Source organism: Hibiscus syriacus, unplaced genomic scaffold, assembly GCF_006381635.1.
Source record: "Hibiscus syriacus cultivar Baekdansim isolate YM2019G1 unplaced genomic scaffold, ASM638163v2 tig00111708_pilon, whole genome shotgun sequence".
Taxonomy (NCBI): domain Eukaryota; kingdom Viridiplantae; phylum Streptophyta; class Magnoliopsida; order Malvales; family Malvaceae; genus Hibiscus; species Hibiscus syriacus.
The window spans coordinates 2,149,107-2,221,195 of NW_024063159.1; the positions used below are offsets into that span (position 1 = coordinate 2,149,107).

Here is a 72,089-nt window from a genome sequence, read left to right on the forward strand (position 1 = left end):
AACAAATGAGTCTTTTGGTTACCACATTACTATACTAAAAATAAGAGGTTTTGGGAAGGCTAGCATATAGCAAGTGAAAAACAAGAGAGAGTGAGTTGTAAGAAAACATATTCACAAGAGAGTTCCTCCAAGAGAGGAAGAAATATTGTAACACTGTAAATCAATATGACATACAATTGACCATTTAGAATATTACACGGAACTACCGGTATGGTTGACCAACATTTTTCTTACTTTAAAATGATCATTCTCATAATAAAATCAATAATAAAAATATAATGTAAACTTTACATAGGGGGAGCTCATAAATTAAAACATTTGCTTTAAAAAAATACAGGCCAATTGTTAAATAAATTTATGACTCAACTTAACAACATGGTTTATAATTATACATGCCCTTCAAAACATGAGATGTACTCTGATCTTCTCTTGGTCTGGACCTCTGTCGCTAAAACTCCTCAACTTCTCTACCTAATCTGTGTAAGGAAACAAATTCCAAACATTGAGCTAACTAGCTTAGGGACACGCTAACAACTAGATCACACTCATAGTGTATCAGGGAAAAACATCAAGCTGTCCAAATCTGATACATCAATGAGTATACTCATATACTCACTCTCTACTCTAGGGTAGACATCATGGTTTGACTGAGGGATTTCTATATATCAAAGCTCACGTACCCCTCTAGTCTAACGAAGATAGTGCTCAAAATCTCTGCATCGGACACAACACCCTCGGCTAACCCACCCCTCACGGGTGTCAAACCTCTTGGCATAATTAGTTAGTTTAAAGTGCCTTGCACACTACCTAAGGATATCCAGACTGCATCTATACATCGCCACCTCTAACTTTTCTAAAGGAACTCAGGTGTCTTAATCGTTTCACGAGCATTCAAACATGGCTAGTTTTATGTCACTATACTTTATCTGATTTCTACGTTTTATTAAGCATTATTAATATTATCGTTTGTAGTCTTATTTGGGAATAGTTATAAGATGTTGAGAAACCTCACTTGCCTTTACAATTTTTCTTGATTTAAATCCCAAAACATAACCTTAGTATTGATAATGGCATTAAAATATTAATACACTTTAATCAGTATCGATACCCTACCCAAGGCATCGATACAACATTGTTGAAATGCCTTGGAAGAAAAGGGGAAGTATCAATACTCGTGGTAGTATCGATACTTGGACCCTGAATATGGATACTCCTTATAGTACCGATACCAAACTGGTATTCTAAATTATCGGTTTCGATAATAAGCCCCTTGTTCTCGATACCAAACCCTCAGTATCGATACTCTTGCATAGGGTATCGATATTGTTCTTTAAAAACTCTCGAATTATGCCTTTAATATTAACAATATCGATACTACTTCTTACAGCATCAATACCCACTATTAAAAATACCCTATTTGGGAATAAAATTTGCCTTTAATCTCACTAATTTTACTAGCTAAAGCTTTCCCAATTCTTGTTAATGTTTTATATGATCATGGGGGGTAATAAATAAGGCTTTAAAACACATCATAACTCTAAATCGTGCAACTTGCCATGAAAATCTACTTAACATGCTCAATTTAAACTCTTAAGCTATCTTGCATTTCTAATGACCCACTAAGTGTATCAACGTTTTATGAGTGTGTTACTTGGTGTTCGCGTGTTGTGAGTACTATAAAATTATACGCAAATAATGTGCAAGTATACACAATCGCTCAAGTAATACAGTGATGAGTGAGTATTAGGGATGGCAACGGGCCGGGTTCGGGCCGGGTATTGGTCCCCCCGTCCCCGTCCCCGTTTAAAAAACCCGTACCCGTCCCCGCTTAAAAAACCCGTACCCGTCCCCGCTTAAAAAACCGCGGGGATTTAAACGGGGATCCTCATCGGGTAATCGGGGAAAACCGCGGGGAAACGGGTATCCCCGTTTAGCATAAACGGTTATTTAAACGGGTAATTTTCATCGCGGGGATAACCGCGGTGAAAAATACCCGTTTAAATAACCGTTTACCTTATATGGTTATTTTTCACCGCTGGGGTCCCCGTTACCGTTTAAATTTCACACGATGACGAGTTATTTAAAAAATAATGTCATTGTCGGATCTAAATTTACTTGAAACGCCAAACACCACCAAATGCATCCAAAATATAAAAACAAAACAATTCAAATAGACAAATATAATGACAACGACTAATAATATAATGTTTCAACTTTCATAAACGAAATCATTCTTCCAAAGTTCCAACTTCCAAGTCACGTCAACGACACCACCACCGTCATCAAACAATTGTGACCCCCAATTGCTACAATTACACAAAAAAAAAATTATAAGCCACCAAAATTTATATAAAAAAGTTAATGATATCACGTATAACTTGTATATCAATTTAGTACCTCGTCAGTATCATCACGGTCATATTCGATGCTTTTACAATATGCTTCGGACTCTTGTGAACAAGTTGCTGTATTTATTAATTTATATAACATATCATATCAACAATACAATTGAAAAAATAAACTTATAAGTAAAAGAATTGATTGATTACCTCTTATTTCGTTTATTAACCAACTTTGGGCACACATTAGCGCTTCCAACGTCTTTGGATGAAGACGACTCCGATGAGGACTCACCAATCTACCACTTGTACTAAAGGCAGACTCAGACGCAACAGTGGATATTGGAATTGCTAATATGTCTCGGGCAATTTTTTGTAATGTTGGATACTTGAAACCATTTGTTTTCCACCAAGACAAAATATCAAGCTCCGAATTTTGTGTCCTTACTTTTTCTTGAAGATAATGATCAAGCTCCGACGTGATACCTACAGTAATAATTTTATACATTTAAAAGATAAATAAAAAAAATCAAAAGATAAATAAAACGAACTCATATAGTGATACCTGTATAATTATTCTCTTCAATGAATGTAAAATAGTCGTTGAAAAACCCCCCTCCACCTCCATGTCACTAGTGTTGCGACTTGAATCAACATCTCGATTCTGTGAACTTTCATAACTACACGTTTCATAATCTTGAAACAAACGAGACACAAGCTCCTTTAGTTTTACAATTTCAACATCAGACTTTTCAAAACCATAAATCTTCGGGAAAGCATACTCCATCATTTTGAACTTGTATCTTGGATCTAATACAACTGCAACTCCCATAACTCCATGTATAACTGACCAGTATTTATCAAACTTAACAAGCATCCTCTCCCCCATTGCTTTTATCAATTCATCTCGATCTTCACTCCACCTACTTAATGCAATTCTTATCTCACATATGGATGGGAAAAATACATTAGCTGTAGGATTCCTGGTACCCGAAAACATCAAAGTCACCTTATAAAAGAGTTGCAATTTTCCACAAATACTTGAAGCTAACTCCCAATCTCTATCTGTAGGTAAACTTCTATATTGTGTTTCTCGTTGCTTTAAACATTTGAAAACATCCTTGTACACTATAGCAACACTCAACATCAAATATGTCGAGTTCCAACGTGTTTTACAATCAAGAGACAATTTCTTTGAGCAATCAATTGCCAAGTGACGAGCCGCTTCTTCAAACTTTTCTATTCTTTTTTGTGTTGCACTCCAAAAATAAACACTATCCCTAATTCTCTCAATTCCATCCCCAATAACAGATAAACCATCTTGAACTATCAAGTTCAATATGTGTGCACAACATCTCATATGAAATAACTCTCCTCCTAAAATCAACGAGTTCAAAGACAACTTGTCTAATAATAAATGAATCATCAGATCATTTGTGCTACAATTATCAACTGTAACTGTTGATATTTTTCTATCAATGTTCCAATCACATAGAGATTCATACAACACATCAGCAAGAACTTCAGCAGTATGAGGACAAGGCACGTATATAAACCTAGTAAATAAGTAATTATAATCAATTTAGTTCTTATATTTAGTACCTAACTAGAAAAGGTAAGTTTAAAGTACCTCATTATTCGGCTTTGCATCTCCCAGTTATCATCGATCAAATGCGATGTGATTGACATGAAACCTTTTTTTTGATTACTTGATGTCCACATATCTGTCGTAATGGCAATCTTGCTTCGAATCTTCTCCAATAGACTGAAATAAATACAACATACAAATTAGAAACCAAATAAATACAAGATACAAATTAGAAACCGATTAAACAAATAAATATACCGCATTGTTTTTTCTTTCTCGAAGTCATAAATCTTGAGAATGTCATTTTTTAAGGTATTCCTAGATGGAACCTTAAATAAAGGTTGAAGACCAACCATAAACTTTCGAAACCCATGATGTTCCACCATTACAAGTGGATATTCATGCACTATTACCATCTCTGCAATATCTTTTCTTGATTTTTCGGGGTCAAAATTTAAGCATGATAGATTTGTTTGTCCATCCGTTGTTTTTTGCCCCATCCCAATCACTTGTTGACGTATATCTCTACAAGTTCGCCTTGGACAACTCTTGAAATGATCATGCAAGTGTCGTGTCCCATTCTTACTATTTGCTCCTAATTTTTTCTTGCAATAACGACACTCTGCCTTATCCTCACCGTTAACATTCACCTTCTCAAAGTGATTCCATACAACTGAAGTAAGTTTTTCGCTTTCTACTATTTGTACCAATATTGCTATCATCGATTTGTGTTTGTTCTTCTTCTATGGGTGAAATGGATGGGCCTTGGTTATTTGGCATCGGAGATGATTGAGTCATGTTATTGCTTTCAGCTTGTGATTGTGCTTGTGCCCGCGCATTAGAATTATCATCTATGGATCGTTGACCTTCCATTATTGCTATGAAACAACCTTCATCAAGAAAAGTAGCTATTAATAATCAGAAATGGTATTAACATTTAGCAGGTGATTTCTATGGTTTGAAGTAGTAATAATTAGATAATTAATTTTTTTATAATAATCAGAATCTAATTGGAAATTAAAGAACTAATTCTATACAAAAGGATTTATCTAAACCACTGAACTTTAAATCAAAAAGTACATGCAGCAGCAGATATACCATCTACGACTACTTAATTTCTAAAGGTCAATGGAAACCAATATGAATCAGAGGTACATTTCTCCCTTTAGATTGACATGTGCAATCTAAAAGAATAAACATGGATAACATCAAAGCATTAACATAGGATTTTGATCAAACAGTCACATTCTACATTCATTAGATAATTAATGTGCTCAACTATCATACAAAAATGGACTTAAGAATGAACTTGCACTTGCTGTAAAATTGCAACTCTAGAGCCTGAAACTTACGAGACTGTTTCATAACCTTGAAAATTAAAGAGAAATAAAATCTACATATATGAATGATAATTAAAATTTACAGTATTAGAAAAAAGATACTTTCGAGAAACGACGAGCACGACTGAAGTGGCTATACATACAAATCTATTTACAGGGCAACTTCTTCGGTTTTCTCAAGGGAACAAACTTTGCTCCAATTTCTAGTGCAATGGGAGGACCGAAGATAAAACCCCCAGCTTCTATACCTATGATGGTTCAAGCTTTCTTATTACCATATATAAATCAAAGATACACAAGCAGGAAAACAAAACTGAATGCAGAAAAATCAAACAAAATTATAATTACATACCTTCGGAAATCCAATAGACCTCGACGAATTGATTTGAGAGAAAGAGAGGGGGAGGCAGCAACACAAAGGTATATTGGATTTTAATTTGCTGGAAACCCTAAAACATGGATTAACAAAGTCAAACTAATTAACACCAAGTACGATATAAACATTATAATACTATATTAATCTCCTTTATATATTTTTTAATATAAATTAAATTTATTAATATTATATATATATATATATATATATATATATTATTTTTAATATTTATCGGGCTGGGTATCGGGTCGGGTATCGGGGCGGGTAATCGGGTAATCGGGTCGGGGATTACCAAACCCGTCCCCGTCCCCGTTTAGCATAAACGGTTTTCCCCGTCCCCGTCCCCGTCCTCGTCCCCGTTTAGCGTCCCCGAACCCGACCCGTTTAATTCGGTTTTCGGTTTTCCCCGTCGGGTTCGGGTTTTTTTTCCATCCCTAGTGAGTATCGTCTCCACAGGGATTGGGTGAAATTACAAAAGTCTAACCAAAGCAAAGCACTACTCTATCTATGTATAGTTAGTGTTTATATATACAATGTCACAGCAAATGAAAAGTGTATGAAGGTGGATGTAGATGAATGAAATGATGGTGTAGCAAATGGAAATGAAGTGGCAAGAATAAATGTTTAGTGTTGAAAATTATGTAATGTCGAGGCAATGCAAAATGGTAAAAACAGTAAATAAACAGCAAATAAAAGATGAGTTGATAATCCTCAAACGACAAACTTCCACTGGAATGAATGGTAGGGATTGATTTAAGGATGCAAAACTTATCTCTCAGGCATATTTAAGCTATCTAATCTTTACTTACTCGACAGGGTTTTCCTAAAGTGTTCCCTTTAAGCAAAGGAACCTAACAAAATGGAATGCCAAGGCATCTGCTCTCACTCAACGATGTTGACAGACCACACTATTGATAAAATCACCCTTTTTAGTCATTGAAATCCTATCATAGTCTCTCTCGAGTACTAAGGGATTAGGATATAGTATTCCTAGGCCGGTTTAAAGCCCCTTGAAAATACTATAACCCATTGCTTATGAGGATCTTATCTTGTGTTTCTCTCGAATACTTCAAGTATTTTTAGCTTAGGTTTCTCTCGAACACCTAACCTTCATCTAAGAAATGGACACTCTCATGCCTTTTACAAGATTAGATAGAGAAGCATTCATAAGCAAAACAAGCAAATAACCAATATAAACATAAATATACTATTAAAATAAAGTTTAAACAACCATAAAACCAACCACCACCAAATAAGTTAGTTAATGGCGGGGTTCAAAATATCCAAAGAACAAGCCTTAAAATATTCGTTCCAACAACCCAAAAATAAATAGAAAAATAACAGCAAAAGGGAAATGAGAAGAAGCCTTCGACGCACGCCACCAGAGGTCTCCTCGGCCACCACAAACCACCTTAGATCGCTAGCTCGCCACTTCTTGGAGCTTTATCAATGGAGGAACACCCAAGGAAGAAGAAGGGAAAAAGAAAATAAAAATGAGATTTTTTTGCTCTATGCGTGTGTCTATGGCTTCTCTTTTGTCTCTCCAATGAGGTGTCGTATATAATAAAAATATCTAGGGGTAATGATGAGGTTTTTGGGTGAAAAATACCCCTAGAATCACACCATATGTGTGAACCTTATCCTCCAGGTGGCAGTGGTCCTCTGGCAGGCGGTTACAACAATCATTTCATGTACAGAGCCAACTGTCCTCGTACAGCTGTATCTTTTTATCATTTTCTGCACCAGAAATACCAAGGCATTTTAATCTGCTTCAACAATATGTGATGCTGTGGCATTACTTCCTGAAGAATCCATTTGTCTGCTATTCCCTGCACACCACAAACAATTGCACCTTTCTCTCATACAACACCATTAAGAAATAAAATAGCAATACCACCACACATGCAACTACATGATCCTAAAATGACTAAAATGGGCTTTTAAACAAACAATAACTTAAGTGAAAAAGGCCTTAAAAGTAGCCTTCTTAGGAAGTTAACACCATCTCAAACTTAAGCTATTGCTTGTCCTCAAGCAATAGATAGCAGTTACATAGGCAAAATGTCATGGCATTTTTCAACAATAGGATAGTAGGAAAAAATTGAATTTTAACCCTCAGAAAATAGGCTTCAACATGCTAGACATATTGAGAAGTCAAGTACTTTTCCCTAGGTCAAGATCCTTTGCGGTAGTGTGTGTGCGTGATTGTATCCAATCTATACGTAGTAAACTTAGACAATTTCTAATAATGTCCCCTAGGTTTTGCCAAGGCATTTACTCATTCGTTAAGCACATTTTTACTCCCTTTTTTAGATGCTACTACGAAGGGAGTCAGCTCATCACACCTACTCTCCCACATTCTAGGTGAAAGGGAGCATACCTTCCACCCCCAAGCTAGTTAAGTAGAGTCATCCCGTGACTACTTTCATTCACTCATATGCGCGAGGCTGCCATTTATTAGAGAGAGTTCCAAGCAATGCCACAACATAGAGGATTGTCCCTCTACAGCTAAGCCTAAGCATTTATTCACAGTTTCATATATAAGGGAGTTATTTTTGATATTTCATTTAAGCCATTACTCTATTTCAATGCCAAAACTAACTAGAGGTCCTTCATAAAAATTTTCCAAATTTTCTAAGTATAGAGAACATACAAATCGTGTACAAATAATTCACAAAGCATCAAGCCCTAGAGTGAGTTCTATCATTCTCAATAGTCATTTACATTCAATTTTTAGTCTAAAAAATTTCATAATCATTGGGTATCCTCAAAACATTCTATCTAAATATCCTACCATTTACTAATGTAATGGCATAATACTACGCTAATGCTATTATGCATATGCTTTGCTGAGAACACTACCTCCCCCAAACTTAAGGGAAACATTGTCCTCGATGCTTAAAGAGAAAAAAACTATATAAAAACTACATGCCATGCAATGAAATGCAAACTAAATGAAAATAAATGCAAGTGAGATACCTCATGGTTTGTGTGGTGGTGTTGCCTTGGAGCTACTGGCAACTCCTCGTCTGGTACGCTTGTGTAGTCGTACTGGGCTGGACTCTGAAAAACTAGAGTAATAGTGCCAATATTCCTACGTCCAGCCGTGGTTTTGGTACGTCAGCCACTACGTGATGTAGGAGAAGGATCGGGTGCAGAAACATGCCTGGGTGTTTCTTCAACAGGGACAGTAGGTGGATATTCAGGAGTCTTGGAACGGTGCGGATCAGGAGTCAGTTCATCAACTGGAGGTTGCATGCATCTTGCTCGGGCTCAGGAGATGCCTCAGCATTGAATGCCGGTAAAATTTCACCTGGAAAACCAGGGAAATTCTGTTGAACGTGGGGAAGAATTTCTTGAAACATCGCTTCTACCACAACATCTCTATGCTTCACATATCCAAAGAAATTACGGATGTCACTGTGTAAAGCATGCAGGTGAGTCTGAGTCTGCATCACAACTTCCTTGAGAGAAAGCAACCTTGCCTCGAAATTTGATTGTTTAGTACCTGTAGATTGCTCATGAGCAGGGTCCTTAGACTTTGGGTTTTTAATCCCCAATAACAGTGGTAATCTAGCCCTAGTTATGCCTGAAATTCCAGGTAAAATTTCATCAAAAACATTCTCTTCAACCTTTTTCTTACGACACAAAGTAGTAATTAAATTAGGGAACACTAAAGCATTTGCATTCTTACCCGAACACTCATGAACTTGATGAACAATAATTCGACCAACATCAATAGGACGGGATACCATGATCGAGTGCAAAAGCATTATACGAGAAAATGATACCGTCGTATTGTGAGATGTAGGCATGAGCTTGTGTTTGAGGAAATGATTCCATAACTTGGTGAGCGATTGAAGACGCTCACGGTTGACCGAATATCGAATGGTTTGGCGACCATTCCACTCGATGTTTGCGAAACACAAATCTGTCAAAATCCCATCGTAGGTGGTGTTATCCGCATCATTTTCAAACGTGGCATGTCAGTCCTCCACATCCTACAAATAAAAATACCTATTAGTCACAGAGGGTGTAAACCGAATCTATTTACCTCGCACGAAAATGGAGTGTTGTTTCAGCTTGGAGATATTGGCGTAAAACTCCTTAACCAACGAAGCATTAACCAAACCTGAATGCCTTGTAAACTTCTTCCATTTGAGTGGAGTGACGATGTCCATCACATCCGGCCAAAGCCACCGTCTACTTCATCGGTTAAGATAAAACCCAACTCAAAGAAGAGTTTTCAGTTCTTGAAAATTTGGAACCGTGCTTTAGCTTCATCGTTCTCGAACTGTTGCAAAGTGGAAGCCTTGGTTGTGGCCAGTCTTATACGCACCATTTTCAGTGGTAGTGGAGTAAGAAAAATGAAAAATGAAGAAACTTTGAGAGCTTTGAAAGCTTGAAGGATATTCGGCTATGGGGGAGAATGAGAAAATAAGATGAAGAAATGAGAGAAAAAATAAAAGTTAGAAATGAAAAAGTTAAAAATAAGAGGGAAAATGGGTGATATGATGGTTAAAAAAATGGAGTGGATGAGGGTTAATACGTGTATGGGGAAGAAAAGTATCCTGCAAAAAGTCATAATGGTGATGGGACAAAACTGTGGAGAGAGAAAAGTAAAAATCAGAAATAAATTAACTTAAAAAAACAAATCAAAAGAATATCCTCCCCCATTTAATGCGCTGTCATTTCCTCCCTTTGGTAACCGCCCTACACGGTTTGCAGCACTGTGGTCCCTACAAATCAAATAAAAAATTATTTACAAAATAAAATAAAAATTAAAAATTAAAATAAAAGGAAAGATTAAATTTTAAATTTTATTTATTCACATTCACAAATTCAATGTCGTGGCATCGAAATTTGGTTTTCCTCTGCAACTCTTCAACATCGTGCAGGTGCAAAATTGCCTTGTTGTGCAGTGGTGGAACTCCGGTATAGGCTTTCAGACGCTGGCCATTGACTTTGAAGATTGCCCCATATGTATTTTTAATGTCAACAGCTCCATGGGGGTAGACATAATGCACCTCAAATGGTCCTGACCGTCGAGATTTGAGCTTCCCAGGAAAAAGTTTGAGTATGGAGTTATAACGCAAGACTTGTTGGCCCACATGAAAATGCCGTGACATCAGTTTCTGGTCATGCCACTTCTTGGTTTTCTCCTTGCATATCCGAGCATTCTCATATGCTTGTGCTCTAAACTCTTCCATTTCATTGAGTTCCAGTAATCTCTGCTCCTCAGCTAGTTGAGCATCAAAATTCAATTACTTGATGGCCCAATAAGCTTTATGTTCAAGTTCAACCGGGAGATGACAAGCTTTCCCATATACCAGCTTGAAGGGTGACATCCCCAAAGAAGTTTTGAACGCTATTCTGTACGCCCAAAGTGCTTCATCCAACTTTGGCGACCAATCCTTACACCTTGGGTTTACTGCTTTCTCTAAAATCTGCTTGATCTCTCGATTGGAAATCTCAGTTTGGCCATTTGTCTGCGGATGATATGCCGTGGCAATCTTATGTCGAACTCCATATCTCCTCAATGCCTTGGCAATCAACTTGTTATCAAAGTAGGTTCCCTCGTCACTTACGATAGCACATAGTACTCTAAACTGAGTGAAAGTATACTTTTGTAAAAACTTGAGTATGATCTTAGAGTCATTCCTTGATGTTGTTATTGCTTCCACCCATTTTGATACATAATCCACAACAAGCAAGATGTATAGATTTCCCACAGAAGGTAGGAATGATCCCATGAAATTGATGCCCCACACATCAAACAACTCTATCTTCAAAATATTTTACAGTGGCATCTCTTGTCGTCGAGATATGTTTCCAGTCCATTGGCATCGATCACAAGCTTTGTAAAATGCTTGGTCATCTCTAAACAGAGTTGGCCAGTAAAAGCCTGATTGCAGGACCTTAGCAGCAGTCCTTGCTCCACCAAAATGGCCTCCACATGGGGCCGAATGACAATGGTACAAAATGTCACGCTGTTCCTCTTTGGGTACACATCGTCTAATGAGTTGATCGGCACAATGCTTGAACAAATATGGCTCATCCAAAAAATAGTGCCTTGCATTGTGATTGAACTTCTTTTTAGACTGACTATCTAAATCGAAAGGCAATATTCCACTAACAAGAAAATTAACAAGGTGAGCGTACCACGGGATTTCCGTTCAAAATATCTACAGTGTTATGGCGTTCAAAATTATTTTCTAGCCTAGATAAGTGATCAACAACTTGATTTTCAGTTCCTTTTCTATCTACCACCTCTAATTCGAATTCTTACAAAAGTAAGATCCACCTAATAAGTCTAGGCTTGGCATCCTTTTTTGTTCACTAAGTATTTTATAGCAGAATAATCAGTGTGAACAATAACTTTAGTTCTTATTAAGTAAGGTCTAAATTTATCAAAAGTAAATACCACGGCAAGTAATTCTTTCTCAGTGGTGGTGTAGTTCAATTATGCTTCATTTAAAGTGCAGCTAGAATAATAAATAATATGAAAAATGTTACCTCGGCGTTGCCCCAAAACAGCTCCTACGACATATTCGCTCACATCAGCTCAAATGGTGATGTCCAATCGAGAGGAACTACAATGGGTGCCAAGATCAATCGTCGTTTCAGCTCAATGAATGCGTCGAGGCATAACTCGTCAAACACAAAGGGCTAGTTTTGTTGAAGCAATGTGCACAAGGGCTTAGAAATCTTGGAGAAGTCTTTGATAAACCTTTATAGAATCCAACATGTCCAAGAAAACTTCTTATGCCCTTGATTGAAGTTGGTGGTGGCAACTTTTCAATCACTTCAATCTTTGCTTTGTCAACCTTAATACCCTTGTGAGAAATTTTGTGGCCTAATACAATGCCTTCAGTCACCATGAAGTGACATTTTCCCAATTTAAGACCAACTCAGGCTCCTTGTATATTTTGAGAACTTTTGCTAAATTGCTTAGGCATCGTTCAAAATCGTCCCCACAAATAGAAAAGTCATCCGCGAAAATCTCCAGAAAAACCTCAACCATGTCTAAAAATATGGCTTCCATACAACGCTGAAATGTTGTCGGGGCATTACAGAGTCCAAAAGTCATCATCCTAAAGGAAAAAGTGCCATAGGGACATGTAAATGTAGTCTTTTCTTGGTCATCTGGTGCGATGGCAATTTGATTGTACCTCGAGTACCCATCCAAAAAGTAATAGAATGATTTACTGGATAATCAATCCAACATTTGGTCGATTAAAGGTAGAGGAAAATGGTCATTCTTTGTAGCTTTGTTGAGTTTTCGATAGTCCATGCATATCCTCCATCCGGTAATAGTACGAGTGGGTAATAGCTCATTATCCTCATTAGTAACCACCGTCGTGCCTTCTTTCTTCGGAACACATTGGACAGGGCTCACCTATGAGCTATTTGAGATAGGGTAAATCACTCCAACATCAAGCCATTTTAGAATTTCTTTCATCACACCACTTGCTTCATAACAGGGTTGAGTCTTTTTTGTGGTTCGATTGAATTACCGTGGCAATCTTCGAGCAGAATCTTGTGCATGCAAATCGTAGGACTAATGCCTTTCAAATCAACCATAGTCCAACCAATTGCTTTCTCATGCTGCATCAAAACACTTAACAAACTTTGATCTTTATTAACAGTAAGGTTAGTGGAAATAATCACCGGTAAAGTTTCATCACTACCTAAATAAGCATATTTAAGATGCCCTGGCAAATTTTTAAGCTCTAGAGTGGGTGTATACAATAATGAAGGCTTAAGAGGAATAAATTCATCAAAAATTAGAGGTTCAAAATTCATACCTGATCTAGCTTGTAGTAAGCTAGATTGTTCCTCCAAAATTGGAAAGTTGTCGGACTCCACTAAGCTTTCATCATCCACCCAATATTTATTTTCTGCTAGCTAAATGAAATTATTCTGGAAAATATGTTCAGTCTCTTCTTCAATCACTGAGTTCAATTCAGAAATACCTTGGCATCTTGTTGAATTATGTTTCGATATAACAAATTTAAAGCCAAAATGTTTTTGGACTTGAATTGAATTTAGTCAAAGTTTTCAAAAGGTTTCAAAAATAATTCAAAGTCCATTAAAATCGGATACCCCCTGAGTACCGATACCCCCTGGCTGCAACGGATAGTAACGGCTAGTTAATTTGAATTTAATGAAGGAGTACCGATACCCTATGAAGGGGTACCAATACCCCATGTACGGGACAACCTTATTTTGTAGGAAATTTAATCTCAAACGGCTCCAAAATATCCCAACGGCTATATACTACTTTAAACACATTTCAAGCTATAAATACAAGCTAAGGACACTTGAAGAAGAAAGAGAACAACTATCCAAGCAATCAAACACAAGAGAAGAGTTTTTCATTCTTATTTCATCTTTCTCTTGTAAATATTTTGTTCTTGTGAGCTCAATCTTGTAAACACCTACCTTAGAGAGGTTTTCTTGTTTACATCTTTTATCCTTTTGTAAAGGGGAAAGATTCTAGCTTATCCCGTGTAAAAGCTAGGGAAAGGTTATAGTTTAGCCCGGAAAAACTAGGGAGATGTAAGGTTATCTCTTTGTCCTCAAAAGAAAGAACAAATTAGTGAATTTGTTGGAAAATCCTTGGTGAGGAGCTAAGGTAGTGGACGTAGACTTTGGTTGAGAAAGTTGAACCACTATAAATGCTATGCAATTCTTTATCTTTCAATCTCCTTACTCCCTAAACACAAAAACCGTCCCGACCCCTCTTTGCAAACCGATTTAGTTATCGATTCGAGCTTCCGAAAATCCTAACAATTGGCATCAGAGTCTAACTCGTTAGAAGGCTTAACATCATTGAGACGATCCTCGAAGAAGCTCTACCAATTTTCGATGCAACCAACAAAGAAATGATTTTTCCTCCGGTGCTTATTACCTTGAAGATTATCCTATTATGGATTCACAACCGGTCAACAAGCCACACTTTTTCAATGAGCAAATTATGCACATTGGAAGAATAAGATGATGTACTTTATTCAATCCTACAATCCTCAACCATGGACGATTACTTCCTTCCACCCGGCAAGTAAAACGATTGGAGTAGAGAAGAGTAGAAAAATTTCCAGCTTAATTCTAAGGCTATACATATTCTATTATGTGTTTTAGGCCCAAATGAATATGGAAGAATATCATCTTGTTCAAGTGCCAAAGAGATTTGGGACAAGCTCCAAATCACTCATGAAGGAACCGACGAAGTGAGGGAATCAAAGAAAAGTCTTCTCAACTATAGCTACGAGAACTTCAAGATGAAACCCGATGAAGACATCAAAGCTATGACAGATAGATTTTCCGTGATTGTCAATGGTCTTAAGAGATATGGAGAAGTAATCCCTAATGAGAAGCTTGTGAGGAAGATGATCTACTCTCTTCCAAAGGAGTGGAAATCGAAGAAGACAGACATTATCAAAGCAAGAAACCTAAAGTCTCTCACTCTCGATAAGCTAATTGGTTCCCTTCTCACTTGTGAGATGATGGTGAAGGAAGATGAAGAAAAGGAAGACAAGAAAAACAAGAAGAAGAAGAATGAGGTAGACATTGCCTTCAAATCCACCATTGAAAGCTATCAAGATTCAAGTGATGAGGTGGATGAAGACGATGATGAACAAGAAGAAGAGATGGTCAAGATCTTGAAGAAACTCAAGAGATTCATGATTTCCAAGGAAGTGAAACATGAATCAACCAAGAAGAAGAGTCCCTCGATGTGCTTCAATTGTCAAAGAAAGGGGCATGTCAAGTATGAATGTCCTTTTCTAAAGAAAAAGGGGAAGAAGGAATTTGTTTCATCTTGGAGCGATGAAGATAATTCCAATGATGAAGATGAAGTAGTCAACCTATGCCTCATGACCACTCAAGATGAATTCGAGGTATCTTCTAACTCAAATGAATTTAATTCATTTAATTTTAATGCTTATAATAGGTTGTATTTGGGATTTGAGACCATGAATTCCAAATATACAAAATTAATTTTAAAACTCAAAATTAAAGATAATTTGATTTTGAAAGAAAAAGTTGATTTTAAAAATCAAAATGAAATTTTGAAAAATAATTTAGAGCTTTCAAAAATCAAAATAAATGATTTAGAAAAAGAAAATTTTGAGTTAGGAGTTAAGCTTGAAAGCTTAATAAAAGAAAAAGAATTAATTTCTAAAAACAACCTATTATGTTTAAATATGGCAAAATGCTCACATTGTCATTATCATGGTCATATGGAACATACTTGTCCTTTGAAGAAAGGAAAATGTTTTAAAATTAGGCAAGTATGGGGCATTGAAACTAACGTTCAAGGATCCAAAGCAATTTGGATACCAAAATTTACTTAAATGTCTCTTGTAGGTGTGTGGGAGCAATGGTGATGAAAATGATGATATTCAAGATGCTCTAGCCACACATGAAAAAGGAATGGGTAACCTCTAAGATTAATGCTTTTAATTTTGGTTATTTGGTTGCTCATTTGATCTTAAACATACATGGGTTTTGGTTTTAAATGATTATGCATCATTGTTTTAATCCCATATATGTTGAAAAGATGATTATGATGAACATTTTAAAGTTATATTAATTTTTAAGAATTTTTAGTTCATCATAATAAAATTTTGGTCAAAATTGGTTTTTAATGCTAATGATATCTCTCTAACAATTGATATCAACTTTTCAAATACTTTGATTTTACAAAATTTTTGACCTAAATTTGAATGTTTATGCATGTGTTTAAATGAAAATGATATGTCTTTAACAATTGATATAAAAAAAATTTCAAATGCATAACATTTTTGGAAAACTTTATGCATATGATCTTAAATTCAACAATTGGTATTGCATAAAGTATTTTAGACTTGGATACATTGAATTTCATGTTCTACTAACATGTTTGTTATTCTTTATTGAAATTCAATTTTGTTTAAGTTTCATGATCTTAAAAGCTAAATTTTGTTTGAAATGGTATTATTTAGGGGGAGCTTTGATTTTTCAAATGATTTTTAAATGTCAAATTTACTACTTACTCTCCAAAATTATTTTGAACTTCAAAGATTGAATTATTTTTGATATAACAAAAAGGGGGAGAAGTTTGGTTTGAAAAATTCAATTTGTTAATGGAAAAAGGGGAGCTTAACATTTTCATATATTTTCCAACAATTGGTATCTTTTTAACAATTGATATCATTTTGTTAATAATTGGTATATTTTTCATTAAACATTTTACTAAGAGGGAGTTTTGCCAAAAACAAAATTTTCAAATATTTTGTTATATCAAAAAGGGGGAGATTGTTGAATTATCTTTCGATATAACAAATTTAAAGGCAAAATGTTTTTGGACTTGAATTGAATTTATTCAAAGTTTTCAAAAGGTTTCAAAAATAATTCAAAGTCTATTAAAATCGAATTTGAACAAAAATTCCAGAATGCAAAGAGGGTACCGATACCCCCAGGGGTATCCATACCACTTGGAAGACAAAAATTCCAGAATGTAAAGAGGGTACCGATACCCCCCAGGGTTATCCGTACCCCGGGTACCGATACCCCCTGCAGGGGTACCCATACCCCCTGGCTGCAACGGATAGTAACGGCTAGTTAATTTGAATTTAATGAAGGAGTACCGATACCCTATTAAGGGGTACCGATACCCCCTGTACGGGACAACCTTATTTTGTAGCCAAAAGGCTCCAAAACATCCCCAACGGCTATATACTACTTCAAACACATTTCAAGCTATAAATACAATCTAAGGACACTTGAAGAAGCAGGAGAACAACTATCCAAGCAATCAAACACAAGAGAAGAGTTTTTCATTCTTACTTCATCTTTCTCTTGTAAATATTTTTTTCTTGTGAGCTCAATCTTGTAAACACCTACCTTAGAGAGGTTTTCTTGTTTACATCTTTTATCCTTTTGTAAAGGGGAAAGGTTCTAGCTTATCCCGTGTAAAAGCTAGGGAAAGGTTCTAGTTTAGCCCGGAAAAACTAGGGAGTTGTAAGGTTATCTCTTTGTCCTCAAAACAAAGAACAAATTAGTGAATTTGTTGGAAAATCCTTGGTGAGGAGCTAAGGTAGTGGACGTAGACGTTGGTTGAGAAAGTTGAACCACTATAAATCGCTGTGCAATTCTTTATCTTTCAATCTTCTTACTCCCTAAACACAAAAACCGTCCTGACCCCTCTTTGCAAACTGATTTGGTTGTCGATTCGAGCTTCTAAAAATCTTAACAATTCTTCAGTGTCATCTACAAATTTGAGCGTTTGAAATATATTGACAATAACACACTGATCAACCACTCTCATGGTGAGTTCACCTTTTTCACAGTCTATCAATATGCGTCCAGTGGCTAGGAAAGGTCTTCCCATAATAATTGGTGCCTTGGCATCAACTTCGTAGTCCAAAATTAAGAAGTCGACCGGAAACACAAACTTATCCACCCTTACTATGACATCCTCAACTCTCCCTTCAGGTTTAACATGGGATCTGTCGGCAAGTTGTAAAATTTTTTTTGACACTTGAACCAATATCACACAGTGCCTTTCCAACAAAATTAGCTCCAATAGAACAAGGAATAATGAAACTACTTGGATCATTTCGCTTTGGTGGCAACTTACTTAATGAAGAAAAAAATTTTGTTGTTGTGGCAACAATATCTACTTTCCTCTTCTTGGTACAGATTTCCTTCAGAAATTTAGCATACAAAAGCATCTGTTCAATAGCTTCCAAGAGAGGTACGTTGATATGGAGCTGATCAAGAATGTCCACGAACTTCTTGAACTGAACTTCATCATTATGCTTCTTCAATCTTTGCGAGAAGGGTGGTGAAGGTCTATCTTCCTTAACTGCAGGAATAGAATTTTCTTTTGCCTTGGCATCAAAATCTGGTGCCTTAGTAGAATCATTAGTAGAACCCTCCTCCTTGTCTTTCTCAGTAATGAGATCATCATGTAATTTAGCTTCACCATTATCAGTAGTGGGAGTAGAGTCATCATGTTGTGCCCCACTAGCCTTGACTTGTTGATTGATTTTTCTCACACTCCTAAGAGTTAACACATTACAATGCTCTTTTCCATGCCCTTTAGTGACTTCAGTATCACTTGGAAAACGTCTTTGCTGACGCTCTTGCAATGCTGTTATAATCTGGCCAACTTGACCTTCCAAAGCTCTCAGAGACGAGCTATGGCTTTGAAGTAAAGCGCATTGACTTTGAAGTAAAGCTCCTTGATTCTTAATTGAAGTAGAATGGTCTCGCAGTATTGTCTTCGTAGTATATATGAACTCTTGAATGGTAGCTTCCAATGAACTTATGCTCGTTGAAGTTGAAGCTCCTTTGTTGGTATTATGCCATGGCATACCATTTTGGTGACCTTGAGGCTCATTGTGATTCTGCTGCCGAGTAAGTTGAATAGTATTGTGGGCTCCTTGATTTCCCCATGAGAAATTTGGATGTTGACACCATCCAGCATTATAAGTGTTAGAGTAAGGATTATTGTTGCCTCGATTGAAATTACCTACAAAGTTGATGGACTCATGATTGATCAGGCATTCGCTCTCATGATGATTGCCTTGGCATAACAGACATGCCAAACTAGTTGCTTTCACTTCCTTTACCTCAGTGGAACGTTGTAAATTTTTTAGCATGTTAGTGATAGATGAGAGTTGAGCGAATACCAAATCCTTGGTATCTAACTCAAATACTCCAGATTCTCTCCTCCCACTCCCAAGTCTTGAGGAAGGAAACTGATAATCATTGTTAGCAATTCTGTCCAAGATAGCAAACGCCTCTGTAGGTGATTTATCCAGTAATGTCCCATTTGCCGAGGCATTCAGTAACATCCTCGTGGGTGCATTGACTCCATTATAGAACATAACTACTTGAGTCTAATCGTGAAAACCATGATTTGAAGACTTCCAAAGCAAACTCTTGTAACGGTCCCAACACTCATACATGGATTCGTCGTCGCCCTGGCGAAAAGATCCTATTTATTCCTTAGTTGAGTATTCATGTTTGGTGGGTTGTACCTCAATAACAAACTCTTGCAAAGATCGACCCATGATTTCATCGAACCAGATGGTACACCACTCAACCAAGCCCTTGCTCGGTCACACAATGAATACGGAAACAACTTTAATTTCAGAAAATCCTCATGCACTCATTCTTGGTGGAAAGAATCACAAACTTCCAGAAAATTACGAATATGCTTCCTTGCACCTTCAGTTGGCATACCCCCAAACTGCCCAATGGAATTCAACATGTTAAACATGACTGGTTTCAGCTCAAAGTGTGCAGCTTGAATTTCGGGTGCCATAATCCCAGGATTTAGATCATCCAGCATCGGATATAAGTAATCACGATTAACACGTAACCTTCCAGCAGGTTCAGTATTTTATAATGCCACGACATTATGATTTTCATTATCTTGACCAATGAATTGATTTCCAATCTGATACATATTTCCTCGAGCGCGTTGAGCACGTCTCCTTTGTCTAAAGAGTCTTTCAATCTCTGGTTCTATTGGTTCCAAAGGCTCTTCAAAATTTCTTCTAGGCATACACTAAATAAACTTGAAAAATAATAAAGAAAAAATATAAAGTAAACTATACAGAAATAAAAATGCAAAAATAAAATGCTCTGGCAAAACTAAATAACTTCAGGCTGCCAATCCCCGACAACGACGCCAAAAACTTGTTCGCGTATTGTGAGTACTATAAAATTATAAACAAATAATGTGCAAGTATACACAATCGCTCAAGTAATACAGTGATGAATGAGTATCGTCTCCATAGGAAATGGGTGAAATTATAAAAGTCTAACCAAAGCAAAACACTACTCTATCTATGTATAGTTAGTGTTGATATATACAATGTCACGGCAAATGAAAATTGTATGAAGGTGGATGTAGATGAATGGACTGATGGTGTAGTAAATGGAAATGAAGTGGCAAGAACAGATGTTTAGTGTTGAAAATGGTGTAATGTCGAGACAATGCAAAATGGTAAAAACAGTAAATAAACAACAAATAAAAGATGAGTAGATAATCCTTACACGACAAGCTCCCACTGGAATGAATGGTAGGGATTGATTTAAGGATGCTAAACTTATCTCTCAGGTAGATTTAAGTTATCTAATCTTTACTTACTCAACAGGGGTTTCCTAAAGTGTTCCCTCTAAGCAAATGAACCTAACAGAATGGAATGCCAAGGCATCTGCTCTCACTCAACGATGTTGACATACCACACTATTGATAAAATCACCCTTTTTAGTCGTTGAAATCCTATCCTAGTCTCTCTTAAGGGATTAGGATATAGTATTCCTAGGCTGGTTCAAAGCCCCTTGAAAATACTATAAACCATTGCTTATGAGGATCTTGTCTTGTGTTTCTCTTGAATACTACAAGTATTTTAGCTTAGGTTTCTCTTGAACACCTAAACTTCATCTAAGAAATGGACACTCTCATGCCTCTTACAAGCTTAGATGGTGAAGCATTCATAAGCAAAACAAGCAAATAACCAAGATAAACATAAATATACCATTAAAATAAAGTTTAAACAACCATAAAACCAACCACCACCAAATAAGTTAGTTCATGGCGGGGTTCGAAATATCCAAAGAACAAGCCTTAAAATATTCGTTCCAACAACCCAAAAACAAATAGAAAAATAACAGAAAAATGGAAGTAAGAAGAAGCCTTTGACGCGCGCCACCGGAGGTCTCCTCGGTCACCATGAACCACCTTAGCTTGCTAGCTCCTCTCGGATGCCTAGCTCACCACTCCTTGGAGCTTTATCAATGGAGGAACACCCAAGGAAGAAGAAGGGAAAACGAAAATAAAAATGAGAGTTTTTCTGCTCTATGCGTGTGTTTATGTGTGTGCTTCTCTTTTGTCTCTCCAATGAGGTGTCATATATAATAAAAATATATAGGGGTAATGATGAGGTTGTTGGGTGCAAAATAACCCTTATACCCTTAGAATCACACCATATGTGTGAACCTTATCCTCCAGGTGGCAGTGGTCCTCTAGCAGGCAATTACAGCAATCATTTCATGTGCAGAGCCAGCTGTCCTCATACAACTGTATCTTTTTTTCGTTTTCTGCGCCAGAAATGCCAAGGCATTTCAATATGCTTCAGCAGCGTGTGATGCCGCGACATTACTTCCCGAAGAATCATTTTGTCTACTATTCCTTGCACACCACAAACAACTGCACATTTCTCTCATACAACACCATTAAGAAATAATACAACAATACCACCACACATGCAACTATATGCAACTACATGATCCTAAAATGACTAAAATGGGCTTTTAAACAAACAACAACTTAAGTGAAAAAGACCTTAAAAGTAGCCTTTTTAGGAAGTTTACACCTGGCTTCCTTGGCTGCAAAAAACCTCTCCAAATCAACTACGGGTCACCTTTTCTTTCCCCCTTGCTCTAGACCTTTCTCTTACTTCCTTAGCTAAACAAAGGTAAGAAAAGGATTACCAACTTATGCTTGAAACTAAGTTTAAAACACTCTATACAACTTAATAATACTCAAAACAGGCTTAAATCTTTTGATTCTCCTAAACCTCTCAAAAACCCATTTTTGATAACTTAACCAAAACTTGAGATTTAAGGCTTGAATTGAAGCTTGAAGGATGATGATTAAAGCTCCTACCTTGGATGACTCTAACTAGGCTTAGGACTCCAAAATCTTCCACCTTTTGTTGACTCTTGGAGAGAAAAAGAAGAGAGAAGAAAAGAGAAAATGGGAAAGGAAATTTGGTAAGCTAATGGGGGTGATATTTCACGTGAAATATATTTAAAATAAGGGGGTTTCTATCCTTTAACCAAGCCATGGTCAAATTGCTATTTTGGTCCCTCTCCTTTAATCCTAAATTAAATTCATCACTTCTCCTTACTTTTGGGCCAAACTTAATCCCAATACCCTTTTGAACTGGTCTAAACCGATCTAAGAGATCTAATGGGCTCGATTTATGGGTCTCGGGTTGACCCGAACTACTAACCCAAGATTCGGAGTATTACAAAGATAGAGTGAGCCACCTTTGATTGAGTACTTTTGTAAACCATCCTTATTGGGTGAGACATTTTGTATCACTACTCATATAATAGTGGAAGGCAAGTTTGCACTGGACTAGCGTCTCATGATTTTTCCTGATTTGTTTTTTACGTATCACCAAAATACTATATGTTTTTGTTGTTTTTATATTTGTGCCCATCTCAATCTCACAAAGGAAAAGAGTTATTCTCATATACAACCGTCTTTTCCCAACAATTTCCAATCGCACTCATATTGTGATAATCCATAATAAATGTGTTGGATTAACGTATCTCTATCTAATAAATATAGGTGAATCAAACTGATTTTTGATTATACATATGATATTATTTAGTAGTAAAACTTATTCAAAGATAAACTACTATACTGATTAATGTTAAAAATAATTATTCTTATTCAAAAGATAGAATATAATAAGATTTTATTAATGGTAGAAATTTTACTCCAATTAAACTTTAAACATTTTTTATAGTAAGCTCACAGGCCATGCACTACATAAAAATGAAAAACAAAAGAAGAAAAGATTGAAACAATGTTTTAGTAACAGTTTCCAGTATCTTTAGCGTATGAAAAACTCTGCTGCTTTACCGAATGACAGTGAAGAAATCGATGAACCTTTTTTCATAGTTATTGACATGATTATTCCCCCATGGAAGTAGTACCCGCAAACACGGGCCGTGAATGAAGGAGATGGCCGGCAGCGTTGATTCCATTGATGCAATGGCCCGATCGACCGGGGATGTTGGTACAAGAAGAAGGGCCGGAAGGTGGCACCGGTCCCTTCTGAAGCGACTCGAAATTGGGCAGGACTTGCCTGACTAGTTGCTCCCCTTGCCAGTGCCAAGGCCTTATGGCAGCTCCGAGTTGTGCAGTAAATGAAATGAACAAAAGGGTGAACAAAATTGAAATCTTGAAAACACTTGTTTGTTTGAGGACTCCCATTTGTAATTAGGTTAAGAGTAATTGGCTTGGATTTGAAGGTCTGGTTTGCTCAAATATATATATCGTTGCAGGAACATGGGCTTTGACCTGGCCAATACGGCATGAATTTTCAAAGTCTGATTCTATTGTGAATTTTCAAGCAATACAGGGAAACTTGTGTCCCAAAGACGGTGCTTAAATAATATAAGTATGATGGGAAACCAATGTTATATTTACAAGTATTCAAAGTTGAATATTATGAGCAGGAATCGAATGAACTCAGTAGTAAAAAAATTATTGTTATTCTTTGAGATCCTTGGTTTGAGCACCAGAAATGTTAGGGGTGTAAATGTTCAATATCAAATGGTTGAGATACCTTTAAACATATGTCTTACCTTCTATTTACCTCATATTTATAAAAAAAAAATTGAATATTATGAATTTAGTATTCTGTCAACCGTTGACATATTGTCATTAGTAATACTAGGGTTATTGATGTTAAAGGTTTGAATTCAATGACAAGGAAAATACCTGTAATATAGTAAGTTCAAACCAACTGCTCAAACTGGTCAAACACGTTTTAAGTCTTACGGACATCTTTGATTTTTACACGGCCGAAACTGAAATACGTATTTTCATGGGTATTCACTGGTCCATTGTTAATTAATTAGTCATGGTCTATGTTTTTATGTTCCTTTACGTAAAATAAACTTTCATTCATTCAATAGCAAGGAATATGAAGATGTGGGTTAGAATTTTATTTTTGTTTCTAATTTTTCAAAGTCTCAAGCCCGAGGAATATATTTAATACTTGATATTTTTGTTTTCAATGTATGCGATTGAATCTGGACCATCTTTTTCAGTCGTGAAAAATAGACAAAAAAGACTTTGTAAATGTTCGAGGTGCTAGGTTAGAGATTGACGATTATGGAGCTGCTTACTTGAAAACGTTTCTTAGGTTTATAGGTTAAACTGATGCTATAAGGGTTTATCAGTTTTACATAAACAAAATACAATTGAAATAAAATAAAGGTCGATATTAAATCGAATTTATCCCAAAATAATGAATTTAATTTTACTTTTACCTGGACAGACACGCTTTTAAGATGTTGGGCTTAAACATAAAATGGAAGTGGACTCATTCACCATGGGTAGGGAGTGGGCATGGGTAGGGTTGGGTCGGATTTTTGGCCCACCCGACCCGACCCGAGAACAACTACTCTCCCACCCGAAATCCGACCCGACCAGCATAATATATACCCTCTACCTGACCCGAACTCGACCTGACTTTTTGAGATAAAATCCGAACCCAAACCGTCCCGACCCGAAATAATAATAAAATATTATTTTTATTCAATAAAAACAGTGATTTAATTTAAAAAAAATAATATATAGAGGGTATTATTGAAATTATTCCTAAATATATAAGATAAAATTATATTTTTCCAAGTCGGGTATTTTCACTCTAAACTCGAATCCGACCCGAACATGATTTTTTAAAAAAAAACCTGACCCGACCGTCGGGTTCGAGTCTCATGCCTATCTCTAACCATAGGTACATTTTATTACGGAATAATCTAAGAAATATATCAATTTTTTAAATAAAATTAGATGATCTATATTTTTACAAACAGTTAGATATTTAAAATTCGATTGGAATTTTATGTTCACTGTTTACATAATTGAAAAAAATAAGTCTATCTATACACAAGTCGCCATGACCATCCCTACGTATATTCATTCCAACTTAATACTTTCCTCAACAATTGTAATCATCCATAAAATTTGCTTCTTATTTTCAATAACTGCATCATTATATTTCCACTGACAAAAGCTACGTTTTTTAGTCAACCAACATGGCGCACAACCCACGATTTTTTCATGGATATATGTTGACAAGGAATTAAAAATAAAAGCATGTTTTAATCATCAAATTATTTTTATGTCAAAATTACTTAATGTTAAGTTTTAGTTTTATTTGATTATTCATTTTTAAAAAATTAACGATGACGTTAACGTGTCATCATGAGATAATGACATGTCATCTTTGATGTTAATGTGTTATCTTTGATTTTTTTAATAGCGGGTCATTAAAATGAAATTAAAACATAACGTTAGATCTAATTTAAAAAATAAAAATTGAGTGATCAAAACTAAACAACAATGGTAGTTAAGGTACTGCGCTTGTAGTTTACCCAAAATAAAATAATGTAAAATTAGAATGATTAAAATCATATCAAGATGGGAAACGAAAATTAGCCACATTAGACGAGACGAAAACAATAGTTAAATTTTGTTGCTGATCTGTATTACCAAAAAAAATATCAAGATTAAAACCATAACCACATTCTAAATTTAAAAATTATATAAAATTAAATTTGGAAAATAAAAAATACAAGTAAATTGAATGACACATGTATCATTCTAAATTTTAAAATTACACAAAATTAAATTTGAAAAATATAAAATATGAAGTAAAATGATTAATTACAATTGTTAACTTTCACTGTCGGAGCACATTTTGAAGAAGCAAGAAGGTAATGAGAGAAAATCCATAATTCATAATTAAGAATGAAAAACATAATTAGATATCTAATTATTGTGCTTCTTTGAGTTGAGAAGAACCCAAGCAGTCTTTAGTATTCCTTTATCTAGTTAAAAATGTCTCTTTTGTGTTTTAAAATTGTCACACTTATATTGTCCCTTTAAAAAATCAATAATTTTTATTAAATATATTTTATTTTATACTTTTTTTTAGTTTCTCAATAAAGTAAATTTTAATTTTTTAAATATAAAATTGTTATTTTAATTTTTTACAATAATCTCTTATACAAACTTTTTCTTTCAAAACTACTTGAAAAATCAACAATGAACACTAAAAATGGGACCGAGGGAGTATTTTCTGAAGGTGGTGGGAGATGTCATGTGGATGAGCCTCCACTCTTTGCCGCTCCGGCAAGACCCAAAGCCCGTCGCCGTTCCTTACCATCCCTTTGTTCTCGTCCTGCCGCCAGTGTGGTGGCACCCCATACTCCCTCTTCAAGAAGTTGCAGTCCTTGTTAACAAGCGCGATGTCCCTCTTATTAGCCAAGCAGAACCGTCGCCCTTTGCCGTGGTAGCCGTCGAGCAAGTGTAGATGAGCCTCGAGATTGTGGGCGCAACCGAGATCATTAGTCGGATTTAGAAACGGGCTGTGGGAGTGATCCAGCCCAAGTTCAATGCCGACATGTGCGTAACTCCATGGAAAAGAAACAGCCTCTTCTAAATACTTTTGGAACTGAAGTTTTTCGTTGGCGAAAATCCCCGGCACCGTCGGTACTTTATCGTGTACGTTTATCACTCTTAGTACCTTAACTCCAAGCTCTTCACACCTCTCTTTAAACTTAAGATTTCCCACTCGAGGGCCTGCAAAAGAGAACACCGTGATCGGTATTTCATCGGTATTATCTCCATCGTTAACGATATTAAGCCCTAATTCTGCAATATCATAAGCTGTTATTATAGCCAAAGCTGAACCGAGACTGTGCCCTGTGATTGTGATACTAAGTTCTTCCCCGTCGTAGTACTCCACGAGCCTTTTAATCTCGGCTAACACTTGTTCACGAGCCGAGAACGAGCAATAGCTACAATTTCTTTCTTTCTTGGTGTACAAGTCATTGAACCCTAACTCCATTTTAATGGAAGGGTCGTCGGAGAAGTTCGGGGAATGAAGAATGTCTTTGAGATCATAAATCCATTCGACATACGAGACGGTTCCCCTCCATGAGACGACGATATCTCGTCGTCCCAACCGTTTGACCTCGTCTTCGTCGGTGCATACGGCGACGTACCCCATCCAGTTTGCGTGCGTGCTCCAGACTCTGCTCAGCTTTGATTTCTGGAAGAAGTTGGGGAGGTTGATGTCGGAGGTGGCGTAGAGGTATCGACTGATTTGGTAGCCACGGTCGGCCATGCCGAGCTTTTCGAAGAAACGGGGTCCTTGGTATTTGCAAGAACCGCAGTACTTGGAGTGTGGATCAAAGTCGAAAGAGTCGTAGCAGGCTTGAGCGAATTCGCCGTAGCGGATGATCTCGCGGCGGAGATGGGAGTTCATGGGGTCGAGCAGTCCATCCCAGTCGTGGCGGCCTTGAATTTCCTTCCAGATTTGGGAAAGCAGTCTCTCGTCGTCTTCGTTTAAGACCAAAGTTTCCTCTACCGGAGGAGTGGTTAAACTTGACAAGGATGTTGTTGAACATTTTATGGCTTTTTGTAGGTAAAGATCTTTGGTTTTGTGGTTGGAGTTTAGTTTTGATGTGGGAGGTAATGGGAAGGTAGCATGCAGAATGAACTTTGGGTAGTTTAGAGAGAAGAGTTGTAAGGAAGGGGAAGCCATTAGACTATCTTCTTCTCTACCAGGGGTTGTTCGACCTTTAAAAGTGGTGACAAAGAAAGAAGAAAAAAAAGGAGAAAAATCTTCAAAATAATTGAATTGTCCGATAACTATAGAAAACTCGAGAGAATAAAAAGCATGCGTTTGATGTGAAATTGAGGTGCTGTTCCACTATTCAAAGTATCCCACTATGGTCCACTTTTAAGGTATTTTCGAACTATATATAAATTCAGAGAAATTCTTCCACCACTTAAAATTTTTAAATTCTCATCTCCCTTCTCTAACCAAAATTTAGCATTTAATTAGGTAAGGGTTCTCGGGCTATTTTACTCAAAAATCACTCAAATATTATAATATTATCTATCAGACACCATTTCTTTAAATTTTACCGATCTAGCACTAAATTTTACTTAGGTGGACTGAAACGCATCTCTTAGAACGCTCTTTCCAGGGGAAATGTTGACATGTCACAATATGAGAATGCACGTTTCAAGGAATGTGCCTTCCAGGGTTTTCTTGTCACATTAGATTCCCTAAAAGCATTTTAAAAAAATATACTTTAAAAAAATTGAAAAATAAAACTATAGAGACTAATAGTGTATTTTAGTACATATTAGTTCCATGAGTTGAAGAGTTTAATGGTGTTAGTTTATATAGACATATTAGAGTGTTTATGTTATGTTTCTTTACAATGTGAGATAAAAGCTAAAATGTGTATTCCTTAACTTTTTTATCTCTATATCTAATGCATTTACTTATACACTATTGTTAAATTACATTAGATTAATATTTATTATTAAGGTGTATATTAATTAAGATTATATATTTTTTATATGTTTATATATTTAAATACTTATTTTTTTAATTATGAGTTCAAAAAAATTAAGTAACAAAAATTAAAAATATTTCATTGACATATAAATGTATTATTTATTAAATATGATTAATTAGATTGTTGTGTGATCCTAATTGTATGATTATATAACTTATAAAAATATTTATATTATCATTTTTAAACTAATTTATATTATCATTTTAGTAGTAGCAACTAGGGATGTTCATGGACAGTTAACTGTACCATTTAGCCTAAACGATCGGTTAACTATTATAACGGTTATAAGATTTTTCTAACCATAACCTAACAATTAAGAAACAGTTATCTGTTTATCAAAATCTGTAACCATAACATTAACCGTTAACATTTTTAGCGATTCAGTTAACCAAAATTATTTAATATTAACCGTTTGGTTAATTAACTTGTTAAATGTAACAATTATACCGGTTGAAACGTGTTGTTGTTAAGTCAAAATAAATAGGCTTAATCTTAATAAACTAAATAAAAATAAGTAGAATAGTGAGAGTAAGGGTCGATCCATAGGGACTATGAGTTTGACAATTTCCTTGCTTTTGATCTTGCTTCAAGCGTGATTTGTGAAAGAAATTAGAGGGGAGATTATAGAGAGTTGAAGTGAAGTAATAAAAATGATTGAAATAAAATAAGATAGTAAATTAAGAAAATAAAATTCAATTGGTAAAAATCAGCCTTGGGCTAAAGCATTTGCCTCAATTTTAATTGATCCTTGAATATGATTTATCTCCGGGCTCATGCCGATTACAGTCTACAGGGCCCAACCCATGTAACTTGCTTTTCTCTCAAATGAATCGAGAATCTAAAATCAATTTTCAGATCTTAACTCTTTGTGAGTTAATAGCTGCAATCGCTTATTAATTCAACGCTTTTAAATTCTGGAAAAACCCGACTTGGATTCTATCTTCTCAATTGAGAATCTAACTCGATTTCAGTTTCCCTTAGCGGACTACCACTAAGTGTGTTCTCAGGAAGTCGAATGTGCCACAGTCCAATCCTTCCTCCCAACTATTAACCGAAACTGAAATTCAATTCCAACGTGCACTTTTTGAAATGAAATTGCTTTATTTGTAAAAGGATGATTGATTACTGATCCTTGATTTTTGAAAACTGAAAATGTAACCCTTGAGGGTATGAAGTGCTTTTCGATCCTCACGACTTAGAATTGAGTCATTGTTTTAGCCTTTGGCTATGAAAAACTTAGCTAAGTATTATTGAATTCATGCTTAGCAATTTAAGAAAGTAAACTAAAAACTTGAAAATAAAAAAGGAAAAAACTTTTATAAAAACTCAAAGAAAGAAACAAGAGTTGAATGAATTCTGAATGAAGAAATCAATGCTTAGAGGCATACCCCAATGGGATATTTATAGTCCTAAAAAAACCTAAAAGATAACATTTAAAACTAAAAAGATAATTACTGAAATAAAAATAAAATAAATCCTAATTTGAATTAAAAATTTCGGCTAAGTCTTTGGTCTTCACGCCACTGCTGACTGGATCTTCTAGAAGCTACCGACTGGGCCTTCTAGAAGCTATTAACTGGGTGCCACGTCACCTGCCACGTCAAATACCATGTCATCACCACGTCAGGTGCCACATCAACTAGTGACTATATGCCATGTCGGGTGTGTCATGTCCGAAGTCGTGCCCACTAATTTGGTCATTGTCGTAACCGGTTTTCGTCCTGGTATGAATTTTTACTTGGCGGGAAAAATAAAATGAATAAATAAATGATTTTGATTTAAAAAAATATTTTGGGAGTCGCCATTGACCTTTTTGAGTTAGGTAGGTTAAATACCTAAAAACAATCTTTTAAAATAGTTTTTAAGAAAACATAATTTAAAAGATAAAATGATCTACGTATAACCAAAAACTTTTAGTAAAGAAAGGATTCGTGGTCGGTTACGTTTAGGGAAGGATTAGCACCCTTATAACGCCCAAAATTGGTACTCATTAATTATAAATTGTCTATATTATTGGAAATTAAAAATTCAAAGAAATATTTAATTCATAATTTTGTGATTTCAAATTTATTACTATAATTTTAAGAAAAATGTATTAACTTTTATATATATATATATATATATATATATATATTTATAAATAATATATTTATTTACTTAGAAATATCAGAAAAAGACTTCTAGTTGCTTTAAGACAGTCATTTTCTTAATATTAAAAAAATAAATAAATATTAAAATATGATTATTTTTCCCAAAAGTAATTTATATAAAATTAAAATTTATAAATAAGATTTTTTAATAAAATAAATAAATAAATAAAATAAATATTATTCATTATATATATATATATATTTATATGACTAAATAATAATAATTAAATATATTGAAAATAAACATATTGAAATTTAAATAATAAATTAAATATAACTAAATAGTGACTAAAATAAATAAAATTAAAACTATAATATTAAAATATAAAATGAAAGTATTTAAAATTAGTGATTAAATTATAACATATTAAATTTAAATGGTCTAATTCGTAATATATTATTTAATATTACAGTGGCTAAACATTCTATTTTACCTATTATTAATTTTGGGACTAAGATAAACATAATTAAAATAATATAATTTAAATGTAAAATATTAAAATTCACAGACCTAATTCTAATTTAGCCTTAATTAATTATTTTGGGATTAAAATAAATGTAATCAAAATTTTAGGGACTAAATGTGATATTTATCCTAAATATATAAATATATATAGGTAGTGACTAAAATATAATAAAGTAAAACTTAAAGGCAAAATTAATATGCTCATAAATGTATTTCAGTGATTAAAATGAAAGGATTACAAATTATAAGGTATTGTGGACAGGGTTTTACGTTAAATTAATTACGTAAAGGTTCCTCCCTTAAACGACGTCGTTTAAGGAAGGATATATATACCCCCTTTAATCGGCCTTAAGGCCAAATTCTCTTATTTCTCATTCTCTCTCTAAGTGAGAGAGATGAGAACTCTCTGCCCTCTCTCTAGGATTCCCTCGTCGGAGGGAATCCAGTCACCGCCGGCAGCCGTATGCTTCCGTTGACGCCGTCGTCGGTGGTCGAAAAAACACAAAAATTTCCCAAATGATAGATCCGAACGTCCCATTTCCCCTAAAAAGTCTCATATTTGCGTAGATCTACAAAAAATACCTTCGGTATTTTGTTTCTATAGCGAGATTTGGAGGCTCCGACGACTGTGTAGCTCCTCGGTGGTAAGTCCTTCAATCTCTTCAATTTCTTTCAGTTTTTTATTGTGGATTTATTGTCGGTTGTGTGGGGTTTTTTGTGATTATCTTATTTTACAGATTCGGTGGTTTTATAACCACCACCGAGGCTCGCTTTGGACCGGTTAATAGGGCTCATTTCGGTGAGTCACCAAACCTATGGTGGTGACTCACCTAAGAGTGGCGACGTGTGCGGTGGCTTTGGCTCTTCTGGAAGCTTCTTTTGGCGTTGTGGCAGTGAGCGTCAGCAGCGGTTGATGGGAGCAGAGGGGGCGGCGACGACGTGGCCCTAGGGTGATGATACCCTAGGGTTTTATCTGGAACCACGTGGGCTGTTGGATCAAACCTAGATCCAACGATTGTTGTTAATTGGTGGCTGGAGAAGAAGATGAAACCCTAATCTATTTAAGGTTTCCAAACTTAGGTTGGTTCGGGTTGGGCTTCTCAGATATGGGTCTGGGTTCTTTAAAATGGGCCTTGGTTTACTGTTGGGCTCCGGGATTTGTAAAATGGACCTGTTTGTAATAATACTAATAATAATAAAAATAAATAATAATAATATAATAATAATAATATAAATAAAATAAAATAATATTAATATTAATATTAATAATAATAAAAAATGGATAAAATAAAAAAAATAGTATCTTCAGCTGCCCCTCTTTGCTCATTCTTGTGTTAACAAGAATAGGGCAAAGAAGAAAAGATAATAAGTTTTTTTATCCATCTGACTTCACTTGATTATGATGGCAATGTTAAACAAGTTCTTTTATGGGATTAGTTCTTCTCATTATGAACTTTTCCACTGGGGATGACAGTTTATCTCCTTCTGTGATGTAATCTAGCAAAAAGTAAAACAAATTCTTCTCATTATGAACTTCTTCTTCCTCTTTAGATGAGTTCTTCTCATTATGAACTCCTTCTGGAAATGCTGATCTTCGAAAGAGGGGTTGTTAATTTGGCTTCACGTATAATGAATTAAGGCTATGTTGAACAAATTCTTCCTCATTATAAATTTCTTCTTCCTCTTCAGATGAGTTCTTCTCATTATGAACACTTTTGGAAATGTTTATGCTGATCTATCTCCTTCTGTGATAGCGTCATGCAAAAGGTAGAATAAATTCTTCTCATTATGAACTTATTCTTCCTCTTCAGATAAGTTCTTCTTATTATGAAATTTCTCTGGAAAAGTGTATGCTGATCTATCTCCTTCTGTGATAGAGTATGCAAAAGGTTGAACAAATTCTTCTCATTATGAACTTCTTATTCCTCTTCAGATAAGTTCTTCTCATTATGAACTTTCTCTGGAAAATGTTGATCTATCTATTGATGAATTCGAGCAAAAGGTTGAACAAGTTCTTTTCATTATGAACTCTTTCGGAAATGTTGATCAATTGAGTGATGGATTCGAATCCTTGCTAAAATCTTTGAAATTCCTGTCAAATATTCAACATGGATAAAATGAATGAAAATTCCCCTATTTTTGCAAATGTCTAAATATGATGCATGAATGTTAAGTTTATCTTTATTTGATTTCAAAGTGGCCAACTCGGTCTTCCTTCACTTAATCAAAATCATTTCAAGCTGGTATTCTCTTTTTTGGAAGAGACTTTATATCATCTTTGCTTCATTTGTGTTAAAGTCTCAGAAGAAATGTTTCATTCACAAAATTCTTGCCGCGATCAGAATTATGACCTTGTTACCCCATTTTATCATGGATAACACCGGCTTTCTTTGTCTGGACTTGTGTAGAAATCCAATAAATCTTTCTTCTTTGAAAAGAGAATCTATCATCTTTGAAGAGAGAATCTATTATCTTTGAAGATAGAATCTATAATATGCTAAACTGAACATAAATTAATTAGGATAGTAGTGTCTGTTTTGATTTGACTCTTGAAACACATCACAAGGAGGATTTATCCTAATTCTTTTCATGTCTCCACATCTAATTGGATCTTGACCAAAGCCATTCAGACCATATCATGTCGAGATGCTTAACAACAATCTACTGTTCAATCTTAGTTGGCTCAACTAGTTTCTTGTTGTTAAAATTTCAGCTCCCCTTATGTGGAAAGAAATCTTCATCATATCTCACTTCTAACCTTGGATTTGAAGTAGACAAATTTCATTTTGGATCAATGAATAGAAACACCATATGATCGCAACATTGGTTCAACACCATAATTATTGTTTTGTAAAAATTTTTAGAACACATTCATTCTTTCCTGTGGCTTCTGCCTAATGTTCGTAAAGTATTTGACAACACATTCATCCTTTCCTGTGGTTTCTGCCTAATGTTCGTAAATCATTTGACAACACATTCATCCTTTCCTGTGGTTTCTGCTCAGATGCCTTATTAATAAAGCTCTTTCATGGTGTTTGGAGTTTTTGTATGGCTTTACAAGAACACTTAAGAACAAAGCTCAGTGGGAATATCAATGGGACACTTTGGCTTGCCAGCATCAAATCACCAAAATAATTCAACTGTATGATGAACAAAGAAATTATGTATAGTCATCTTGACTGTCACTGCTTCACCATTTTCATTCTTCATACCTTTCTGTTTGATTGGAGATATTTTCTCAAAGTACCCTGTTCCTTGCTAAGAATTTCTTTTCTGCTTTTTCTGTTTTACTTGCTTTCAAATGACTCTATGATGGTAATAACTTGTTCGCTTTTCAACAATGATTGTAAATATTGATAAGACTTACTTTGGATTCCATGCACTTAAAAGTATTAACATAAAGTGATAGCCAGAAATTTTGTTTGTTTCAAAATTATGTTAATCCATTTACAAGATGTTTATATAAAAGAATAAATTGAATTTCGAAAATACATTGAATTTCGAAAAGATAAACTTGGAATCTATTAATAAATATATAGAAATGTATTCAAAGTTATGGCAAACATAGGAATGATAAAAATTCAAATGACTCAACAAATTATTAGCATAAGTATTTCTAAACTAATCAACTTGATATAATTTAGAGCACTGAGGTAAACTTATGTCTGGAAGATCTTGAACGTTGCCAGAATGCTTGTAGATGTGAAGTTCCTCCCAAAATATCAAGCTCTTAAGAGAGTTTAATTGCTAGATGCCTAATATCAACATGCATTTGAGCCTCCCTTTTTAGGTTTTCAACTCAAATCCTTCATTTGGTTGCAATATGCCCTTTGCGGGTTTTCAGCTTGACCCTTATTTTCTATTTTATTTTTTGTTTTTTGTTTTTTCTCTCTTTTTTTCTTATTTTTTTTCTTCTTCAAGCATAATATTTCTTGACAGAATCTGAGTTTATTGGGTTTCTCAGAACTTTTCCATCCATTTCTGCCAATATCAACGCTTCTACAGAAAATGCCTTTTTTTACAACATATGACCCTTCCCAATTAGGCATCCATTTACCACGAAAATCTTTATGTATAGGCAAAATATTTTTCATCACTAGATCACCCTTTTGGAATTCTCTTGGATGTACTTTCTTGTCATAAGACTTCATCATCCGTTTTTGATACATCTGCCCATGACAAATAGCTTTCAATCTCTTCTCCTCAATAAGGTTCAATTGATCAAATCTAGCTTGGGTCCATTCAAACTCATCCAATTTTACCTCTCTCAAGATTCGAAGTGATGGGATCTCAACTTCAATTGGTAAGACTGCTTCCATCCCATAGACTAAAGAAAAAGGCATTGCCCCAGTAGATGTTCGCACAGTAGTTCAATATGCATATAAAGCAAAAGGTAACTTCTCGTGCCAATCTTTGTAAGTTTCAGTAGTCTTTGTAATGATTCTCTTGATGTTCTTATTTGCTGCTTCAACTGCCCCATTCATCTTTGGGCGATATGCCACTGAGTTTGCATGCTTGATCTTAAACTGTGCATAAAGTTCAGTCATCATTTTGTTGTTCAAGTTCAGAGTATTATCTGTAATGATTCTCTCTGGTAGCCCATACCGACAGATTATTTCTTTCTTTATAAATTTACAAACTGTATACCTCTTGGTATTGGCATATGAAGCAGCTTCAACCCACTTGGTAAAATAGTCAATTGCCACTAGGATGAAACAATGTCCATTTGAAGCTTTTGGTGTGATTGCCCCAATGCCGTCTATTCCCCACATAGAAAATGGCGAAGGTGCAGTCATTACATATAAAGTGATGGAGGTACATGAATCTTATCTGTATGTACCTGACATTTATGACATCTCCTTGCATAATCAATGCAATCTGTATGCATATTAGCCCAATAATACCCATATCTCATTATTTTTCTAGCCATGGAAAGACCATTTGCATGTGTTCCACATATCCCACTGTGCACTTCCTCAATGATGATTCTGGATAGTATTTACACATCTCAACAGCATTTGATCATTGCTTCTTATATACAAAGTCTCGCCATCAATAAAGTATCCAGCAGCCATTCTTCTTAATGTTCTTTTATCAATCTCTGATGCATTTTGTGGTAGCTTTGATACTTGATATATAGCAAGATATCATAATACCATGGCTTTCCATCTGCCTCTTCTTCCACACTGTAGCAATGTGCAAAAAATTCATATACTTGCATTTTGATAGGCATCATATCAACTTTCTTAGTTGCTTGAAACATAGCAGTTAATGTAGCCAAAGTATCTGCCATTTGATTTTCCTCTCGAGGGAGATAATTGAAGGTGACTCTCTCAAATTCTTTCATTAATTCAAGGATAAAATCTTGGTATTCCAACAATTTGGGATCTTTCGTTTCCCATTCTCCTCGTAATTGATTCACCACTAACGATGAATCTCCATTTGAGAAATTTAATTTTCCTTTCTATGGCTACCTTTAATCCCATGACACAAGCTTCATATTCCGCCATGTTATTGGAGCAAAAGAACTCCAATTTGCTTGTAAAAGGATAATAAATATTTTTTGGAGAAATTAACACTGCCCCAATTCCTCGTCCCAAGGCGTTGGATGCTCCATCAAAATAAAGCTTCCAGGATTCATCATTTGCTTTGAATTTTTCATTCATGAATATGCACAACAAATCTTCATCTGGAAAATTAAAACTCAGAGACTGATAATTATCTGATACATGACTGGCCAGAAAATCAGCTATGACACTTCCTTTTATTTCTTTTTGGTTGACATATACGATATCAAACTCGGATAATAACATCTTCCATCTAGCCATTTTGCTTGTCAAAGCTGGTGATTCCATTAAGAACTTTAAAGGATCAAGTCTAGATATTAGCCAAGTAGTATGATATAACATGTATTGTCTGAGTCTTCGAGTAACCCACACCAAGGCACAATATAATTTTTGTATTGGTGGGTATCGAATTTCACAATCAGTAAATTTCTTACTCAGATAATAAATAGCTTTTTCTTTTCTTCCAGATTCATCATGATGTCCCAGTATGCATTCCATCGAATTTTCAAATACTGTTAAGTATAGAATTAACGGTCTATCATGCACTGGTGATACTAAAATGGGGGCATTGGATAAATATTTCTTAATAATATCCAAAGTTTCTTGACATTCATCATTCCAGACTTCAGGATTGTTCTTTTGAAGTAACTTGAACACTAGATCACATTTGTCAGTTAATTGAGAAATGAATCGAGATATATAATTTAGTCTCCCCAAAAAGCCTCGAACTTCTTTTTTTGTGTTAGGTGGTGGAAGATCTTGAATTGCTTTTACTTTATCTGGATCAATATCAATTCCTTTTTTGCTGACTATAAATCCCAAAAGCTTCCCTGATATTACACCAAAAGTGCATTTAGCAGGGTTGAGCTTTAATTGATATTTTCTCAATCTATGGAAAAATTTTCTTAAATTTTGAATATGTTCTTCTTCGGTTCAGGATTTGGCAATCATGTCATCTACATATACTTCAATCTCTTTATGCATCATGTCGTGGAATAGAGTTACCATTGCTCTCTGATAAGTTGCCCCTACATTTTTCAATCCAAATGACATTACTTTGTAATAGAATGTGCCCCACATGGTTACAAATGTTGTTTTTTTCCATGTCCTCAAGGTTCATTTTTATCTGATTATACCCTGAAAAGCCATCCATGAAGAAAAACCATGTATGTCCTGCAGTATTGTCCACCAATGTGTCTATATGAGGTAATGAAAAGCTATCTTTCGGACTAGCTTTGTTAAGATCTCTGTAATCCACACACATTCGAACTTTCCTATTCTTTTTCGGTACTAGAACTATGTTGGCTACCCATTCTGGATATTTGGATGCCTGTAGAAAACCTGCATTTATTTGCTTCATCACTTCCTCTTTAATCTGCAACAACATTTCTGGCCTCATCCGTCTGAGATTTTGTTGAACATGTTTATATTATGGACTGATTGGAAGTTTATAGATCACTATATTGTACTTAAAATAGGCATATCTTGATAAGACCAGGCGAAGATATCTTTGAACTCTTGGAGGAGATTTATCAATTCTCGTTTTATATGGGCCGACAAAGTAGTACCAAATTTCACCTCCTTCATTTCTTCATTGGTTCCCAGATTTACAGTCTCAATCTCTTCTTTGTGAGGTAAAATTTGTTTATCTTCTTTTTCTACCAATCTTAACAATTCGGTAGGAACATCACATTCTACTTCATCCTCACACTTATTGATTTCTTCCAAACATACAGACCGCTCTAAATTTATCTCATGATTAAATTTAAGAATAAGCATGCTATTAACATTGTGACACCTACAAATTTAAATCAGACATATTTCCGAAAGGATATAGTAAATTTATGAAATAAATATAAATAATGAGAAATAATGAATGTAAAAATATAAGGTATAAAGAATGATTGCCATTTGAGAATTTTAAGAAAACTTTTTGTATTTGATATTAAGTGAACTTAACATAACTGGCCTTACAAGACAAAAACTTTTCATATTCTTGGGCTAAAACATAAAGGTTGGTTCCGAGTATTACTCTAAGTTAATATTAAAAACTACAGAGAGATCCTCAACAGTCCAATTGTTGAGTGTTTCACCAGGAAAACAAGGGCGAATCCCAGCCAAGTATTTGCCAGTCTGGTGGTCATTTGTAATCATATTGATAACTAATCCTTCCATAGCTTCCTCAACCATGCCTTGATCTTTCATCAACTTTTCTTCTTTAATAGCATCAACAAGTTGTTGTTCTACATTAACCATTCCTCCGGCTTTGAACATGGACTTCAAATGAGGGAAAGACATGCGTTCCCATGGAATTTCTTCTCCTTTCAGTCTAGCCCTTCTATCTTCACCTCTTCTTTTCATCTCTTTGTTCCTTTGTTGAGAGTTAGGCTTAAATCCAAGCCCAAAACAATCTTTCTTCATCTTCATACTTACAGGAACCGAACTTCCCTGAAGATTCTTTCCCAAACCTTTCCCAATCTTAGCTCCTATGCCTAAAGTCTGTCGTACGACCATTTTAGTGCAATCAGACAATCTGGGATGTGGAATTTTGCTTCCCTCAGCAATAAAGGTTGCATTGACAAATTCCAAAGCTCGGAAAGAGCACTCGAGAGCATCATCATTGGTTTCAATATACTGAGCATCACTTGTTACAGAAGCAATGATTTCTTCCTCATCTCCTACACATATTAGTTGACCATCAACAACGAACTTCAGTTTATGATGCAATGAAGAAGGAACAACTCCTGCAGAATGAATCCATGGTCTCCCCAATAAATAATTATATGTAGGGTGGATATCCATTACCACAAAGTCAATATTGTATATGACTGGTCCGATCAACAATAGTATTTCCATTTTCCCCAATACCTCTTTTTGAGTGCCATCAAATGCTCGTACTATGTTTTGATAATTCTTCATGTGCGATTTATCCACCGGCATCCTTTGAAGTGTAACTAGTGGCATCAAGTTAAGAGAAGATCCATTATCAATCAGTACTCTTGGCAACACATGGCCATGAAAATGTGTGGTAATATTCAAAGCTTTCACTGATCCCATTCCACCTTCAAGTATTTCATCATCAGTGAACGTTATATAATTATCAGCATCTATGTGCCCCATAATCTTGTCAAGCTTGTTGAGAGATATATCTTCAGGGATAAATATTTGATTAAGCACTTTTATCAAGGCATTTCTGTGTACTTCTGAATTCATCAACAAATCAAGAATTGAAATTTGTGCTTGCTGTTATGTAGTTGCTCAACCACACTATATTCGCTATGTTTCATAAATTTTAAAAATTCTTGTGCTTGTTTTTCTGTTACGGGCTCATTAAATGTTGGTGGGAATTCATCATCAAATACCTTTTGGGGTATCACTATAGCTTTTCCCTTTGCTTTTGCCTATTTTGATGCATTCGATGTATCGGGAGAATAACACCTCCCACTTCTTGTAAAGAATCCGACTTCACTTACTGATTCAGATGTCGAATCCAGACCCCGTTCTTTCTCTTCTACTTTTTCCAGAGAAACAAATCCTCCTACCATTGAAACATTGGTAGTATAATTCCAAGGTACCTTGCGGGTATCCTTATATGGAAATGCTAAAGGAGTTGTGATAACCACTTTCGGCTTTGTTGGTGTAGGATTCACTGTAGATGATTTCACAGTGATAATAACGGGATCACTTGTTCTCTGCATAGGTTTAGAATCTTCTGATGCACAAATGTCATCTTCTTTTCTTCTTGGTTATTCTTCAAAGAACTCTATTTCTTTACCATTCATCAATTTTTACACTAATCCCCTAAATTCAGGGCATAGTTGAATTCCATGTCCCTTTTCTTGATGATATTCACAATAATTCTCGCATTCATTATGCTTTGGCTTGAATTCTTGTTGAATCATATCGGATAAGGATAATTGTTGAAATATCCAACCAAAGGGAGATTTAATTTCAGAAACATCGGTTTTTGTTTTCATTCTATTCTCTTCCTGGATTGCGTTCACATTTTTATCTCCATGATTTGGCAGCGGATGATATGATGTAGCTGGTGAATTAAATTCCAATTTTCCAGTATTAATCAAATTTTGGACCACCCTTTTGAATGCCAAACAATTTTCAATAGAATGACCCGTAATTCCGTCATGATAAACACAGTGGGCTTTTATATCATACCATGGAGGGAATGGTGGTTGTATAGGAATCAATGGATAAAGCCTTATTACATCTGCCTTCAATAGTGAATCATAGATCTCAACATAGGGTACTGGTAATGGTGCAAAAGAAGGCCTCTCATTTTCCCTGCGAGATCCTCTGGATTCCGTTCGATTAGTGTTTGTTTCCTCTTTCTTAACCCTTGGCTGGGTTATCGTAACACTTTTCGAGGTATCCTTGTTGTAAGTGTTCACATTGTTAACTTCATTCTCCTTTTTTCTATACATAGGTCTTTTGGAACTAGACCCCTCACTTGATTCCATTTTGCCACTTTTCATGACATTTTCAATGAGTTCTCTCGAAATGACCAAATCTGCAAAATTTCTAGTTGCATTCCCCATTAAATGGCCTAAATATGGGGCCTTTAAAGTGTGGACGAACATCACTGCGGCTTCTTTTTCTGCTAGTGGTGGCTGAACTTGTGCCGCTATATCACGTCATCTCTAGGCGTACTGTCTTAATGTTTCATTGTTCTTTTTCTCCAAATTTTGGAGAGTCCATCTATCAGGAACCATATCTGTAACGTGGCGGTACTGCTCTAGAAATGCTTTTGCCATATCTTTCCAGGATCTAATGTGGGCTTTGGTCAATTGAGTATACCACTTTAAGGCTGGTCCTGTCAAACTATCTTGAAAGCAATGAATTAACAATTTCTCATCTTTCACATGACCTGCCATTTTGCGACAAAACATGGTAATATGAGACGAAGGGCATGTAGTACCGTCATATCTTTCAAATTTAGGAACTTTGAACTTAATGGGGAGGATTAGGTCTAGGACCAAACTCAACTCGCTGGCGTTAAACCCATAGAATGATTCAGTTACTTTTACGGATTTTATTCTTTCCTCCAAGCTCTTGATATGTCTAGTCAATTCTTCATTGGCTTTTTCTTTGTCATTCAACTCATTCAGATCTGGAATTAGATGTTCAGCATTAAATTCTCCTATCTTCACCTCTGACATAAGTGGATTTTTGCTTGAAGACGTGGGATCCACTTGTTGATTTTCATTAGGTTTGGTCTCTTGAAGTGTCGATGTGCGAGCATGGATTTGTACAGGTGTGATACCAGGATGATAAACTGGTTCTGGTGTGAATCCTAAAGGATATATAGGTTCCTAGTCAAAAGATACAGGATTTTCATGAATTTTTCCAATACTAGCTTGCTTTTTGAGCATATCTTCTATTTTCTGCATCATACTTTCTTATGAGTTTTCAATGTTGGCTTCAATCTTCTCTAAATTCATTCTCATTTTTGCTTGTTTTTTATTATGTTGTTCCTCGAGACGTTGTATTTTATCCTCTATGTTCTTAGTCACTTTTCTAGTACTGAAGTGATGTTGAATTTCTCATTTGGCCAGGATAACTGCGATTGAAAATCCTTTTCATATTATTTTTTCAAATTTTACTTAATGAATGTTTCTCTTAATGTAACAAATTATGCATAAATAAAATAATGCAATGAATGTATGCAAAAGGTATTGATCCTAAAAAGTTAACTGTCATAGAACAACTTCCATCGGCATATAAAAGTTTCTATATAATAGTTCATAACTACAGATACGTCATAACTTTCCTATTAAGCTCTATGATTTCCTTCATCAGCCATGACATCTTCTTTACAAACTTAGAAACTGGATCAACGTGATGCTCAATAATCTTTGCTTCAGCAGCTAACTCCCCAATATATCTGGCAACTTTGCTCATTTGTACCATGGCCTCGAATACCATACTGCTTCTATCTTCACTTCTTTCTTCATAGAAATCAGTCGATTTTTTCCATTGTTCATTAGTTCCATCGAGTGTTTGCTTTAACTCAGAGATTCTGACTTGACAACTGTGCAGAGTATTTTCAAGATCTCGGATTCGTCTTCGTAGTGAAGCGTTCTCCTCATAACTCTCTTTAAGATCACTAGGTCCTAAACGAACCTTCTTTTGGAATAATAATTCTTCAAGTTGCAAGATGTAAGCATTAAACTCTGTTTTTGTTTCTACATTGATCGAAATCCTCTTCAAGTTTTGTTCATGTTTCTTGTGTCCTTTGATTAAGCTTTTGGATTTGCATATTCTTGTTTCTACATCGTTTCATCCAATTGTTGGCCACCTCCTGCTCTACTTCGAGTCTGGTATTGAAGTTTTTTCTCTCCAAATCCCATTTTTCCTTTTCAACATCGAACTCTTCAATCCTTTGGCCCCTATCTTCAAGTTCAGCAATCATATTGTTCATTTCAACTTTAAATCCCTTGAACATGGTGTTTTTCTCTACCTCAAACCCTTCAAGCATGCCATTCTTTATATCTTCTAATTCTTTGGCTCGATCCCTTTCTTTTTTTCATTTCATTCATAATCTCGTGACTTTCAGCTTTGTGCTTTATAATTTGCTCCCTTTTGTCAACCTCAAGATCTTCTATTTTCTGCTTTCCTTTCTCAAGGCTTTTGAGTAAACGACTATTTTTTCCTTTCAAATCGTCGACTCGACATTTTTTAATGTTCAACTCTTTGGTCATCTGTGCTGTTGCTCTACTCGATCCTGATGCTCTCCGAGATTTTTGCAACTCATGGTAATTCTTCCTCAACATTTTGAACTCACCATCCACTTTTTCTTTTTTTTTTCCCTCAACATTGCACATTGTGTTGAATGAAAGTCAATGTCGACGCCCAAAATAGCTTTATCTCGTCGCATTTGTTCTAACTCTTTCGACCAACCCTCCCTTTCTGCTTCAAACTCAGCTCTTAGGATTTCTATCTCTGATGGGACTACCCGAATGCGATCTTCCATAGAGATATCCTCATTTTGGTCTGGTAGAGGAATATTTTTATTTTTCCTGACATACCTTCATTCCTCATAATCAGGGGATAACATTACTTTTGCTTCTTTGGATTGAATACAAAAAGTTGTTTTCTAAGCTTTAACGGCATCCATGATGTTTCTTTTTGTAATTTTTTCTATGAAATGCAAACTTCAAAGAATGTAACCCAGTAGTAACAGAAACAAATTGATGACCCTCGTACTATTTTATAATCAGAAGTGGTGCATATCTAATTTCTCCCCACAAACCGAACATCATCACCCAGTTGTAGTCACCACATTTGTAAAATAACTCTTTTTGTATTTGCCATGGAGCACGCTAAACTATGCCGTTTCTTTGCATATTTTGAAGAACATTTATCCACATGTCTTTCGTGACTTCTTTCGGCCATTCTTTCTCTAGAAACTCTTTCAACGGTGAGTAGTCCGTACTAAAGCAACGGTATGAGACTTTTTCTGTCCTCCAAAAATGGCTACGGATCCAAACATATAACAATTGTGCACATCCCGAAAATCATCCACCTCCTAGCCTTCTACAAGCACTTAATGATCGAAAAGTCTCTGCTAGAATTGCAGAAGCAGGATTGACCCTTTTTTGTAGCTGCTCGAACAAATCTACTACTGCAGCCTCAATGTATCCCAATACTTTCGGGAAGATGACCATACCATATATACACAGAGCAAAGAGATCAAATCGTACTTTATCATCTGGATGACTCTGAATGATTTCTTTGATGTTGGTCCAAGAAATGCCTTCGCCCTCACCCTTTTGTTTTATACATGCTACTACTTATTCATCTCGTACTCCTGTAATCTTTGCTAATTTAACTCGGAAAGGTTGAGTTTTGACTGACCTTGAATAAATTCGATTCTCCAAAGCCCCTTCTATATGTAACAAAGTTGTATACTCTTCAATAGTAGGAACCAAGTCCTCCTTATTGAAAGTGAAGCAATTATACCCCGGATTCCAGAATTGAATCAGAGCTTGGAGTAATTCATCATCAACTTCGACATAGAGCAAATATGGGATGTCCCCGTAACACTGATAGAACTGCAGCTTTTTGTTTGCGTTCCAACTCTCCCAAATGCCTCGCAGATCTTGAATATAATTTCTTTTTAGCGAAACTGGAGCATAACTTGCTAAATCTGGTACATAATCATCCTGCAGACTGTCTCCCCTGTCTTTGTAAGTCTTCAGACCACTGTCTTATTTCTGAGTTTGGAACTATTTGATTTGAACACTTTTATCCACATATGAAGGTTTTCCAATGAGACGATTAACAGGAAGATTAATACCTTTAATCATTCATGATGTCATGCAAACAACAAAAATAAAAGAAAAACATAAAAAGAAATGAATTAGTTCAAATAATAAGGAAAGAAAAATTAAATTTAATGTTTACCCAAATATTTCTATTTAAACATGCTTTCTACATAATATACTTTAAATGATACTAAAATCTAAATTCACATGCAATTTATTCATCAGGGAAATAATTAAATAAATTAAAATGAAAAGTTAGAATTCATTTCTCCTTTGTGTACACCTATTTTGGACAAAATGTTTCAGATCGAAAGAGTTTCTAGGGTTTACTATATGCAGAGTTTCAGTTCTAAGAGTAAAGGTACTCGAATTGTCCTTGTTGATGCCCCTTTGGGCTGTCAAACCCTCAATCCTAGTCCACTACAAACTTAAGCGGATCGAGTTCAATTCGAGGGGACACATTTCTCTATGCCTGACACGGAGAATAAATTCTCATGAAGACATAGAGCATATAAACCCCGAAAGCTACTTGCTAGGTCTGACACAGAGAATAAATTATCACGAAGACGTCGATTTCACTCCCACTTAAAAGGTACAAGCTTGATTATAAAGCTTATGTTATGCAATGCAAGTGTTGTGTGTGAGGAGAAATATTCAAACCTTTGACAAATAAATAAAAAATGAAATTTAATACCTAAAAAAATAAAAAAGAATATATAAAGAAGAATATATAATAAATATTATGAAAATCATAAGTAATAAAAATTTTGAAAGAAAAGAATTAAAAATTAAATAAATATAATTTTTTAATTTCTAATTGATAGAGACAATTTATAATTAATTTCAAATCTTGACCAGTCCCCAGCGGAGTCGTCAAGCTGTCGTAACCGGTTTTCGCTCGGGTACGAATTTTTACTTGGCGGGAAAAATAAAATGAATAAATAAATGATTTTGATTTTAAAAAAATATTTTGGGAGTCACCATTGACCTTTTTGAGTTAGGTAGGTCAAATACCTAAAAAAAAGTTTTTAAAATAGTTTTTAAGAAGACATAATTTAAAAGATACACTGATCTGCGAATAACCAAAAAAATTTAGTAAAGAAAGGATTTGTGGTCGGTTACGTTTAGGGAATGATTAACACATAACGCCCAAAATTGGTACTCATTAATTATAAATTGTCTCTATTATTGGAAGTTAAAAATTCAAAGATATATTTAATTCATAATTTTATGATTTCAAATTTATTACTATAATTTTAAGAAAAATGTATTAACTTTTATAAATATATATATATATATATATATATATATTTTATTTTTATAAATAAGATATTTATTTACTTAGAAATATCAGAAAAAGACTTCTAGTTGCTTTAAGACAATCATTTTCTTAATATTAAAAAATAAATAAATATTAAAATATGATTATTTTCACAAAAATAATTTATATAAAATTAAATTTATAAATAAGATTTTTTCATAAAAAACAAATAAAAAACAAATAAATAAATATTATTTATTATATATATATTTATATGACTAAATAATAATAATAATAATAATTAAATATATTAAAAATAAACATATTGAAATTTAAATAATAAATTAAATATAACTAAATAGTGACTAAAATAAATAAAAGTAAAACTATAGTATTAAAATATAAAATGAAAGTATTTAAAATTAGTGATTAAATTATAACATATTAAATTTAAATGGTCTAATTCGTAATATAATATTTAATATTACAGTGGCTAAACATGCTATTTTACCTATTATTAATTTAGGGAATAAAATAAACATAATTAAAACAATATAATTTAAATGTAAAATATTAAAATTCACAGACCTAATTCTAATTTAGCCTTAATTAATTATTTGGGGATTAAAATAAATGTTATCAAAATTTTAGGGACTAAATGTGATATTTATCCTAAATATATAAATATATATAGGTAGTGACTAAAATATAATAAAGTAAAACTTAAAGGCAAAATTAATATGCTTAGAAATGTATTTCAGTGACTAAAATGAAAGGATTACAAACTATAAGGTATTGCAGATAGGGTTTTATGTTAAATTAATTACGCAAAGGTCCCTCTCTTAAACGGCGTTGTTTAAGGGAGGATATATATACCCCCTTTAACCGGCCTTAAGGCCAAATTCTCTCATTTCTTATTTCTCATTCTCTCTCTCTAAGTGAGAGAGATGAGAACTCTCTGCCCTCTCTCTAGGATTCCCTCGCCGGAGGGAATCTGGTCACCGCCGGCAGTCGTATAATGCCGTTAACGCCGTCGCTGGCCACCGCCGTCGGTGGTCGAAAAACAAAAAAATTTCTTGAACGATCTAAGCCCGTTTCCGACTCCCATTTCCCCTAAAAAGTCTCCTATTTGCGTAGATCTACAAAAAATACCTTCGATATTTTGTTTCTATAGCGAGATTTGGAGGCTCCGACGAATGTGTAACTCCTCGGTGGTAAGTCCTTCAATCTCTTCTCTTTCTTTCGATTTTGTATTGTGGATTTATTGTTGGTTGTGTGGGTTTTTTGTGATTATCTTATTTTGCATATTCGGTGGTTTTATAACCACCACCGAGGCTCACCTTGGACCGGTTAATAGGGCTCATTTCGGTGAGTCACCAAACATATGGTGGTGGCTCACCTAAGAGTGGCGACGTGTGCGGTGGCTTTGGTTCTTTTGAAAGCTTCTTTTGGCGTCGTGGCAGCGAGCATTGGCAGCGGTTGATGGGAGCAGCGGCGGCGGCAACGACGTGGCCCTAGGGTGATGATAACCTAGGGTTTTATTTGGAAACACGTGGGTTATTGGATCAAAGCTAGATCCAACGGCTGTTGTTAATTGGCGGCTGGAGAAGAAGATGAAACCCTAATCTATTTAGGGTTTCCAAACTTAGACTGGTTCGGGTTGGGCTTCTCAGATCTGGGTCTGAGTTATGTAAAATGGGCTTTGGTTTACTGTTGGGCTCCGAGATTTGTAAAATGGACCTATTTGTAATAATAATAATAAAAATAAATAATAATAATAGTATAGAATAATAATAATAATAGTATAAATAAAATAAAATAGAATAATAATAATATTAATCATAATAAAAACAAATGGATAAAATAAAAAAAATTAGTATCTTCAGTCACGAATCCAGAAAAATAAAAAAAAATGCACGATTTCGTGACTAAAATTCAATGTCCTGCGCCCGAAAATGAATGAAAATGCCCAAGTTAGCAACTAAAATTATCTAATCAATGAGTAATTAATTGTGAAATAATGTATAATTTAAACACTAATCAAATTATCCCTAACTTATTCAATATTTGTCCTAAAACATTTCTCAATTACCATGCCAAAAATCTAAAGTTGCCAATCTCAATTTCACAGATTTTCCAAGGTTTCTAAGCTAACTCAGTCAAGTAAATGTTGAAATTCAATATCAATCAAGCAAGTCATAATCAATTAAGTGTAAATCAATCATGGCATTTCAATCATCCATCAATTTCAAAGAATACAAGACTTAGTTCCTCACATGGTTCATTCATTTTGCTCAAGTGTTTTGGGTGAAAGAATCGCTCAAGCCTAAACTAATCGACACATTACCATAACTTGTAACTAAATCTAATCTCCACTACTTAGTATGAAAATAATGAAACAATCAAGAGGACTTCAAAATAGGTTGTAACGGGGCTAAAGTTCGGGTAGAATAAAGGCTAAAAAAGGGGTTTTAAAATTCCAAGACAATGAGGAAATTATTCCGAAAATTTATTCAAAGGGAAGTGAGGGAAATTAAAGAAAAGAGAAACAAGAAATTCAACAAAGCTCAATTCACTCTTTTCTTCTTCTTTCTTTCTCTCTTTTTCTCTTTATTTTTCGAAACATTCATTTTTTCCTTTTTTCCTTTGCTTAAACAAAACTACATTTTCTGCACTGACTTTTCTTCTCACTTGAATCAAAACTGGACTGTTTAGAAATTTCTGCACTGAAAAATTGCACTGTTCAAACCAATTTTTTTTTTCTGTTCGAATAGTGTAAATTTTGGACCGTTTTGTTCGATTTTGCACGATATTTTTTGAACAATTTTTTTTCTATTTTTTTAAAATAATTTCAGCTTGCCTTGAAAAAAAAAGTAACAAAAAAGAGGGAAAATAAAATAGGTTCGGGTTCTAAAATGTGTTGAATCAAAGAAAATGATATAATGCTCAAAGTGGTTCACTAGGGGAAAATAAAAAGGGTAGGGTTTTTTTTTGGGAAGGAAACGAGTTTAATCCTAATGCCTTTATCATATCATAACATCATAATCAAAAGTGTAGTCTCAACGAGCATCGAGTTACAAATTCTAGAATGCAATCAATTAGTTCAGCACACTCAATTGAAACAAAGAGCAAGAATAAAAGATACGCTCATCAAGCTCAAAACTCACATGAAAGGTCTATTGAACTAAGTCATGCATCCAAATCAATCAATTATTTCATGAAATTGACACGAAAAATTTACCTAAATTAATCATGCCATGCTATTTTGAATCCTAAATTTAACAAGAACATGATTGATTTCACAAAGAAACAAAATAAATTAAATCAAACTAAAGATCAACAACCAAGATTATTGACAATTTTAAATCAGGAAATAACTCAATTTCAATAACAAAGAATAAGCAAAGGCTAATTTGATTTCTAATTCCACCCCACTTAAAATCATATTGCCCCAATATGAACAATAAAAAGTAAAATGCAAAAGAGAAAGGGTGAAAATCCTCCCCGATTAATGTCGGTCACGGCCGCGACCACGACCACGTCTAGAAGGTCCCGGGCGAAGGTACAAAAGTATTTCGGTAATGTTGGTCTCGATGGAGTCTAGCCGGCCATGTACCTCATGGATTTCGCTATGCACATCCGAGGGTGGATGCTCCTCTGCTGTCGCGGGTTGAGTAGTTCTCCAAAGAAATACATGCTCATTGCGTGGGGTAATTGTGCCAGGAGGGACAATGTGTAACGCACTGGGAGTTTCGGCAAGTAGTCCAATCGAATCCAAACACATATCATCCAAAGGATCCATTGCAAAAACATAATTAAATTGACTAGAATCAAACGTTAACGGAAACAAACGAGATGAAAAGCGAGTAATGTAAGGTCCAAGAATTAATGGGAGATCAGAACGCACAACAAGCTCAAAGGCACGCAATAACCAAAAACTCAAATTTACCTTCACATCTATTTGTATACACCATAGGAAATAATTCAACCTTACTTAGCCAGGACGTAGTGTACTTGCGCCCGAAATAATTATATGCAAGGAACCAATGTATGAAACGGAGGACGGGATCATGAATATGTCATCCCTTAGTGTTGTGTGCATTGTAGGTAGCACCGGGCAAACCGGTAAATCCTTCGTATGCCAGATTGTCATCGAAGTCCTGCAGAATCTTACGTAAAGCGGTTAAAAAAGCATGGTCAGTGACATCCATCACAAACCCCATAGAAAAATTAAAATTCGCTAAGGACTGAACGAAATGATGTCCAAGTAATCTAAATAAAATCACACTCAGTGTTGTATTAGATGCTATACAATTTGGAAAAAATGTAAAAGTCTTATAAAACTCAAAAACAATTTCGTAATAGGTAGCATATCGAATTTCAGAGTAAGAACGCTAACCAATTGCATCAAAATAATTCATGACAGAATCACACAAATGCAAGGAATTAAGAGTGTGATCAGGAATATACTTACATACTTAGAACTTACAGTGCCTGATACTATCGAATTACCAAGCCTCTTCATCGTTAAAGTCGAGATAACCTTGAGGTACTTCCTCAGCCAGTACGGAGAAGGTACGCCCTCTTCGATGACGTTCATGATAATAGAAATAATCATGTGCATGATCATCGTGGATAGGCGTCTCGTCGTAACTCACGTCAAATAATGGTGAATGTGGTTGTTGGTCGTGATTTTAACTAGAAGAATACGTTGGTTCAGGGCTTGGTTGTGGCGACAGATTCGAAAATCTGAAAGCAAAGTAATCTGGAAAACCAAAAATAGGATGCCACATTAGTAATGGTTTGATATCGACAGGTGTGTAATTTACCTCAGATTATTCAACATGTTCGGGTACTACCGATTAAGTTGAATGAGCAACATCTGACATTGATTGCGAATGTGTCACAGATGGCATCGAATAAAATGTCGGAGTGGCTGAAGAGTATGGTTGGTTCTACCGTGGTCTAGATAGACTGGCAGAACCTTGCGGAGGCATCATAAAATCGGATAAATGATGAACGAATGAAGACGACATTGGATTGGACGTAGGCGAGCGAGCACGTAGCTGTTGTGCACGTCTCACTCCATGTCAGACAGCAGGTGTGGGTGCACGAACGGGTGATGGTTGAGGCATAAAATCAGAACCGCTCTGTACTTCGATTACCGGAGGCATAATAAATCGGCGATGACCGCCACCAAGGGTGACCGACGGGAGTGATGGATTGCCTGATTGATTTTTTCATCACCACGATTTTTTGATATGTTAAAGAATAGAAAGAAAGTGAAACAGTGGAATGACATGCTCAGTGATGATGGTGGAGCTAGGTACGGTGGTGCTCGGCTAGCTGCAGTGAAGTGAGACGACGACATGGTGATTTGATGTCCGGTTGATTAAATAAGAGGGAGGGGAATATGCTATATTTTTTGTGTGGTTAATGTGGTGGTAGGGTATGAGTTTTAATTTGGTGAGGTGTTTTGGTTGATAAGGAAATTTAATTTGAAAAGGGGGAGTGATAAGGGGATAAGGTTATCAAATCCAAAATACTTTAATGTTTATTGGGGACTTGGGTTTGCAAAAAAGAATGGGGGAAATAATAAATAATGTTGGCGGCAAAGGAATAAGGTTTAATTGGGTTGAACTAACCTACGTTGGCCTTCTAATTTGGGTGCTAACATGCACTCTTCGCCTTGATTATGGACGACATCTATTGTGCGACACCAGACGGTGTTCCATGGTGTATGCTTTTCACTGACGACATTGTCCTAGTTGTTGAAACAAAAACTAAGTTGAATAGTAGACTGGCTGCCTGGAAGACTACTTTGGAAGAAAAAGGTCTAAGGATCAATATTGAAAAGACAGAGTATTTATGTTCAAACTTCAGTGGGAACCAAAACGATGAGGATGTAAAAGTATACATAGAAGGTCATGTTATCCCCTCAAAGGAATGTTTCAAGTACCTAGGGTATATGATACATAAAGATGAGGGTGTAGATGATGACGTTACACACCGTATAAAGGTAGGATGGCAAAAGTGGAGGGCTACTACTGGAGTTTTGTGTGACAAGAAGGTGCCTCTAAAACTTAAGGGAAAAATTTATATAATGGCAATAAGACCAGCGCTGCTGTATGGATCAGAATGTTGGGTAATCAAGAAGGATCACGTAAGGAGGATGGAGGCCGCAGAAATGAAAATGCTTTGATGGGCATGTGGTATGACTCTGTGGGACATTACACCAAACTCTTCTATTAGGATGTACTTGGGGGTGGTGCTTGTATCCAAAAAATTGAGGGAGGGAAGACTACGGTGGTTTGGGCATGTCCTTAGGCGACAACCGTCAGATGCGGTTAGGAGGGTAGAGTTGATTACAGTCGACGGTGCCAGAAGGAGAGGACGACCAAGGCGGAAGTGGGAAGACTGTTTGAGATATGATTTGAAGGATTTAGCCCTTATCGAGGACATGACCTCTGATAGGAAAGTATGGAGACTTAATACCAAGGTAGCCGAGTAGTGTGGGTCACAGAAATAGGGTGTAATATCTCTGTCTTACTTTTAATGCCTTTGTAATAATTTCCATGACTTCTACTTTATATATGTTTCTGGTATTAGAATTTATGTAGGCTTAGAAATAGGGTAGCAGAGTACTGTTGCCTTAATTTATGTTTTAACCCATTTTACTTTATTTATTCTCGTAGCTTGCTATCTTCGACTTCTGTGTATCATTCTCTTCAGGTTTCCTCTTTTTAAATTTAGACGGGTCTTACGTTTCTATCTATATGCAGAGCTTTTTACGCAGAGATTTATTTGTAGGGATAACTTCCCATTACAGAATCGCATATGAAGGCTGCATGTGAAGACTGTTCAACTATGTATTTTATTTATATATTTATACATGCATTGCATTTTTTCTTTATTTTTAATTTTCTGAAAGTCGGAGGTCTTCCATGAAAGGTGCTCTCAATCCTGGCCTTGGGCAGCCTACTACCCTACCTCCCCTTACCCTATTGCATATGGGAATAGGGTTTTGTTATTGTTCTTCCAATTCAATCTCCTCGACTAATCCTACCAGAGCGTGTTCGTAATATAGCTTTAATCTTTGGCCTTTCACTTTGAATCGTGCCCCTGAATTATATTTTACTTCCACTGCTCCTTGAGGAAAAATCTTAGTCACCATAAATGGTCCTAGCCACTTTGATTGAAGTTTACTTGCAAAAAGCTTAAGTTTATAATTAAATAAAAAAACCTTTTTATTAACATTAAACGATTTAAATGATATCTTTCTATCGTGGAACTCTCTCGTCTTTTGTTTAAAAATTTGGGTGTTATCGTAAGCGTTTCGTCAGATCTCTTCTAACTCTTGAATGTGTAGTTTCTGTGTTTCTCCAATTGATTCCATTTCCATATTGCATTGCCTCACTGCCCAATAGGCTCAATGTTCTAGTTCAACCAACAAATGTCACGGTTTACCAAAAACAATGTGGTATAGAGACATCTCAATCAGCCCTTATAAGTTGTTTGATATGCCAAAATTGCATCAGGTAACTTTAAGCTCTAATCCTTTCAATTTGGCTTGACAATCTTTTCTAAAATCACCTTAATTTCATGATTTAACACTTTCTCTTGCCAATTTGTTTTCATATGGTAAGCTGTGGTGATTCTTCGTGTCACACCAAACTTCTTCATAAGTGCCTCGATAATGCGATTGATGAAATGCATTCCTATGTCACTGATAATAACCCTTGGTGTGCCAAATTGAAAAAAATAAATTTTTTCAGAAAATTCATAGTAGTTCTCGTATCATTGTTGCGGGTTGCTTTCGCTTCAACCCATTTCAAAATATAGTCAACAACGAGAATAATATAAGTGTTACCAAAAGATGAAACGAAAGGACCCATATAATCAAGACCCCATACGTCAAAAATTTTGTATATATGGATTGGATTTATAGACATTTCATTTCTACGACTCATATTACCTGCTCGTTGACACTTTTCACATGATTTGCAATGAAAATAAACATCTCTAAAAATATTCGGACAAAAGAAATTGTATTCTAAGATCTTGTCAGCAATGCATTTCTGTCCAAAATGACCGCCCCACGAGTAAGAATGAAAGAAATTAAGGATCGAGTTCACCTCTTCTTCGGTGACACAACGCCAGATTACCTGTGGAGCAATGCTTTCAAAGATAAGGGTCATCCCAAATGTAAAATCGGGATTACCTATTGATTCAATTAATTACTGCTCTTGGTAAGTGTGCTGAAATTTTACTCATAGCTATGTAATTCACCATGTCGAAAAACCATGGCAATTTTTTTGTTGCACCAACATTAAGTGTTCTTCTAGAAATTATTCTTTAATTGGCGGGTCGGATGAGATGATAGGAATTCAGCTCAAGTGATCGTCTACTAAGTTTTTTGCCCCATCTTGTATTTTATTTCCAAGTTGATTTCTTGAAGGAGTATAATCCAACGAATTAGCCTCGACTTTGCTTCCTTCTTGCTCATCAGGTAATGTAATGTTGCATGATTAGAAAAAGTGATAATGTTAGTACCAAGTAAATATGATTGAATTTTTTTAAAATAAAAATTATGGAAAGAAGTTCTTTTTCGGTTGTAGAGTAGTTTCTTTTAGCTGAGTATAATGTGCAGGACACATAAGCAATGACGTGCGGCTCCTTGCCAATTTTTTAGTCGAAAACCATGCCAACGCTAGTAACGGAGGCATCGCACGTTATCTCAAATAGATATTCCCAGTTTGGTGGTTACACAATTTGTACCTTGATTAGCTTTTCCTTCAATGTGTTCCACGATTTTTGGTACTCTGGATTAAAGTCAAAAGTTTGATATTTTTTGGAGAAGATTGCATAACAGTTGCGTTATCTTTGAAAAGTCATTGATAAATTGTCGATAAAATCATGCATGGCCAAGGAAATAATTTACTTTCCTTACTGTAGTAGGGTAAATGAGTGAGCGAATAACATTGGTCGGGCTCTATCGACCGTAATACTGTTAGAAGAAACAATGTGTCCTAGAATCAACTCTTTATCAACCATGAAATGATATTTGTCGTAGTTTAAAACAAGGTTGTATTCTAGGCACCGCTTTAAAACATTTGATAAATTAAAAAGACATTCGAAAAAAAGTATTACCATTTACCATGAAGTCGTCCATGAATACCTCTATACCTTTCTCGACAAAATCAGAAAAATGCTAAGCATGAAATGTTGAAATATGGTAGGTGCATTGCACAATCCAAAGGTATTCGCCTATAAACGAGCGCTCCAAAAGGTCATGTGAACGTTGTCTTTTTTATCTTCATGCGTCACCGAGATTTGGAAAAAACCTGAAAATCCATTGAGACAACAATAGTGAGTTTTACAGGCTAATATTTCTATTAATTGATCAATAAAAGGTAAATAAAAGTGATCTTTGTGAGTTAGAGAGTTCAATTTCCTGTAATATATGCAGACTCGCCACCCATTTTGCACTCTATTTGGAAATAACTCACCTTTCAGGTTTTTTATTACTGTAACACCGATCTTCTTAGGTACAACGTGAATCAGACTTACCCAACTACTATCCGAGATCGGATAGATAACATCGGCGTTAAGAAGCTTCTGAATTTTCTTCTTTACCACTTTCATCATCGGCAGATTTAGTCGGTGTTGTCCTTCTCGTGATGGTTTAGCTCATTCTTCGATCTTAATCTTGTGCATACAAGTTGAGGGACTCAACCCCTTAATATCGGCTATGGTCCAATAGATAGCTTCTTTATGCGCACGCAATTTCGTTAGAATATCTTCTTCCTCTTTCTTGGTTAATTTTTTTGACACAATCACTGGTAAAGTATCGTTTTCTCCCAAAAATACATACTTCAAGTGATCCGATAATTCCTCTTATTCGATATGAGGAACCTACAAAATAGAAGGTAAAAGTTTAAATTTCGAAGGTGTAGTAATTTTTTCAGAACAAATAGAATTAATGGAAAAAGTTTGTTCAAACTCCCTAAATTCACCATCAAAGTCCTCCAATTCCCTGCAAAACTTATCGACAAAGTTAGTTTCAATAAATTTATCAATCGCAAGCTCAATCACATCAACAAAATTAATACTTTGAACATTTTCAGGATACCACATCGTTTTATAAACATTAAATTTAATGATCTCACTGTCGAATTCCATTGTGAGAATACCGCTCCTCATGTCGATTTTTGTATTGGCAGTGCTAAGGAAAGGTCGCCCAAGGAGAATTTCAAATGCAGTATTTGAGCGGTCGTTTTCCATGTCGACGACATAGAAATCAACCGAAAATATTAGCTCATTTTCCTTTACTAAGACATTCTCCAAGAGTCCTTCAGGATTACTTCTAAGAGTGGGATGTTGATCTCAACTTTTTGAAAGACGTCTAGGATCTCCTTCTCCTCGGCTTACTTGTCTTTTTTTATGAATCTTGATGGGAAATGAGGTGGTACGATATATGGGGATGGTGCAGATTCGGGTATCGGATTCTTTTTTTTTTGAATTGTGACATCATTCTCCTTTTGAGATTTGACATCACTTGATTCATCATTTTCATGGGATTTGGTGTTAACCTCCTTTTAAAACGGTTGCTCGACAATTGTTCAGCTTCTGAGAGTGATGCGCTCATATTTTCCCGTGTGTTTGCTTCGGTCTAAGAGGGAAGTTTGTCATGTGATTCTAAGTGGCCCACGGTTTGTGTCAATTGATTGATTTGTTTTTCAATTTCTTATAAGTGTGACTCCGTGCGATTCTAAAATTTTTATTGGGATTGCACCAATCGTTCCATGAGTGACTCAACTGAACTCTTTGGCGGTTGATATGGTTGCGGTAGAGATGACTTCGGTTGGTAAGCTTGATTCGGCCTCTGGTTTTGCGTATAGATGAAATTAGGTTGATCTTGCCACCCCAGATTGTATGTATTGTTATGGGGATTATGGGGCCTTTGGGAAGGTCCCATAAAATAACCCACGACATTCACTTGTGCGCTCACTTCTTCTTGTAGTGTTGGACAGCAATCGGTTGGGTGGTCTGGCATCATACAAATCCCACATACTCTGGCTGATCCATTCTTTCATACAACAAGGGAATTAACAATATTTATTAATTTATCAATTTTATTTTCAAGTGAAATGGTAATTACCTTGTGAACATGTCGGCTAGGTTTACTCATGGCGTCAAACTACTGAGATTTGGCTATCATCTTTGAAATTAATTCCCTTGCTTGGTTTGGTGTCAAGTTGACCAGAGCTCCCCCACTAGCAGCGTCGATCATTTTCATCTCCATATGAAGCAAACCTTCATAGAAATATTGTAGAAGAATATGTTCGGTCAATCCGTGTTGTGGACAACTCGCACATAGCTTTTTGAATCGCTCCCAATAGTCGTAAAGTGATTCCTCGTTCTTTTGTTTAATTCCTAGGATGCTTCGTCTCAATCACTTGCTTTCACTGATGGGAAAATCTGTCAAGAAAAATACAATTTAAATCAGCTCAAGTATTTATCGAATTTGGTGTTAACTAAAATAGTCATTCTTTTGTAATGCGAGAAAGAGAAAATAGAAATGCTCATAATTTAATTTCGTCTTCGGATACTCCCTGAGGTTTCATGCTTGAACAGGCCAAATGAAATTCGGCTAAGTGCTTGAGCGGACTTTCGCGAGGAAGACCGTGAAAAGTCAAAAGTAAATGTATCAAACCTGTCTTGAGTTGAAATGGCATTTCGCTTTGAGGGAAAGCGATGGAGTGGTTGTTGTACCGCATGAAATGCGGGTAGTTCGCAGATGGTTTGATCACCCATTGGTTCTGGGTGTTGTACATTGTGTGTCGGATCGGTAATGGGTGTGTTATCGGTATTGATTGAGTTGGTGGATTATGTGGAATTTGTTGATTCCTCGTATATGGCATCATTTGTGTATTTGGAACTTTCTTGTTCTTGTCGTTTCTTTCTTTTCTGCCGAAGTAATTGATCGTGAATTTGTCTTGCTCACGCTTCGATTTATGGATTAACTTTTTCTAATGTGCTCGGATTCTTCCTGGTAATAAATCAAAAACAAGAAAACTAAATCATTATTTTTTCCAATTCCCCAGCAATGACGTCAATTTTGACACGCGTCGTTATTATGTCAAAATAAATAGGCTTAATCTCAATAAAATAAATAAAAATAAGTAAAATAGTGAGAGTAAAGGTCAATCCACAAATGCTGGGAGTTTGACGATTTCCTCGCTTTTGATCTTGCTTCAGTCGTGATTTGTAAAAGAAATTAGAGGGGAGATTTTGGAGAGTTGAAGTGAAGTAATAAAAATGATTGAAATAAAATAAGATAGTAAATTAAGAAAATAAAATTCAATTGGTAAAAATCAGCATTGGGCTAAAACTTTTTCTCGATTTTTAATCGATCATTAAATCGGATTTTACCTCCGGGCTTATGTCGATTACAATCTACAGGGCACAACCCCTATAACTTATTTTTCTCTCAAATGAATCGAGAATCTAAAATCAATTTTCAGATCTCAACTCTTTGTGAGTTAATAGCGGCAATCGCTTATTAATTCAACACTTTTAAATTTTGGAAAAACCTGACTCAGATGATATCATCTTAATTGAGAATCTAACCTGATTTTAGTTTCCCTTAGCGGACTGCCGCTAAGTGTGTTCACAGGAAGTCGAATGTGCCACAGATCGATCATTCCTCCCAACTATGAATCGAAACTGAAATTCAATTCCAACGTGTACTTTGAAATGAAATTGCTTTGATTGTAAAAGGATGGTCGATTACTGATCCTTGATTTATGAAAACTAAAAATGTAACCCTTGAGGGTATGAAGCATTTTTCGATCCTCACGACTTAGAATCGAGTAATTTCTTTAGCCTTTAGCTATGAAAAACTTAGCTAAGCATGATTGAATTTATGCTTACATTTTAAGAAAGTAAACTAAAAACTTGAAAAAAAAACTTTTATAAAAATTTGAAGAAATAAACAAGAGTTGAATGAATTCTGAATAAAGAAATCGATGCTTAGAGGCTTACCCCACTGGGGTATTTATAGTTCTAAAAAAACCTAACAGATAACATTTAAAACTAAAAACATAATTCTTAAAATAAAAATAAAATAAATCCTAATTTGTGTATTTGGGTAATGGTGTGTTATCGGTATTGATTGAGTTGGTGGATTATGTGGAATTTGTTGATTCCTCGTATGTGGCATCATTTGTGTATTTGGAACTTGCTTGTTCTTGTCGTTTCTTTCTTTTCTGCCGAAGTATTTGATCGTGAATTCGTCTTGCTCACGCTTCGATTTTTGGATTAACTTTTTCTAATGTGCTCGGGTTCTTCTTGGTAATAAATCAAAAACAAGAAAACTAAATCATTATTTTTTCCAATTCCCCAGCAACGACGTCAATTTTGACACGCGCCGTTATTATGTCAAAATAAATAGGCTTAATCTTAATAAAATAAATAAAAATAAGTAAAATAGTGAGAGTAAAGGTCAATCTACAAATGCTAGGAGTTTGACGATTTCCTCGCTTTTGATCTTGCTTCAGTCGTGATTTGTAAAAGAAATTAGAGGGGAGATTTTGGAGAGTTAAAGTGAAGTAATAAAAATGATTGAAATAAAATAAGATAGTAAATTAAGAAAATAAAATTCAATTGGAAAAAATTAGCATTGGGCTAAAACTTTTTCTCGATTTTTAATCGATCATTAAATCGGATTTTACCTCCGGGCTTATGTTGATTACAATCTACAGGGCACAACCCTTATAACTTTTTTTTTTCTCAAATGAATCGAGAATCTAAAATCAATTTTCAGATCTCAACTCTTTGTGAGTTAATAGCGGCAATCGCTTATTAATTCAACGCTTTTAAATTTTGGAAAAACCTAACTCAGATGATATCATCTTAATTTAGAATCTAACCCAATTTCAGTTTCCCTTAGCGGACTGCCGCTAAGTGTGTTCACAGGAAGTCGAATGTGCCACAGGTCAATCCTTTCTCCCAACTATGAATCGAAACTGAAATTCAATTCCAACGTGTACTTTGAAATGAAATTGCTTTGATTGTAAAATGATGGTCGATTACTGATCCTTGATTTATGAAAACTAAAAATATAACCCTTGAGGGTATGAAGCATTTTTCGATCCTCACGACTTAGAATCGAGTAATTTCTTTAGCCTTTAGCTATGAAAAACTTAGCTAAGCATGATTGAATTTATGCTTACATTTTAAGAAAGTAAACTAAAAACTTGAAAAAAAAACTTTTATAAAAATTTGAAGAAATAAACAAGAGTTGAATGAATTCTGAATAAAGAAATCGATGCTTAGAGGCTTACCCCACTGTGGTATTTATAGTTCTAAAAAAACCTAACAGATAACATTTAAAACTAAAAACATAATTCTTAAAATAAAAATAAAATAAATCCTAATTTGAATTCAAAAATTTTGTTGAGTCTATGGTCTTCACGCCACTGCTGACTGGATCTTCTAGAAGCTGCTGATTGGGCCTTCTAGAAGATGTTGATTGGGTGCCATGTCACCTACCACATCACCTGCTACATCAACTACTGATTAGATGTTATGTCAGGTGTGTCATGTCCCAAGTCGTGCCCACTAATCCAGTCATGAATCCAAAAAAATAAAAAAAAAATTGCACCATTTCGTTGTTCTTAGCATAATTTATAGAATTCAATATCTTACATCGAAAATGAATGAAAAGGCTCAAGTTACCAACTAAAATTATCTAATCAAGTAATAATTAATCATGAAATAATGTATAATTTAAACACTAATCACCGGTTAACCGTTACGGTTAATGGTTCCATTTTTTAACACCCCTAGTAACAACTAATGGTGTTATCATTTATATACATAAATTTTTTCTATGTTTTTTTAATCATTCATGAGGACAAAATTCTATATAAACCTTACATCTTACATGTTCATGGCACCAAGCTATATTTTTTTCCATACTTTTACATTAGATTCAACTTAAATTATAGATATAATTAATCATATTCAAGAAATAATACATTTATATGTCAATGAAATATTTTTAGTTTGTGTTACAGAAATTTTTTAAACTCATAATTAAATAATAAAATTAATATAAAAAATATCTAATCTTAATTAATAAATCTCAATAATAAATATTAACCTAATGAAATTTAACAATAATGTATAAGTGAATTCATTAGATATAAAGATAATATAAAAAAGTTAAGTAATACTCATTTTAGCTTATATCTTACATTGTCAAGAAACATAACTTAAACAATCCAATATGTCTATATAAACTAATATCATTAGGCACTTCAACTCGTGGAACTAATACCATTACGGATCAAATCAACATTTCCAAGAAAACCCTTGGAATGCGCCCCTTGCAACGTGTCTTTTCTCATGGTATCATATCAACATTTTTCTTGAAAAGCGTGCTCCAAGAAACACGCCTTTGGTCCATCTGTCACAGTGTTAGATCGATAAAATTTTAAAAATTGTGTTTGATAGGTAATATTATAATATTTGAATGGTTTTTGGGTAAAACATCGGCTTCTCAACTATAGACCACTAACGTAGAGGTTTTATATATCATTTGTTCATCGTGGTTGCCCAAAGGAAAAGGCAAGCTGAGAATCCGGGAAGAAAAGTCATATATATATAATTTAAGGTGATTTTAAAATAATATTTGATCATAAGTTTTTTAATATAATAATAATGTATACACACCCTATAAACACTGAACTCAAAATTTCTAAAAACAATAAAATTTTCCTTTATTATTGAAACTCCTTGATGGATTCGTACAAACAATATTAAAAACCTTATATCATGATGGGAATTATTGCTCCAACAAACTCCACTAGCATGCTACATATTAATTTAAATTTAAATTAATAATTAAATTTATTTTTATCTTAATTTTAATTATAAAAATATAATTTGATTATTGAATTTGAATAAGAATTTTTTTAAATATTTTAAATGATCAAATTTGTTTAATAAATATATTTTAGGCCTTAACTTTTAAAAGTATGAAAAATATTATGTTAAATAAATACAAATATCTATGAAATTCGCAATTATTCGAATTTACACTGTAGATATAATGTTTTTAGGGAGTTAAGAAAATGTTTTGGAATAAGTTGATTTTTTGTTTATATATTAAGATATAAGATATAAAGAAATTTATGCATTTTTATTCTATATGATTTTTTACGTTTGTAATTGATTATTTATTTTTTTACATTTATAGAAATAGATAATGTCGTATCAAATTGAATCTCGTGTCTTATAAATAGCTTATTTCATATTAATTTCACTTTAATTATTTTTTCTTTTAATTCGTAATTTTTTTGTTTTATTCTTCTTGTAATTAATTATTTATATTTCTCTCCAATAGATTTTAATACGGGGTTATTATGCTATCGTTATCATGATAGTGCATCATGTTTATATACTCTTTACTCTTATGTTACTTTTGGTATGAGTGCTATTTTTTGCTCACGTTTTAAAACATATTATTTTAAAACGCATAATAATTAAAGTGGAGTGCTGAAGAAATACTCGGTGGAGGTAATGATGAAGTGGGAATGGAAACTTGTGTAGAGGCGAAGAGGGACGCATCAAAGCTTGGAATAAAGAAGGGAAATAGTGGACTTTGATTTTGAGGACCCTAATAACAAAAGGGGGGGGGGGGAACATGCTTGAAATTGGAAGGCAATATATGTGGATATCTTCATCTGCCCCTTAAATGAAAACGATCAGCTTCTCCTTTATATGTGCAACCCTTTGCCAAACATTCATCCATGCTTCGCTCACAATGTCTTAAATCATTTATTTATTTATTATATAAAAATAAATTAAAGTAAATTAGGTAATAGAAAAGAATTATTATTTGATATATAATAAGTAAATAATATGGTTTTTATTTTAAATTATTCAAATTTTTGGATGTTTCAGTTTAAGGTTTTATGTAAAAATAAGTGTCCAAACTAAACATAAAACTAACTTTAGGTGCCTAAATAATTTTTTGTTAAAAACTAGTGTATAATGTTTTATCCGTTACACTTTTAGGTGTCTAACATTTTCCGACGTTATATTTTTAGGTGTATGAGTTGTAAAGGCTGTTAAAAATGTCGTTATTTCACGTGTCAGTCATATAAAATTTTATTTAAAAAACATTTAAAATTATTTTTTTTAAATCAATCCTGAAATTATAAATAAACCCCAAAATCCTAAAAACCTAATGTCTTACCACCACCACCAATGTCATCCATTGACTAAACCCCTAATGGCGTGCGTCTGCCCGAACCCCCACCTGTTGAACTCCCATGTTTCACGCGATGAATGTAGTGGACAATTGGTGATCATAGCGTGGAGAACCCCTTTTAACCGATCATGAAATCTTGTATATACAAGATCGTTGGGTTTTCCACTAGTTGTGAAAATAAGAGGTTTTGGTCGTTAGGTGATTTTTCGGTCGAACAACGTTGGATGTTCAGTCGATTGACGATGTTGGTGTCGGCTAATGGTGCTAAGGGATTAAAACTAGGGTTTAAAAGATTTTGGGTTTTTAGTAATTTTATAAAATTTTGAGTTTTTAAAATAAATTATAATTTTAAGGTTTTTAATTTAAATATAAATAAAAATTATAAACGCGATAATGTCACTTAACGACAAAATTTAACGACGTTACTGTCCGGACACTGAAAACTATAATGTTAAAAATGTTAGACACCTATTTTTGACGAAAGAAATCTTTAGGCACCTAAAGTGCAATTATTTTTGCATTAAATCTCAATTTTATCTTCAAGTTTTTTGAGGATCATTTTAGAATAAGTTAATTATTAGGAGATAAAATTGGAACATTAAAAAGTTTAAGAATTGACTTGAAATTAGAATCATCGTTTGAAGGCAAAATTAAAATATTTAAAAAATTAAATATAAAATTACAATGAAAGTCATAATAACATTTGATAAAATTAGCTCAAAAAATAATTTTGCAATTAATTTTCATAATTTACTCAAACATAATTCAAACCTACCTAAAAGTTTACTTCATTTAATTTTTTTCTTTTTTAAGAAAATAGGCTATAACTTATTGTTTTTTAAATATTGTTGTAAAAATAATTTTAAAAATGTTTGATCTTATTTAACTCTAAATAAACGATGATGATTCTATTTTTATTTAAACTCTTGTACATTCCCATTTATATAATTTTACGGTAACGGTGATTATTCTTCAACTCCGATGAAATATAAATATCGCATAAACTATCAAATGGTCTATATTTTCCCAAATACTCTCTAACAAAAGTTAAAAAAAAAAAAAAATTGTTTAAGCGTTATTTTCATAACAAAGTTTATTTCTTAAGTATCAAATGAAGAATACGATAGATGATGATTTTGATATAATATTAAATATAATAATTTTTGTAAAATTAATTTTAAGTTCCTAAAATTTTTCAAATATGTAAAACGAGTCTTTTAAGTTCAAATTATATTAAAAAATATCATTCAAATACTTTAAAACAATTTTCAAAGTATTATATTTCTCAAAATGTCAAAAACTAACTTTTTTAAACGAGCATTAACCAGAAGTTTTGAAACTTCTACAAGAGTTTCGAAACTTTCCAAGACAGTAGCCCAAAAAGTTTCGATACTTTCATGTAGTTTCGAAACTATTTTCTAAACTTTCCTTAAAGTTTCGATACTTTGGGTCCAACAGTCATATTTTTTTATTGTTCTTTGAAAGAGTTTTGAAACTTTGTGTAATTTAAGTGAGGAAGACTATAATTTAGCCTTTATATTTGCAATTATTTTACATTAAATAATAATAAAAAAGGACACATCATCACAATGTTAGAGAGATAACAACAGAATGAGCAAAATGATTCAGTCTGTAAAGTCCAGTGAACAAAATAGAAAGTTGAAAGTACGATGAGTAAAATAGAAGAGAGAATAAAGTTTAATGAGGAACAGTGTAATTTACCCTTATAATAAACCTGAAAATGTTATATTAATATTTTTTTAGTAATGCATACAGAATATTTTAAAATTAGAATTGTTAAAAAATATAATTAAATTATAATTGAAATACAACATATAAAGAATTAGAACTTTTTCTTGAAAAAAAAAAGAATTAGAACTTTTTTAAATATATGCATATAAATACTTGAACGAATTGCCCATCTAGCTCAGTTAGTAAGGCTTTTAACCTTGTGGTCGTGAGATCGAGTCACACTGAGGACAATTCATAATAGAGGTCTTCCACAGAAGTTGCTCTTAATCTGGATTGGGGGTAGCCTACTACCTTACCTCTCCTTACCCTATTACATATGGGAATATGACCAACTATATAAATACTTGAACCAGAATGTATTTAAACCAAAACGAAAAAGTGTTTCTTTTCCCTCCTCATTGCTTCCGTACATCGTATTTCTTGCTTCTTCCTCTTTGTGATTGTTTTTATTCCAACATAAAATTCTTAATACCTTAAAAATCAAAATATAGATTCTGATCAAATTTATGCACTGGAGTAATACTAGAAGAAGTTAGGTCCAGTGTTGTTCGTTCGTTAAATCAACCCGAACCGCGTACTACGAGAATCACCCGTAGGTTTCCGTATATTATTTAAATAAAGATTAAGATTATTTATATTAGGATTCCAATATGGATTTTTCCGATTCGTAGGATCTAGTGCTGCAGCAGAGCGTGATCGACAGACCTAATAGTAGTCTTTCTTATCTGATTTCTCAGACTGTTACAGGTGTGTTTACTGATGGTGTTATCTTACTGTTTTAAACTATCATATGAATTGTTTCAAATTTATGATGATGTTGAATATTATTACAACATGATACATGTTTTATGAATATTGGTTACCCGACACCTGATTTACCGGATATTACTGATCTGATGTATGGTTTCTGTAATTTCTGCATATGATTTTCAAGCATGAATCATTTTCATGTTTTAATGGATTAATATATTTTCACCTAAATACATACATGTTTATTTCTGTCACTGGATATTATTGAGGGAAGTATTTCAGGCTCCTTTGTTGTGTGCTCAGGGTAAGTCTTTACTGGTGTGCAGGTGGGTGTATGGTTCTGGAATCTACACATTGTAGTGATTGGAATGACTGGATGGGGAAGTTATTACCGCAGGCTCCTTTGCTGTGTGCTCAGGGTAAGTCCTTACTGGTGTGCAGGTGGGTGTATGGTTCTGGGGAACCTACACATTGTAGTGATTGGAGTGACTGGATGGGGAAGTTATTACTGCAGGCTCCTCGGCTTTGTGCTTAGGGTAAGTCCTTATTGGTGTGCATGTGGGTGTATGTTTCGGGAAAATATACAAAAGATATAAATTGGAGTGATTGAATGGAAATAGTGATCATATTTTAAAATATGTTTGATAACTGATTTTATTGGAATATTTTATTCGTATGTTTTTATACATTGTTTGGAGCACACTGGGCTTTTTAGCTCATTCTATAGTTTAATCCTTTTTCAGATAACAGCAGACCGTAAGCTAGCAGATTTGGCATTAGGGGAGATCAACTACTTATTTTGTACGAACATATATCTCTATATGTTTTTTAGTTGTGTTTGGTGACATGTATTTGCTATCGTTTTGGATATATTTACATTATTTATATTTTGTTACGTATTATATCTAATGATTAAAAGTTGTTTAAAAAAAATCTCTGAATGAGATATGTGACCACTTAGATTTGGGTCTAACTTATAGACTGGGTCTAGGGGTTATAAATTTCGTTTTTATTGTCCTATTAATCCTTGATTTTGGATGTTCATGGAAATCCTGGCATTATGTATTATTGTATGAGCTTTTAGTTTTTAACAGTTTCAGAGTATTATTATCATAATTAGGATTTTTTAGCCTTTAATCTGATAGATAGGCTAACCTAGATTGTAAAGGCTGGAGTAAACAATTGCAGTAGGTTTCATCAAATCAGTAAATGTTCCATTACTTTGATATCTTTCTTTTCCTACAAAAAAATGGATCCTATCCGAGGCATATAGATAATTAAAAGAGAAAATCGCCTCAGTGACCAAAAAAAAGTTATAATATACGATTTTAACCAACTTTTTTTGGATTTGCCAAAATGACCAACAAAATCGCAACGCGAAATAAAAATCGCAACGCGATCCCCAGAATCGCAAATCAGTTTCCAGAATCGCAACGCGATTCTTGAAAATCGCGATGCGATAGTACAAATTCGCATTGCGATTTTCCATAATCGCAACGCGAATATGAAAATCGCAACGCGAACACATAAATCGCAACGCGTATCCGTAAATCGCAACGTGTATCCGTAAATCGCAACGCGTATGGGTAAATCGCAATGCGTATCCGTATATCGCAACGCGTATCCGTAAATCGCAACGCGTATCCGTAAACCGCAACGTGTATCCGTAAATCGCAACGCGTATCCGTAAATCGCAATGCGTATCCGTAAATCGCAACGCGTATCCGTAAATCGCAACGATAATCCGTAAATCGCAACGCGTATCCGTAAATCGCAACGATAATCCGTAAATCGCAACGAGAATCTGTAAATCGCAACGATAATCCGTAAATCGCAACGAGAATCTGTAAATCACAACACTGAAATTTTGGGTATATAACACTGAAATCATAAACTAAATCCCTAAATCGCAACTCATTCCATCTCCATCTATCACTCTCTCCGGCGACATCCGTTCCTATATCCAACGACATCCTTCCCCATCCGGCAACAGGTCTTAGTTTCGCATCTCGTTTGTTTAGTTACAACCATGAAATCATCTAATGTTGATCATGTTTGGATAGATTTGTGTTTTGGAGGGTCATGGGATAATGTTAATGGTGTTTTACAATATATGCCTTTACCCATAAATCTTCAACTAAAATTGTCTTTACAAAAGTTAACTTATGAAACTCTAATGCTACGTGTTTCAAATAAATTGAATTTAGAGCCCCTAAGTGGATTTAGGCTATCTTATCAGAGAAATGGTAAAGTTTATTTGTTAACCGACAATGAAGATGTTGAACGATTCATTGCTTACATTAGTGTTTCACAAGATGATGTTACATTGTATGTTGTTGAACCTAGAAGTAGTATTGTTGGGTCAGTAGCGGGTAGTAATCAACTAAGTTTTTCTCAAAACCCACAACCTTTCTCTAATCCAAATCCCAATCAACTTTCAGCACCAAATTCCGGTTTTCGTATTGACCAGTTAGACGATGATGAGCCAACAGAAAAAATTGTGAGTACTAGTCAGTATTCGAAATTTGGTCTTGGTCAATATCCGGACTTTGATATTGGTCAATACACGGATTTTGATGATGTTTCAGAAGAAGAAACAGACCATGCGTGTAATGATATTGATATTGGTCAATACCCGAATTTTGATGATGAAACAGCCGTTGCCGAAGAATGTAATGTTGATGATAATGAGGAGGAAGTTACGACTGTGAATGAACATGTTGAACATCCATTCTGTAATTCATATAATCCTGAAGAAGAAAAAGAAGAAGAAAAAGTCCCCGAAGAAAAGAAAATGCCACGGGCGTATAACTGGAATATGCCAGAATTACTTCAGATACCGGAAGAAGAGTTGATAAAGAAAGCAGTTGATTGTTACACAAAAGTTATTCGTATCAAGAAAGATGATTGTTTTGATACAAAGGAAGACTTGAAGATAGCTTTATATACGAAATGTGTGGAAGATGGCTATCAACTAAAAGTTAACAAATCAAGCAAAGATCGTTTCGAAACAAGGTGTATGATTGACAAAAACTGTACGTGGCGTATGATTGCAAAGAGAATAAAAGATTGCAAAATGTTTCAAGTTAGGACTTTTATTGATAAACATACATGTTCAAGAACCCAAGTTTTTCCTCACCATAGACAGGCAAACAAAAAGGTGTTGGGTGGTTTTCTGGCTGAGTTAATGTTTTTGAATGGCAGGGTATATCGGGGACATGAAATTATGACTGACATGAATGCTCGGTTCAAGATTAGTATATCATATTCTCAAGCTTGGAGAGCCAAATGTTATGCCTTGGAATTGTTGAGGGGGTCGCCAGAAGCATCGTTTGCCCAACTGCCGGCTTATTGTCACAATTTAAAGCTGAAAAATCCTGGGTCGGTAACTCATATCAAAACAGATAGAGATGGACGCTTTGAGTTGCTGTTTATCGCCATTGGTGCTACGGTTAGTAAATCAATATAATTTTGTTGACTCATTTTTGTTAGTTACATGCATTTCACATTTAAATGATTATATTTCTTGTGTATATTATTTTGTAGATTCGTTCGTTTATTACTTGCATGCGCCCAGTTATTATAGTTGACGGAGCACATTTGAAAGGTCGATACCTTGGAGTAAACTTATTAGCAGTAGCCATGGATGCTAACAATGGGATATTGCCAATAGCTTACGGGGTTGGCAAATCTGAAACCTCTGATTCATGGACATGGTTTATGGGGCATCTTAGGGATTGCATAGGTCCTATTAGCAATCTGACAATCATATCCGATAGGGCAAACTCAATTGACAACGCTGTTAGAAGGTGTTTCCCAGATGCTTTTCATGGACTTTGTGGTGTTCATTTGTATAGAAATCTAAAATCAAGGTCTGCTGGTATAAAAAAGCACAAATGGACATACTGGAAGGCTGTAAAAGCTTATCGGGAAGTGGATTTCAATAAGCATATAAATTGTTTAAGACGTGTTTTGCCTCAGTGTGCTCAAACACTAGAAGATGTCGGGTTTGAAAGATGGTCAAGAGTACATCAACTTGGAGCAAGATATGGTTTCATGACGTCTAATAGTGCAGAATCAATCAACGCTCTAAGTCGTCATTCCCGGAAATTACCCATTACTATGTTAATGGAGTTTTTTCGAGCCTCTATTCAACAGTGGTACTACAAGAAAAGAAACCATGCAGGTATTATTTCTTTGAATTCGTAACTTATCATATTTATATATTTTACTAAGTATTGTTTATTTAAATTTACAGGAACATTGGAACATCGTGTTACACCATGGACTGAAAAAAAGATAACGAAACGTGTTGTGAAGTCAACGTCATGGAGAGTTGAACCATGTTCAAACACTTTGTTTCAAGTACTGGATAATAACTTAAATGGGCTAGTCGATCTAAATGCAAAGACGTGTAGTTGTATGAAATGGCAAACATCTGGTTATCCGTGTGGCCATGTTATAAAAGTTGCTCTTCATTTAAACCAAGATGATTCAAGCGCATACGCTATGGATTGCTACACTACAGAAGTTTATCGACAGACTTATGCCGAGATTGTCTACCCTATTCCACATCCTTCTGAGTGGGACATACCAGATGACTTACAAACAGTTTTGCCACCAGCCATGGACAGAAGGCTACCTGGCCGACCAAAAAGTCACGATCGTATACCGTCTAAGGGTGAAGAGAAGAAGAGATCGACATGTAGTCGGTGCAAGGAAAGTGGTCATACAAGGTTGACATGTGGATCACCAGTGCCATCAAAATCATCTTTTCCTCTACCAAAATATGGATCCTCATCAAAATCCAAAGCTCATATGGTGTGAACTTTGTATTATGTAAACGTTGTTATTCAGTTGTATTATGTAAACGTTTTAACATTTAACATTTTATGTGTATTATGTAAACGTTGCCATCAAAAGCTCATATGCAAACATTGTATTATGTGGATTTTATGTGTGAACTTTTAACATTTTCAGTTGAATTAATGACTCAGGCCAACCATTTTGACTTAACCAACTCTTGTTATTCAGTTGTTATCACTATTAGGCATGCATTTGACTATCGCAACACGGAAAATACAATCGCAACGCGAAATGAAAATCCCAACATGAAAATCGCAATGCGGAAATGAAAATCGCAACGATAGAATCGCAATGCGAAATGAAAATCGCAATGCGAAATGAAAATCGCAACGATAGAATCGCAATGCGAAATGAAAATCGCAATGCGAAATGAAAATCGAACCGACATAATCGCAATGCGAAATTAAAATCGCAATACGAAATGAAAATCGCAATGCGAAATGAAAATCGCAATGCGAAATGAAAATCGCAACGAAAGAATCGCAATGCGAAATGAAAATCGCAATGCGAAATGAAAATCGCAACGAGATAATCGCAATGCGAAATTATAAACGCATTGCGATTTTCATTTCCGCATTGCGATTTTCATTTCGCATTGCGATTCTCTCGTTGCGATTTTCATTTCGCATTGCGATTTTCATTTCGCATTGCGATAGTCATTTTTGCCTTCAACATAATGCAGATTGAAATCAACAAAATAAACCATTACATTTCAATCAATTAAACAAGCACAAATAAGAATTATGTTCGCATCAATTACACAAATCAACTTTTACAAATCATCTTTTACAAATCAATTAAACAATCAAAAATTGAATCAACTTTTACAAATCAATTAAACAATCAAAAAACAATCAATTAAACTATTGAAT

At 34.7% G+C, this 72,089-nt stretch overlaps 2 protein-coding genes across 2 annotated transcripts; both read right to left on the reverse strand.

Moving 5' to 3' along the window:
- Nucleotides 1-2,209: 2,209 nt before the first annotated feature.
- Nucleotides 2,210-4,649, reverse strand: LOC120168067 (zinc finger BED domain-containing protein RICESLEEPER 2-like). The gene is made up of 7 exons (XM_039176909.1): nucleotides 4,514-4,649; nucleotides 4,186-4,450; nucleotides 3,970-4,104; nucleotides 2,952-3,895; nucleotides 2,635-2,825; nucleotides 2,398-2,465; nucleotides 2,210-2,306 (listed from the first exon to the last, which is right to left on the reverse strand). The coding sequence occupies exons 1-7, from the start codon at nucleotides 4,647-4,649 to the stop codon at nucleotides 2,210-2,212; spliced, it is 1,836 nt and encodes a 611-aa protein (XP_039032840.1).
- Nucleotides 4,650-26,513: 21,864 nt separating this feature from the next.
- LOC120168068 (phospholipase A1-Igamma3, chloroplastic-like) lies at nucleotides 26,514-39,383 on the reverse strand. The gene is made up of 2 exons (XM_039176910.1): nucleotides 39,152-39,383; nucleotides 26,514-28,045 (listed from the first exon to the last, which is right to left on the reverse strand). Exons 1-2 carry the CDS (start codon nucleotides 39,381-39,383, stop codon nucleotides 26,514-26,516), a joined length of 1,764 nt encoding a protein of 587 aa, XP_039032841.1.
- Between the last annotated feature and the right edge of the window lie 32,706 nt (nucleotides 39,384-72,089).

Bases quoted from the DNA above. Each gene is read 5' to 3' on its own strand.
- LOC120168067 (XM_039176909.1), bottom strand. From the start codon at position 4,649: ATGATAGCAATATTGGTACAAATAGTAGAAAGCGAAAAACTTACTTCA. The intron at 4,105-4,185 runs GTATATTTATTT...TATTTATTTCAG, and splicing joins GAGAAAGAAAAAACAATGCG to TCTATTGGAGAAGATTCGAA. The intron at 2,307-2,397 runs GTACTAAATTGA...GTGTAATTGTAG, and splicing joins ACCGTGATGATACTGACGAG to CAATTGGGGGTCACAATTGT.
- LOC120168068 (XM_039176910.1), bottom strand. From the start codon at position 39,383: ATGAAAAGAAGAGGTGAAGATAGAAGGGCTAGACTGAAAGGAGAAGAA. The intron at 28,046-39,151 runs GCAAATACTTGG...CCACTTTTAAAG, and splicing joins TACAAATGACCACCAGACTG to GTCGAACAACCCCTGGTAGA.